The sequence below is a fragment of the Pteronotus mesoamericanus genome, unplaced genomic scaffold, assembly GCF_021234165.1.
Source record: "Pteronotus mesoamericanus isolate MK-2021 breed Mesoamerican mustached bat unplaced genomic scaffold, CSHL_Meso_final contig_58, whole genome shotgun sequence".
NCBI lineage: Eukaryota > Metazoa > Chordata > Mammalia > Chiroptera > Mormoopidae > Pteronotus > Pteronotus mesoamericanus.
The window spans coordinates 9,886,926-9,959,014 of record NW_026555205.1 but is presented as its reverse complement, the minus strand read 5'-3'; the positions used below and the strand labels follow the sequence as shown (position 1 = coordinate 9,959,014).

At 41.3% G+C, this 72,089-nt stretch overlaps 1 pseudogene; it reads left to right on the top strand.

Annotated features, from left to right (window-relative positions):
• The first annotated feature begins 20,986 nt into the window (after positions 1-20,986).
• Positions 20,987-60,509, top strand: LOC129076224 (protein SET-like; annotated as a pseudogene).
• The last annotated feature ends 11,580 nt before the right edge of the window (positions 60,510-72,089 follow it).

Sequence of the window (72,089 nt, the reverse complement as noted above, 5' to 3'; positions counted from 1 at the left end):
CTCTTATCAAATGTATTGGTGAATATGTTCTCCCATTCTGTCAGTTGTCTTTTTATTTTGTTAATGATTTCCTTTACTGTGCAAAAGTTTTTTAGTTCAAGGTAGTCTCATTTGTTTATTTTTGTTGTTGTTGTTGTTTCCCTTGCCTGGGGAACATGTCAGATTAAAAAAAGTCTAAGGACAATGTCCTAGATTTTGGTGCCTATGTTTTCTTCTAGAATTTTTATGGTCTCGGGTCTAACATTTAAGTCTTTGACCCATTTTGAATTGATTCTTGTGTGTGGTGTAAGAGGGTGCTCTAGTTTCATTTTTCTGTATTTTTCTGTCCTGTTTTCCCAACACCATTTATTGAATAAACTATCTTTAGTTCATTGTATGTGCTTGTTTCCTCTGTCGAATATTAATTGACTATAAAGGTGTGGGTTTATTTCTGAGCTCTTTATTCTGTTCCATTGATCTGTGTATCTGTTTTTGTGCCACTACTATGTTGTTTTGATTGCTATAGCATTATCATATATTTTGATATTAGGTAGCATGATTCTTCCAACTTTGTTCTTCCTTCTCAGGATTGTTGCTGCTATGTGCAGCCTTTTGTAATTCTATATAAAGTTTTGAAATATTTGTTCTAGTTCTGTGAAGCACTTCATTGGAATCTTGATAGGAATTGCACTGAATATATAGATTGCTTTGGGTTGTATGAACATTTTAATCATGCTAATTATTCGCATCTATGAACACAGTATTTGCTTCCACTTGTTTGTATCTTCTTCAGTTTCTTCCTTCAGTGTCTTATAATTTTCTGAGTACAGGTCTTTTACATCCTTGGTTAGGTTTGTTCATAGGAATTTTATTCTTTTTGAAGCAATTGTGAATGGGATTATTTTCTAAATTTCCCTTTCTGTTGTAGTTCTTTATTGGCATATAAAAATTCAACTGATTTGTGGATATTAACTCTGTATCCTGCTACTCTGCTGATTTCATTGATCTGTTCTAGTAGCTTCTTGGTGGAATCTTTGGGGTTCTCTATGTACAGTATCATGTCATCTGCAAGTAAAGACAATTTTATTTCTTCTTTTTCAATTTGTATGCTTTTTATTTCTTTTTCTTGTCTGATTGCTGTGGATAGGACTTCCAGTACTATGGTGAATAAGAGAGGTGAAAGCAGACACTCCTGTCTTGTTCCCTATCTTAAGGGCAATGCTTATAGTTTTTGCCTATTGAGTATGATGCTGGCAGTGAGTTTGTCATATATGGCTTTTATTATGTTTACGTGTGTTCCTTCTATTCCCACTTTGCTGATTATTTTGATCATAAATGGGTGCTTGTTTTTATTAATAGATTTCTCTGGATCTATTGATATAATCATGTCACTTTTATCCTTCATTTTGTTTATGTGGTGAATCACATAATATTATACAAACCTTGCATTCCCAGAATAAACATCACTTGATTATGATATATGATCTTTTTCATGCATTGCTGTATTCAGTTTGCTAATATTTTGTTGAGGATTTTAGCATCTTTGTTCAAGTATATTGTCCTATAATTTTCTTTCTCTGTAGCATCTTTATCTGGTTTTGGAATTAGGATGATGTTGTCCTCATAAAAAGAAGTTCTCTCCCCAGAGCCACGAACACCAGACCTTCCTCAAGCATCTCTAGTCCATCTTCGCTCCCTCTGCTGGAACTCAGGGTAAGTGGCTGCAAATTAAATTTTGTGTGTTGGCCCTTTAAGAGTCTCTCTGCATCTCCAACCATTGCTTTCTGGAAGACAGAAAGCCTACTGCTTTTCACAGTTGGGTGTTATCTGGGTTCCTTTCTGGCTCTGGTGCTATAGTCTGGGTAGACCAGGTTGAGGTTTAGGCCCCACATTTCTCAAGGGGAATCCCCAGGCCATTGTAGTATTCCTCCAGCACTTCAGCTCCCACCCATGGGAGCCTAACCAGTCCTCTTGCATCTCCTTCACACTCCCTACCAGTCATGTTGTAGGGAAGTGGTTTCTTCTGTCTGTCTGTGGTTATAAGGCTTCTGTCCAGTTAATGTTCGTTTGTGTTTATTCTGGATGATTTCTCTACATTTCAGCTGTAATTCAAGATTGGTCCTGGGAGGCGATTAGTGTAGCTTCCACTTCCTCCTCCACCATCTTGGATCTTCCAGAAGGCTACTAAATCACTAACAGGAAGAGAATATGTACAGCTAGCAGACACTGAACAAAGAAATTATTCAAGTCTCGGGTGGGACAGAGTGGAGAGCACAAGATTTCATCCTGCTACTCAGAATAGCCAAAATTCAAAAGTCATGAATTGTTTATTTATGGATTTTTTCATTTAATATTTTCAGAATGCAGTCAACTATGAGTAACTGAAACCACAGAAATTAAAGCCACCTATGAGAGAGTACTACTGTCTACATCTTGCTGCTAACATGTTCAGAGCTAAGTGGCATAAGAGGTAGGAAGGGTCTCACCATTTAATATGTAGACTTTGCTTAATCTCACTGTTTTCAAATAGTATCCACTCTGTGCCTGATATCTCCAAAAGCAAAGTGTCTCTGGTTCAGTTTCTTCATAGTAGTAGACAAGAATAAAATTCCTGTCTACTATCAGGATGGGGAAAGAGATTCATCGGTTTTTTTTTTAATAGGTTTTCAGACAAACTTCTTCACAACTCTTAGCATTTACTACCACAACTTTAATCAGTAATAGCACCTCCAATTCCTAAGCCTTCTGGGATTCTGTAGGTGATTTAACTAGCTTCTCATTAGCATTATCATTTACATGGGATTGGTATTTAGCCTTTCGGCTCTGCTAACTCCTCCACATGTTTTTCATATTCCAAAAATATGTTCACATCTTATTCTCTGGTCTTTTTTTCTGCTTTTAGGTATCATGATTTTATATTTTAAAAAATTTACTTCCATTTTGGTGGGTTTTAATGAGGGAATAAGTATACAATATGTTATGTTTAACTGGAATAATCTATTATTATAAATTTATAGTGATGCCAGGTTGCCTTATTCTATAACTTCTTAGGCAGGCTTGGGGGCTTTGGCTAAAGAACTAAGAAAGTAGATAGTAAGATTCATCCAGAATTAGGGCTTTACCAGGCAGGTATAGCAAAAAGTCAGAAGGATGAGAAGGTTTGAGCCAGTCAAAAAGAGTGAAACTATGACTTACATGACATAAGCTGAATACAAATTAAAAAAAGAGCAAACTCTCACTTACCTTCACCTTTGGTTTATCAGGACATCGCTCTAACCAACTGAACTACCCGGGAAGAGCAAAACCAGTATATTTTAAATGATCAGGAAAAAATTTTTTTTTAAAAAAAGGAGCCATAATAAAATATGATGACACTGTGAAGAACAGGCATGGCAAAAAAAAAAAAAAAAAGAAATGGAAAGTACCTTCATGAAAACTAAATACTGGAGAATCAAGATGGTGGAGAAGTGATGGAAGTCACACTGACCTCCTCCCAGGACCAACCTGGAATTACAACAAAATTGAGGAGAAATCACCTGGAACAACTGAACAATAGCGAGAGAGGAGCCTCGTAGCCTCGGAGACAGAAGAATCGGCTTAAGCACAATCTAACTGGTAAGGAGTGCAGTAGGGACCTGAGAAGGCTAGCAGGGTGCCCACGGAGGGCAGCACCAGAAGGATATTGAAATGATCAATTGGATCCCCTGAGAAGAGCAGGGTCTAAATCAAAAGCAGGGAACTCTAGCCCACAGCACCAGAGCCCAAAAAGTACACAGAAAACAACCATCTGTGAAAAGTGGCAGGGTTGCTCTCTGCCAGAGACAGGCGGCTGGATATGAAAAGAACTGTTTAAAGGGCCAGCGCATAAATTTTTATTTGCAGCCACTTACCTCGTCTCTGGGAAAGGTGGGGGAAGAGTGGGCTAGAGATGCCTGAGGAGACATTGAGGAGGGAGGCTTTGGGGAGAAAACTGAGAGAGTAGCCGGGCGGGACCTCAGTGCTGACTCACCCTCCACGCAGCAGCAGCCATCTTGCTCGAGCAGGGACCACTCCCCCTGAGCAAAACCAGTGTCAAAGGACCCAATAGCCCCACCCCCAGGTGGGATTGCACCTCGCCCTGTGCTGTCTTAGCTGCCTGCGGAGTGCAGAGTGGCAGCCACAGACAGTAGATTCCTGGCTAAAGATGGCGCAGAGATGTCTGACAACACTTGAGGAGACACTGGGGACTGAGGCTTTGGGGAGAGAATGGAGAGAGTAGCCAGCAGGATCCCAGTGCGGACTCCTCTCCCATATGGCAGCAGCAAGAGAGGACCCAATAACCCCACCCCCAGGATGGACTCCATCCTGCCCTGAGCTGTCTAAGGTGCCTGCTTAGTGCAGAGTGACTACATTAACAGCTGAAGGAGAGAGCCACAAAGAGTAGATTACCGGAAGTCTCCAACAGACTGCCGAAGGTCAGACAGGAACGACATCTGACATCATCAGAGGCAGATCCAGAAAGTAAAAACAGCGGTCTCCAACCATAGAAATTCACAGAATAAAGTCAGGAGGTCAAGACAGATCAACTTAAGAATCAGAAGCAAAAGAAAAGAGTCTCACAGATAATGGGAAGGCAGAGAAATACACCCCACTCAGAGGGAAAGGAGCAATCCACAGAAAGAGAAATAAATGAAATAGAGGTAAGTAAACTATCCTATAATGAGTTCCAAACAATGGTCTAAGGGAGCTCAATGAGCTCAGTGAGCTCAGAGAGAATTATAAAAAACTACAGGGAAACTATGAGAAACTTACTGAAAACTATATAAGCATGAAAAAAACATAGAAACTATCAATAAGAGGCAAGAGGAAATGAAGAATACAATTTCTGAATTGAAGAACACAGTAGAAGGAATCCAAAGCAGGCGAGATGAAGCAGAGGAAGGAATCAGCGAGCTGTAGGACAAGGTAGAAAAAAGCTCCCAGAAAGAGCAAGAAAATGAAAAAAGACTCAAAAAGAATGAAGAGGCATTGAGGGAAATGCAGGACAACCTGAAACATAATAATATCCGTATAATAAGGATACCCGAAGGAGAAGAGGATGAGGAAGGGATAGAGAACCTGTTTGAAAAAGTAATGATAGAACACTTTGTTATTTGGAGGAGAGAAAAAGTCCCACAAGTCCAGGAAGCACAGAGGGTCCCATTCAAGAGGAACCCAATGAGGCCCTCTCCAAGGCACATCATCATTAAAATGGCAAATATGAAAGACAAAGAGAGATTCCTAAAGCAAGCAAGGGAGAAACAGGTAGTAACATATACGGGAGCCCCAATATGGCTAGCATCTGATTTCTCAAGAGAAACACTGCAAGCCAGAAGGGAATGGCAAGAAATATACCAGGTCATGAAAAGCAAAGACCTGCAACCAAGACTGCTCTACCCAGCAAGGCTCTCAATTAAAATGGAAGGCGAAAGAAGGAGTTTCCCAGACAAATGAAGGCTAAAAGAATATACCTCCACCAAACCAACACTGCAAAATATGCTAAAGGGACTGCTTTAAGATGAAGAAAAAGTTCCTATGAATACCCAGTTCCTTTCAGAGTTGCCAATACTTGATATTGCCAATATTTTTAATACTCATTAATCTGATTGTAACAATGATGTTATTTTAATTGCTCTTGTACTATTTGTTGAAACTAAACCTGTTTTAGTATATTTCTTGCTTATTTCTATTATTTAAAAAAAAGCTTTAAATGACTTTTTGGTATTCTTTATCCATTTATTGATTAAAGGTTTGTAGAATATTTTTCCCTTAAAAAAACTATTAACCATGTTTTAGATGTGTTGCAAATACTTTTCTGTTCTATTCCTTGTCCTTTATCTTTTTATATGTATATTACTATATAGTTAAATGTTTAATGTTGTCATATGGTCAATATGTACTTCATAACTTCTGGGTTTGAATATTTTACTTCAGGTCATGAAAAATATTGGTTCTATTTTCTTCTAAATCTCCTTAGATTCTACATATTGATTTTTAACTCACCTGAATATTTTTTGTATAATGAGTGAAATAGGGCTCTCTATTTGTTTTTTTCAAGTAGTAGTGGTCCATGTATCTTATTTGTTGAATAGGTCTTATTTTACCCATTAATTTGAAATATCAACTTAATCATATATTATATTGTTAGACATATACATTTGTCTCCAGAATGTTCATTATATTTCATTGATCTACTTCATTATTTCTGTGCTGATGTCATGTTGCTTTAATAGCTGGGACATTATAACGGTTTTAAATTTTTTTAATATTTATAGTTATCTTTGACATCTAAAAAAAAAATAAAATCAATCTGTATTTAAGAAAGAAAGAAAGAAAGAGGCTGAGTGACCGGCGAATGTTGGCGACTGTGTGTGACCCGCGCTGGCTGGCAAACGCTTACACCGGTGGGCAAGGCCTCCCACAGATTGGCACTGATATGGCCTGCGAGGGAGTGCACAGAGCAGCAAGGACAGGCGTAAATTGTCCCACGCGCCCGCGATTGCGGAGCGGCCCACAAAATTAGTAGATCCCCAGGCGAAGGGGTCACAGAGCTGCCCAAAGTCCCTAGAGGAGAGACCAGAGACAGGATTAACCGGAGAGTCCTGGAGCTGACTTCCTCTCATTTCCGTAGTCCCCATTGGGCAAGGGCAAGCAACACACCCAAAGAGCCAAAAGTGGGGAAAACACACAAAAGAAGACCCTAAACTGACCAGTGCTGGGTAGCTCACTTGCCAGGGGGGCCAGATGAGTATGCAAGGTCGCAAATAAGCTCCCTGGTCTGTGGCGAGCACATGCGAACCCAGGCAGGCGAGGGATCCTGCCGCACATGGAGCACGCTCAAGAAGCCACCGTCACAGTGCAGAGCGATCCCAAAAAATAGTCCATCCCTGACTGAAGGGGTCACAGAGCTGCTCCAAGCAGGAGTAAGAAACAGACAGTAGACTCCTGGAAAGCTCAAACAAACAACCAAAGGTGATATAGGGTCAACAACTGACATCATCAGAGGCAGGCCCAGAAAGAAAAGTAAAGACCAAAAATACTTAACACACTCTCACAAAAATGGGAAGAAAAAGAAGTTCCCCCCAAATGAGTGGAAACGGAGACTCCCCACAGAGACAGCTAAAAAAAATATAAGCAAGGGAACTATCAGATATCAAATTCAAAACAATGGTTCTAAGGAAGCTCAATGAGCTCAGCCAGCTCAAAGAGAAACTATGAGAAACTGCAGAGAAACTATCAGGATCTTACAGCAAACTATATTAGCCTGGAAAAGGACATAGAAACTATCAAGAAGACACAGGAGGATATGAAGAATACCATTTCTGAATTGAAGAACACAGTAGAAGGAATCCAAAGCAGGCTGGATGAAGCTGAGGATCGAATCAGTGAGATGGAGGACGAGATAGAAAGAAGCTCCCAGAAAGAACAAGAAATGGAAAAACGACTCAAAAAGAATGAAGAGGCATTTAGGAAAATGCAGGACAACCTGAAACGTAATAAAATCCATATAATAGGGAAACGAGAAGGAGAAGAGGAGCAAGGGATAGAGAACTCCTTCAAAAAAGTAATGATGGAAAATTTTCCTAATTTGAGGGGAGAAAGGCTCCCATGGATTCAGGAGGCACAGAGGACCCCACTCAAGAGGGACTCAAGGAGGTCCACTCCAAGACACATCATCATTAAAATGGCAAATGTCAAAGACAAAGAGAGAATCCTCAAGGCAACAAGGGAGAAGGAGAAAGTAACATACAAGGGGGCCCCGATATGCCTAGGAGCTGACTTCTCAACAGAAACACTACAAGCCAGAAGGGAATGGCAACAACTATTCCAAGCCATGAAAAGCAAGGGCCTACAGCCAAGGCTGCTCTACCCAGCTAGGCTCTCCATTAAAATAGAAGGAGAAATACGGAGTTTCCCAGACAAGAGAAGGCTAAAAGAATACATCTCTACCAAACCAGCACTCCGAGATATGCTAAGGGGACTGGCTTAAGCAGATGAAGGAAAAAATGAGAGAGAGAGGAACACAGGTACAAAGAGCAAAGATGAGTAAGTTTCTATCAGTAATATCTCTCAATGTGAATGGACTAAAAGCCTCAATCAAAAGACACAGGGTAGCTGAAAGGATAAGAAAACATGACCCACACATATGCTACCTACAAGAGACCCACCTCAGAGCAAGAGACCTACACAGATTGAAAGTAAAGGAATGGAAAAAAAATATTCCAAGCAAATGGGCAAGAGAAAAAGGCCGGGGTTACCATACTTGTATCAGACAAAGTAGATTTCAAAACAAAGGCCATAAAAAGAGAGCCAGAGGGGCACTTTCTGATACTTAAAGGAAGAATCTATCAAGAAGACATCAACATTGTAAACCTATAGCTCCCAATATAGGAGCCCCGAGTTTATAAGGAAATGGTTGGATGACTTCAAAAAAGATATAGACAGTAACACACTGATAGTAGGGGATTTCAACACCCCACTGTCAAAAATGGACAGATCTTCCAAACAAAACATTAATAAACATATAGTGGCGCTGAATGACACACTGAATCAAAGAGACTTCACTGACGTATATAGAACCTTACATCCCAAAGAAGAAAAATACACATTCTCCTCAAATGCGCATGGAAGATTTTCAAAGATAGACCACGTGATAGGACACAAAGCAAACCTCAGCAAATTCAGGAAAATTGAAATAATACCAAGCTTTTTCTCGAACCACAAGGGATTAAAATTAGAAATCAACCTCAAAGAGAAACTTCAAAAACTTGCAAACTCATGGAGACTGAACAGTAGACTATTAAACAATGAATGGGTCAATAATGAGATAAGAGAAGAAATCAAAAAATTTCTGGAAACAAATGAAAAAGAACAGACAACAGTCCAAAACCTATGGGACGCGGAAAAGGTGGTCCTGAGAGGGAAGTTCATAGCAATACAGGCTTGCATAAAAAAGACAGAAACACTTCAAATAAAAGACCTAACACTACAACTTCACGAACTGGAGAGACAACAACCAATAAATCCCAGAGCAAGGAGAAGGAAGGAAATAGTCAAGATTAGAGCAGAACTGAATGACATAGAGACAAGTAGAACAATTCGGAGGATCAACCAATCCAGAAGCTGGTGCTTTGAAAAGATAAATAAAATTGACAAGCCTTTAAGCAGACTCATCAAGAAAAAAACGGAGAGGACCCAAATTAATAATATCAGAAATGAAAGAGAAATAACAACTGATACCACAGAAATACAAATGATCATCAGAAACTACTATGAACAATTATATGCCAAGAAATTTGAAAATCTTGATGAAATGGACAAATTTTTAGAAAAGTATAATCTTCCAACACTGAAGGAGGAAGAAACAGAAAGCTTGAACAGACTGATAACAGCAGGGGAAATTGAAACAGTAATCAAGAAACTCCTGGCACACAAAGCCCAGGGCTGGACGGTTTCACAGGAGAATTTTACAAAACATTTAAGGAAGAGCTAACCCATGTCCTTCTCACAATATTCCAAAAAATCCAAGAGAAGGGAACACTCCCAGACTCTTTATATGAGGCCAGCATCACCCTGATCCCAAAACCAGATAAAGACCCTACAAAGAAAGAAAACTACATGCCAATTTCACTGATGAACATAGATGATAAAGTCCTCAACAAAATATTGGCAAATCTCATCCAGCAATACATTAAAAAGATTATCCACTACGATCAAGTGGGATTCATCCCTGGCATGCAGGGATGGTTCAATATATGCAAATCAGTAAACGTGATACATCACGTAAATAAAAGTCAAGACAAAAACCACATGTTCATCTCGATAGATGCAGAAAAAGCATTTGATAAGGTACAGCACCCATTTATGATCAAAACACTCAGCAAAATGGGAATAAATGGGGCATTCCTCAACGTAATAAGGGCCATAGATGAAATACCTACAGCCAATATCATACTCAATGCGCAAAAATGGAAAGCTTTCCCACTAAGATCGGGAACACGACAAGGATGTCCGCTCTCACCGCTTCTTTTCAACATCGTATGGGAAGTCCTAGCCACAGCGGTCAGACAAAAGAAAGAGATAAAAGGCATCCAAACAGCAAAGGAGGAATTAAAGCTATCATTGTTTGTAGATGACATGAGAGTGTTCATAGAGAACCCTGTAGACTCTACCAAAAACTCCTCAACCCAATAAGTGAATCTGGCAAAACAGCAGGATACAAAGTGAACATTCAGAAATCAAAGGCATTTTTGTACACCAGCAATGCAATAGAAGAAGGAGAAATCAGAAATAATATACCATTCGATATAGCACAAGAAAAATAAGGTACCTAGGCATAAGTTTAAGCAAAGATGTAAAAGACCTGAACGCAGAAAACTATAGAACATTGAAAAAAGAAATTAAGGAAGACACAAATAAATGGAAGCATATCCCATGCTCATGGATTGGAAGAATTAATATCATCAAAATGTCCATACTACCCAAAGCAATTTATAGATTCAATGCAATCCCTATTAAGATACCCAATGACATATTTCACAGAAATAGAACAGACATTTCAAAAATTTATATGGAACCATAAACGACCCCGAATAGCCGTAGCAATTTTGAGAAAGAAACACAAAGTAGGAGGGATCATAATACTGGACATCAAACTCTACTACAAATCCACCATACTCAAAACAATCTGGTAATGGCAAAAGAACAGACCCATAGACCAGTGGAACAGAATAGGAAGCCCAGAAATAAGCCCAGGTCTCTATGAGCATCTAATATTTGACAAAGGGGGCAGAAGCATAAAATGGAGCCATAATAGCCTCTTCAACAAATGGTGTTGGGAGAGCTGGACGGCTACATGCAAAAAATTGAAATTGGATCATCAGCTGACACCATACACAAAAATAAACTCAAGATGGATAAAAGACTTAAATAGAAGTCGCAACACTATCAAAGTCCTAGAGGAGAACATTGGCAAGAATCTCTCAGATATCCCACGCAGCAATATTTTCACTGATATGCCTTCTAAAGCAAGGGACATAAAGGAAAGAATAAACAAGTGGGACCTCATCAAAATAAGAAGCTACTGCACAGCAAAATAAAACATCAGCAAAATGAAAAGGAAGCCAACCATATGGGAAAATATATTCGCTAATGACACATCAGATAGAGGTTTGATCTCCAAGATATATAAAGAACTCACTTGACTCCACTCCAAGAAGACAAACGATCCAATCAAAAAATGCACAAAGGACTTGGACAGACGCTTTTCCAAGGAGGAGATACAGAGGGCCCAGAGGCATTTGAAAGGATGCTCAGCATCACTAGCCATCAGAGAAATGCAGATCAAAACCACCATGAGGTACCACCTCACACCGGTCAGAATGGCCATCAGAAACAGATCAACCAACAACAGGTGCTGGCCTTGCTGTGGAGAAAAGGGAACCCTAGTCCACTGTTGGTGGGAATGCAGACTGGTGCAGCCACTGTGGAAAGCAGTGTGGAATTTCCTCAAAAAGCTGAAAATGGAACTGCCTTTTGATCCAGTGATTCCCCTGCCTGGACTATACCCTACGAATCCCAAAACACCAATACAAAAGAACCTATGCACTGCAATGTTCATAGCAGTCCAACTGATAATAGCCAAGTGTTGAAAGCAACCTAAATGCCCATCAGTAGATGATTGGATCAAAAATCTAGGTAGATTTACACAATGGAATACTACGCAGCAGAAAGAAAAAAAGAACTACTAAACTTCGCGACAGCATGGATGGAACTGGAGAGCATTATGCTAAGCGAAATAAGCCAGGAGGCAAAAGACAAATACCATATGATCTCACCTATAAGCGGAACCTAACCAACAATACAAAGATGCAAGTAAAATAAGATCAGCAACACTGAAAGGAAAAGAAATCAACAGAGACAAGAGGGAAGGAGGGGGGGCGGGGAAAAGGAAGGGAAGGGGGAAGTCAAGGAACATATAGCAAGGACTCATGGAGAAGACCAAAGAGGAAGACCTGAGGGAGGGAAGAAGGGTTGGGGCAACGGAAAGTGGTGGGGGGTAGGCAGAGACAAATATATTTGAAAAAATAAATTAAAATAAAATTTTAGAAAAAGAGTAGGTACAAAATAGACAGAAGGAGATTAAGGATAGTATAGGAAATGGAGAAGCCAAAGAACTTATATGTATGACCAATGGACATGAACTAAGGGTGGAGAGAAGGGAAGGCTGTAGGGAGGGGTGGTATGGAATTGAAGGGAATAAAGAGGATAAGAAAATGGGACAAGTGTAATAGCATAATCAATAAAATATATATTTAAAAAAACACAGGAAGAAAAAGTATAAATGACCCATGGACAATAGGGTGGAGATTGACTGTGGGAGTGGGAGGTAGGGGCAGATGACACTAATGGAGGAAAATTCAGACAATTGTAATGGAAGGAAAAAGTAAAATAAAAAGAGAAATGAGAGTTTGCTCTTCCCTCTGTTCTCCACCATGTGAGGGCACAACAACAAGAAAAAGAAAGAAAGAAAGAAAGAGAGAGAGAGAGAGAGATGGAAATCCTACCTTTTGTGACAACATGGAGGGAAGTGGAGAATATTAAGCTAAGTGAAGTAAGCCAGTTGATGAAAGACAAATACCATATGATCTCACCTATAGGTGGACTCTATTCAACAAAATAAACTAATGAAGAAAATAAACCACAGGCATGGAAACATGGAGAAGACTGAAAGTGACCATAGGGGATGGGGAAAGAGGACAATATTGGAAAGAAGGAGAAGGGACTAGACAAAGAACACGTATGAATGACCCACGGACATGGACAACAAAGTGAGAATTGACTGTGGGAGCAGGGGATGGGGGTGGGATGGGTGGAGAGGGGTAAAGGGGTAAAAATTGAGACAACTATAGTAGAATGAACAGGATTTATAAATTTAAAAAAATAAATAAGAGAGTGTTGATTGGCTCAGAGAAAATTTAGGGATCAATATAGCAAAGGTGCTGATTTAGTAAAAGAAAATGGTCATAGTGAGAATAGTTAAATAAGTAATCAAGAAGAGGGGGAAGCTATGGTTATACAATTAGATGTTTGAGTTACTTATTTCGGAGATTTAAGAGTCATGAGTGGCTGAAGTGGCATGGAGAACATAGTTATTGGCATGAAGTACCAAAGAACTAAGAAGCTGGTTGAATAAGTTGTCTACATGGATGTTCAAGTCATACCGGATAATGAGCAGAGGTCAAAGTACTTGAATTCTCTTAACAAGTGAGCCTTTTGGTGAACAACAGTAAAAACCAAAAAGAAGTAGGAGGAGGAAGAGGAAGAGAAAGAGAAGGATGAAAAAATCTGCATCAGTTCAGATTCAGCTCAACTTCTACTGGCAGAAAACAATAGCCATGATGTTATTCATCATTACAATAGAGATTATTCCTCTAATGTATCAGGTTCAGGGATCAAGGCTACTTCCAACTCAATATTCTGCCATTCCTACAGTATTGCCCTTGTCCTCTTAGTCCAAGGTGGTGATCTGTAACTCCAACCATCACAAATGCATTCTAGATAGTAGAATGATGAAGATCCAAAGGAGAGGCAAAACACATGGACAGCTTTCTTAAAGAAGGTTCCTAGAAACTGACACATATCACTTAAGATTATATCCCACTGGCCTGAATATTAAGTACTACTGGTTCACACCCCATGGTGACTTGTAGCTGGAAGGAGAGCTAAAAATAAGACTATTTTTGCTGGGAAACCATATACCCAGCTAAAAATGTTATTACTATTGAAGAAAAGGAGAATGGCTATGAAGGTACAACCAGCAGGCTCTGCCACAGTCCTGAAAATCAGGTATGAGGAGAGAACTGGAATAAAGATTTGTTAATTAGAAAAGAATATTGCTACCATTAAGTGTTTTTAAAAAATAATCTTAAATTCTTTATGTTTTGCTTTCCTTAAATTTTTTTGTTAATTCCTTTGTATTCCTTAACAGAAAAGTCAGCAGGAACTCAGATATATGCTGAATTAAATAATTAGCCCTTTACAGTTAGTGTGTGAACTTGTACTCTCTTTAGTAATAATAAAGTCTACTGTGGTATGCTAAAAATTCCCCCCCAAAATATAGCTACCTCCTAATCCCTGAAACCTGTGAATGCTACCTTATATGGCGAAAAGTATGAGGGGAGGTGTGGGGGGTCTCTGCAGATGTGATTAAATTAAGTATCTTGAGACAGGGAGATATTTTTCCCTCCTCTTGACCCCACTGGTGTGGGAGTAGGTACCAATCTAGTTTTATGAGGATGGCCAACATTTTATTAGTCACATATAGTTACAGCTCATGGGAGGAGGACACCATATGACCACACAAGGATTACACTTGGGAACAGAGTAAACCAGAAGGGATTGTTGGAGGCAGACTTTATAGTAATAGAAGGGTGGAATTCCCCTAGGTTCCCAAGGATGGATGTAATTGGCTTGTTTGAATAATTTCACAGGCTGTCATGGAGGTAAAACCTCTTAAGTTGAGGACTGGGCCAGGTGGTGTACAGTTGATCTGGTTCATAGGGTAACTACTGGGGTGCAGAACCTTTCCCACTGGCAAGAGCACAGGAAAGCACAGTTACAACTTTGAGGTCCTATGAGACTCAAAGATGTAAAGGCATTACATGAAATTTGAGGCCTTATACTACATGAGATTATTCTGGATTATCCACATAAATTCTATATACAATACTGTGTATTCTTATAAGAGAAATACAGAGGAAGATTAAACACACACAGGAGAAGGCAATGTGACCACACAGACATAGAGTGGAGTAATGCAGCCACAAACTACAAAATGCTGGCCACCACTAGAAGCTGGGAGAGGCAAGGAATAAAATTTCCTTTAGAGCTCCAGAGGGAGTGAGGCCCTGCTACCACCTCGATTTTAGCCCAATGTAACTGGTTTTAAACTTCCAGCCTCCAGAACTGTGTTGTTTTGAGCGGCCAAATTTGTGGTAAATTCTTACAACAGTATTGTGATCTGAATGTTTGTGTCCCCTCAAAGTTTTTATATTGAAATTCTAATGCCATTGTGATAGTATTAGGAGGTGGGGTCTATGGGAAGTGCTTAGATCATGAGAGTGGAGCCCTTGTGAGTGAAATTTGTGATCTTAAATTAAAACCATAATGAGATATCATCTTTCACCTGTCAGAATGGCTATCATCTATAAATCAACAAACAACAAGTGCTGGCAAGGATGTAGAGAAATGGGAACACTTTTGCACTGTTTCTGGGAATGCAGACTGGTGCAGCCACTGTGGAAAGGAGTATGGAGATACCTCAAGACATTAAAAATGGATGTGCCTTTTGACCCAGCTATTCCACTTCAGGGAATATATCCAAAGCAACCCAAAACACTAATTCAAAAGAACATAAGCACTCCTATGTTCATTGCAGCATCATTTACAATCGCCAAGATATGGAAGTAGCCTAAGTACCCATCAATAGATGAGTCGATAAAGCAACTATGGGACATTTATGCAATCAAGTACTACTTGGCCATAAAAAAGAAGAAAATTTCACCCTTTTGCAACAGCATGCATAGACTTGGAGAACGTTATACTAAGTGAAATAAGCTAGACAGAGAAAGATAAATGCCATATGATGTCACTCACATGTGGAATTTTATGAGCAAACTGAACTAACAAGGAAAATGGAGAGAGATTCATAGATGGAGAGCAGGATGACAGCTGGGGTCAGGGAGGTTAGAGGGTGGAGGAGTTGAGCAAAAAGTAAAAAGGACTCATGGATATGAATGACAGTGTGGCAACTGCTGGTGGGAGGAGGTTTGAAGTGGACTAAATGGTAATGGAAAAAATACAATAAAAGAAATATGTGATCTTTCTTAAAAAATTTTATTTGTCTTTAGTGAGGGGGAGAGGGAGGGAGAAAGACAGGGTAACATTGATGTGTGAGAAAAACATCAATTGGTTGCCTCTTACATACCCCCAACCAAGGACCTGATCCACAACCAGACATGTGCCCCAACCAGGAATTGAACCAGTGACCTTCCAGTTTGAGGGATGATACCCAACCCACTTAGCCACACTAACCAGGGAAGAAATTTGTGATTTTATAAAAGAAGATCCCACAGAGGTTCCTGACCCATTACACCACGTTAAGACACAACCAGGGAGAGCCATCTATGAACCAGAAAGCAGGCTTTCACCATAATCCAAATATGCTGACACTCTGATCTTGGACTTCTAGTTTCCACAATTATTAAAAATGAATTTTTGTTGTTTATGTGTTACCCAATCTGTGATGTTTTGTTATAGCAACCACAACATACACTATGCACCAGATACTATGTTAAATCCTTTACATGCATTAGCTCATTTAATATCCATAACAGCCCAAAGAGGTAAATACTATTGTTAACCTAATTTTAAAGATAAACCAATGTTTAGAAATAATAACTAAATTACCCAATGTCACACATCATTCAGTGGTAAATTGAGGGTGCTACCTCAACTCTACATGGCCCTAGCAATCATACTCTTAACCACTACCCAATGTTACAAGGTCCAGTTTCAGGACCTTGAAAAAGGCTCGCTGAGAGAATGGGAAACAGGATATGGAAGTTTGGGTGGTAAAGGAGAAAGTCAAGAAATAGAAAGTGCCAGGGAGTAGACAAGAAACTCTCTGGATGCATGTAGACTAAGAAAGCAAATACTGGTTCATTCATTCATTTTTTTCAAATATTTACTAAACATCTATTATATGTTCAGTACTCTGCTAAATGTTGTGGGGATATAGGCGATCAATGACTGAAATCTTTTTGAACCTCTCTTACCTCCTTTGCCCCTAACTGAGTCAGAGGTCAACATTTGCCAGAGACACTATTGCACCTCCCTGCTGAGGACCAGCTTGAGCTTTATACTTTCCAAAATTCACCAGTCAGCCCCAAAATCACTCAATCCTTTCAATTATGAAAGGTCAGAATCGAGAGCAAACTACTTTGAAGTGCTTGTTACTCTCCAGCATCTCCTTAATCTAGAAATAATCCTAGGCTTTCCTTAGGTCTCCCTTCCACCTACTGGTCATATAGGCTCAGAACTACAGAGCTGTTCCACCTGTGGAAAGGGTTTTTCTGAACTGAGTTTTCTTGAAAATTAATATCCAAGAAAGACATAGGTACAATTAACAGGCAATTCTTCCTCTTCACTGCTTGCCCTACAACTATGCTTTTGGAGCATCCATGCTTCACCTTTTGGTGCCTTTACCTATATATTCATTAGTTTCTTCTGATGAAACAAATCAAGTTGGAATGGATGAATACAGCCATATGTATGCATGAGCTTGGTCCATTTCCTAATATGTAGACTGTCTTATGATAAAAACTTCCACAAATACATTTAATTGCAAAAGCAGGAATTGCATAAAAATTGCCCTTTTATCATTTTAAAAGATTTTTCCCTGAAGACTTTCTAAGCCTAAATGCAGTGGAAGAAGTCACAAAGGAAAAATAGAGATAGATGTGACAAAGTCAAAATCAAAAACATGTAAATCAAAGAAACATAATAGCCCTGGCAAGTGTGGCTGAGTAAATTGAGCACCAACCTGCAAACTTAAAGGTCACTGGTTGGGTTCCCAGTCAGAGCACCTGCCTGGGTTGCAGGCCAGGTCCCCAGAAGGGGGTGCTCGAGAGGCAACCACACATTGATGTTTCTCTCCCTCTCTTTTTCCCTTCCTTCCCTTCTCTCTAAAAATAAATAAATAAAAATATTTTAAAAATCCTTAATAGACAGTGCTGGCTGGTAAATCTGTGCAACTTTCATGGAGGGCAGTCTGGTAAATGTATTAAAAGTGTTTAAAATGAGCTTACCATGTCACCCAGGAATCCCACTAACAATTTATCCAAAGGAAATAAACATGTATGGGCAAATAGAGTTTGCTATGAGGATATTTGTCTGTTTTAATTATTATAGTAGAAGGTTGGAAGCAACACAATTATCCAATAATAAAAGATTGATATATTGATATGATGAAATACAATGCAAATATTACAAATTGAGTCCTTAAAGAATATTTAATATCATAGGAAATACTTAGGTTATAATTAAAGAAAAATGGTTATAAAATTGTGCACATAGAATAGTTTTTAATTACAATAAGTAGATGTACTCATTAATTCAACAAATGTTTCTTGAAGATCTAATATGTGCTAAGTACAGCGACAGATTCTAGAAATACAGCAGTGGGCCAAACAGGTACAGTTTTTGCCCTCAAGGAGGAAAAAGACTGAAAGGAAATATTCCAAAATCCAAATCATCAAAGGTACCTATGTCTGGGTAGGATTAAGGGTCATTTTAATTTTTTTATTGATATCTCTATTTTCTGTAATTACATAATACTTCTTAATCCAAAAAGTTATTTTTTTCAAAATCTGCCTTCAGATTGAGGCCAGTTACTATGTGCTTGTGAAGCCTAATACATAAAAACATCTTCAGTTTAAAGAACTCTTTATAATTTGGGTCCCTTCCATGCTGTCACTTCATTTGATCCTCACAACCATCTTATGGAAATGGGTAAGGCAGGAATTACCATGCCCATTGTATAGATAAAAAGACTAAGGCAGAAAAAGCAAGTGATTGCCCTGAAAAGTAGAGTGAATTGGAGCTAGAATCATAGCCCCAAGTTCAGGTTTCAGGGTTAGTTCTACCTGCTTCCCTAAAGATGTTTGAATAAAAAGGGCCTCCCAGGGCTTTGCCCTCAATTCTCTTCCAGACATTTCACCCACTCTGCAGGACCTGTTGTCTTTCCTTCTTTTTTCAAGTACCTGGATACTATGAAATCCTCAAATAAGCAAAAGGAATTGCCAGATCATATCACCCTTTTTGCCTCTCAAAAATGTGAAATAATGGAAGATAAAGGACCTTGGAAAGCATTCCAAAAGGATGCTTTCCAAGTTGAGATTACCTGCAGGGTACATAGCCCTGTTTCTGATCTGCCTTTCCATCTCTCTCTGACAGGTACAGGTATCCCCTCTTCCCCTCCCCTCCCACCTCTTTAATCAAACAGCCTGCTAGGTGTTGTTTGATTAAAGAAAAAAATAAGAACTAATATCTTCAGACTGGTAATAAGCTCATGCCTAGAATAACAAACTTCCCATTATGTTGCATTTTAACTAGGAACTCTAAAGACACCAACCCCAAAGGATCTGTGGGATTTCAAGCAGCACAGCAGATTAGCAAGGGAGCCATCTCTAATCAGAATCATGTTTTGGCAGCTCTACCAAAGATTTTACAAAACCTAGGCAAGCTTCCTTCTCCTACTTCCTGCACATAAGATCAGCCCCATCCTCAGGGAGCTGGCTCTGCTGGAGGGAAGGACTGAAGATCAAGGCCTACAGCTACCTGCTTTTTTGGCCTCTGTCAAAAGTTAATGTGTGCAGCCAGGTGTAGTGCTATCAGTCACTCAGGAGGAAGCAAGGAATCCTGACAAACAGGGAAAGGAATGAGTTGCTAGTGGGAAGATTTCCAGTCCTTCCAAGAAAAAAGCAATTCTAATTCCCATTTTTTTACCTCCCAGTTTCAGCTTCCATCCACTCTGGCTTCCTAGGGTCAATGGCAAATTTGAACCCTTTGTTTTCAGCTTCTTTGCTTTGGTTCTGGTATCTACTTGAGTTTGCTGCTGCTCTTGCAGCTGAGGAACACCCTTCATCAATCAGCACAGCTGTCTCCCAGTTTACTGCAAGGGAAAATTGAGATTTTGTTGCTCTGGTTCTGCTTCGCTGCTTATATTTCAGGGCTTCTCCCTGGGACATGCAGCCCTTCTCTCCACCCATCCTTCTACCCCCATGGCTTCCCTTAAACTTAAAGCTGTGTCCTGAAGCATCATTTTTGGAACCAAAAGCAATGAAACTCGGACTTACGCCAGGCCTGACTCGATGGTGACTGCAGTGGTCACCTGCCTGTTATGGTTTCAAATGGCATTAGGAAAAGGTTCCCTGCCCAGAACTATATTCACAGGTTGCTTATCAAGACAATAATAGTAACAACTAATATTTATAAATAATCAAATGCATGTCAGTCACTGTGCTAAGCAATTTACTTGCATAAATCATTTAATCCTCAAAAAGCCTATGTAATAGTCACTACTATTATCCCCCTTGTAAATTTTTTCAGCTCAAGATGGTAGGCTGAGCACAAACATTTAAGTCATCTTCCTCCAGAGACCTCATTAAAATAATAGTACAGAAATTTTAAAATGCATAAACCCACCATAATAAAAAGAACAGGAGGGGAGCCATCAATGGATGAGAAATTTAAATAAATTTCCAAAGTCAGAAAGCATCTGGAGGAGTGCTAACTGATGAAGCAGAGTGAAGCAAACAATCAGTTTAAACTACGTGTGGAAGTGCTGCAGCTAAAGAGGCAGCCCACCTACCTTGCAAACCTTATCAGGATCTGGCCTCAGAGTACAAATATGACACAGAGTAGGAGTGAGAAGTGAGGCTGAAAACAGGGCCTCAAAAGTGAAGGTCTGCACAAAGAAGAGTGGACCCCCACTCCTACATGGAGACTAACTAGCAGCCAAATATTTACTTGCTGGCCTGAAAACAAAGGGTTTCTTCTGTACAGAAATTGAACAAAGTATCTAGAGAGAATTAGAGCAGCTAGTTGGGTGTTAGTGCCTCAGAATTAAGTCTTCTGCAGTCTGGTATTTGGACCAATATCCTCCAACCCTGTGAATCCACAAAAGATTCATAATCAGCTCCCCTCTCATCATCCTTAAGCAAAATCTGCCCATTGATAAGGTGTGCGCATACACCCAGCTCCCATTCATACTCTCTATTGTCTCATTTTAAAAGATGAACAGGAAACAGAAGATCATTAACCATATGTGGAAATGCTGACACTCTAAATAGAAACTGAGATTTCTCAGGGTTGCTTCCAGCCCCGCCGCTTTTCTGAGGTAAGATTCTCCAGCTCATCTTACAGCATGGCTCCCAAATGCCTGTCTTTGCTCCCATCCCTCACGAAGAAACCGAGACCTCCTTCTGCCCCCAAGCCAGAGAAGAAGCCAACCTCTCAGGACTTGACAAAGGAAGAAAAAGAACAGCAAGAAGTGATTGAACATATTGATGAAGTACAAAATGAAATAGACAGACTTAATGAAAAAGCCAGTGAGGATATTTTGAAAGTAGAACAAAAATATAACAAACTCCATCAACCATTTTTTTCAGAAGAGGTCAGAATTGATCGCCAAAATCCCAAATTTGGGGGTAACAACATTTGTCAACCATCCACAAGTGGCTGCACTGCTTGGGGAAGAGGATGAAGAGGCACTGTATTATTTGACAAGAGTTGAAGTGACAGAATTTGAAGATATTAAATCAGGTTACAGAATAGATTTTTATTTGATGAAAATCCTTACTTCAAAATTAAAGTTCTCTCCAAAGAATTTCATCTGAATGAGAGTGGTGATCCATCATCAAATCCACTGAAATCAAATGGAAATCTGGAAAGGATTTGATGAAACGTTCAAGTCAAATGCAGAATAAAGCCAGCAGGAAAAGGCAGCGTGACGAACCAGAGAGCTTTTTTTACCTGGTTTACTGACCATTCTGATGCAGGTGCAGATGAGTTAGGAGAAGTCATCAAAGATGATATCTGGCCAAATCCATTACAGTACAACTTGGTCCCTGATATGGATGACAAAGAAAGGGAAGGAGAAGGAGAAGGAGGAGGAGGAGGAGGAGGAGGAGGAGGAGGAGGAGGAGAAGAAGAAGAAGAAGAAGAAGAAGAAGAAGAAGAAGAAGAAGAAGAAGAAGAAGAAGAAGAAGAAGAAGAAGAAGAAGAAGAAGAAGAAGAAGAAGAAGAAGAAGAAGAAGAAGAAGAAGAAGAAGAAGAAGAAGAAGAAGAAGAAGAAGAAGAAGAAGAAGAAGAAGAAGAAGAAGAAGAAGAGAAGGAGAAGAAGAAGAAGAAGAAGGAGAAGATGATGATGAAGGGTTAGAAGATATTGAAGAAGGGGATGAAGATAAATGTGAAGAAGATGAAGATGATGATGAGGGGGAGGAAGATGAAGGAGAAGATGACGAATGGAACACTGATGGATTCCAATCTTCTTTTTTAATTTTCTCCAGTCCCTGGGAGCAAGTTGCAGCCTTTTCTTTTTTCCTCTTGTGCTCAGTCTCCCTGTTTTTGAGGTCTCTTTTCTCTCCTTTACACTATAGTTCTCACCTTATTTGGGGGGAATGTACCTTGAGCAGAATACAGTGGGAAAAGAATCTCTGCCCCTTTCTGTTCCAAATTCATTTTTAGCCCTTCCTATCTTGACAAAAACTTTATGGAATCACCACCACCATGCTTTGTGGGAAAAAAGAAAAACCTTCCACTTCCTTAGTTCTGCTGGAAGCTGGAGAGTGCTAGGCCCCTGTGTAGTAGTTTGTAGAATTCTAGATTTTTTTCCCTCCTTTCTCTGTGTATTGGCCTCAGAGATTACACTGTGTCTATGTGAATATGGACAGTTAGCATTTACCAACACGTATCTGTCTACTTTCTCTTGTTTAAAAAAAAACACTAAAAAAAGGGAGTTATAGAAGGTCAGCAAAGGATGGGTTTGAGATGTTGGGTGGGTTAAGTGGGAATTTTGACAACATGGCTTCTCCTTTGGCATGTTTAATTGCGATGTTTAACGGACATCCTTGAAATTTATAATGACACTTTTAAAATAAAATTATCTCCTGATGATGACTTGAGCCCTGCCACTCAGTGGGAGAATGAGCAAAACCTGTAGGATCTTATTCGGAATTGACATCTCTCTATTGTAATTTTGTTCTGTTTATTTTTAAATTTTCTTTTGTTTCATGGGAAAGGAAAGATGATGCTCAGTTTTAAACGTTAAAAGTGTATAAGTTGCTTTGTTAAAATAAAACTAAATGTGTACACAAAGAAAAAAAGAAATCAAAAGATAAATGGAACAAGCAGAGTTAATTTAGGGAACTAAAGGTACTCTTCTTTTTTATTTTTTTAAAAATATATTTCCTTATAGACAGAGGGGAAGTGAGACAGAGAAAGAGGGAGAGAAACAGCAATTTGTGGTAGCCTCTCGTACACCCCTACTGGGGACCTGGCCCACAAACCAGGCACATGCCCTGACTGGGAATCGAACTGGCGACCCTTTAACTCGCAGGCTGGCACTCAATCCACTGAGCCACACCAGCCAGGACTATATTTTTTTCTTGTTTTTAAATTTATTCTTGTTTGGTTACAGTTGTCCTGCTTTTTTCCCCATTGCTTACCCCTACCCCATCCTCCACTCCATTCCCAAAGTCAAACCCACATGTTGTCTGTGCCCATAAGTCCTCTCTTTGTTTTCCTTTGCTTGCCCCTTCCCTTTCTTTCCCCTGTTATCCTCCTCCCCCTCCCCTCTGGTCACTGTCAGTTTGTGCTTTATTTCCAAGTCTCTTGTTTTATTTTGCTTGTTTGTTTTGTTGATTAGGTTCCACTTATAGGTGAAATCATATGTATTTGTCTTTCACCCCCTGGCTAATTTCACTTAGCATAATGCTCTCCAGTTCCATCCATGCTGTTGTGAAGGGAGCTCCTTCCTTCTTTCTTTCTGCTGCATAGTATACCACTATGTAAATGTACCATAGTTTTTTGATCCACTCATTTACTGATGGGCACTTAGGCTGTTTCCAGCACTTGACTATTGTAAATAATGCTGCTATGAACTTTGGGGTACACAGGTTCTTTTGAATTGGTGTTTCAGGATTCTTAAAGTATAATCCCAGCAGTGGGATTGCTGGATCAAAAGGCAGTTTCATCTAGGGAACTAAATGTAACTTTAAATAAAACTCCAAATAGTATCTACAGAGAACTTTGAGAATGTATTTACATTCTGTAAAACAATATAAAGGTGTTAAACATAAGAAGAATACAATTGAGTTTTTTGCAAAATTTCTCAATAAAATTTTGTATATTGCTTTGATTTTTTAACCACATGGAAGATATTGCTTATTTGAAATATATACATGAATTTAATATTTTAAATGATGAGCTTTTAGAAATAAAAATATGTAATTGGCAAAGTAAAAAGTCATAGTGTTACAGATGGAGATAGGATCCAGGCTCTTGGTGGTCATGAACAAAGAACTGAACAGACTACACAAACAGAGCCAAATGAAATAATAAGTGAAGCAAGTGATATTTATTAAGAAAAGTACACTTCCCAAGATAGGTGTGTGGGCCACCTCTGACCAGAGAATGTCCCCCTTCCACCAAAAGTTTGCAGGCTTTATTGGGTCCCATAATTCTCCTTGATTTCCCACATGGGAGAGGAAACCACAATGTTGATTTATTATAATGAGGAAAAGGTGAAACAGAGGTCACCTGAAGCTCGGATGTGCAAGAGTGGCTCCTTGCCAGGTGTCACAATGCAATTTTCGGAAATCAGGATGTTGACTGACGAAAGCTGAAGTGTCTCAGGACGTCCTCTTCTTATTCTACTTCCTGCCTCAACTTCCCCCTGAGAGACATGGTTCTCAAATATTTCTTTTTTGGCTTGCCATGGGAGGATGCCCATTCTTCTATAGTTACTTCCTGCTGGAAAGGAACAGTAGACCCTGGCTGTTGAAAACCATGAAATGCTCACCTTATTTTGTCTAGAGGTTTAAGAGAAATCCCTGAGACAGGCATGGACATTGTGTGTTAGAAAGTATTAGCATCATATTCCTTATGGATTGATTGAAAACCCTGGAGCATCATCATCTAGATGTTGAACTGTTCAAGTCTAGAAAGTAGCTAACAGTTTAAAGATGTACATGCTAAAGATTAGAATTAAGATGATGATTATAATAGGTCCTAACAGAGGTAGAAACTAAATTACTGAGGGAATGTATCCCTTAATGGTATCACAGATAGTTTCAGTGTTCCCAGGACATAATCCTTTTAGCCATGTTGCTGGCTGTAATATTTTGTTCTATTTACAGCACAAACCCCACCCTCCTAGGTTAATAAGTAATCTAGAGCAAGTTTATTATTTATTACCATGTGTTCTAGTGAATCAAGAAACTTCTGGAGCAATTTGCCTGCTTCCTCATCAACAGTGGAAATAGTTGTTGTTATATTCTTCCTATGTATTTCCACACTCAGAGGAAGAAATTGGAAAGCAAGTACAGTTTTTGGTGTTATTTGGGATAGTGGTAATGTTCCCTGAAACTATAGCTAGGTTCCAGCAGGAATTTGTATACTACAAAAGGTTACTGAGGTAGAATTACACCAAAAACCTAGGTGTGCATTGTTAAATGCCCAAACTTGGGTGTACAACTTGTGTTACAGTACTCAGAAAAATTCCGTGTAATGTTGATATAGGTTGTTTGGCCCAAAGTATTCCTCGCCCACTGTATTATGGTTGGTGATAGCAAACCCAGCAATTTTTAAAAGTATTGCCCCAGAGAAAATCCTGGGAAACTTGTAAAAGACAGTATTGACCCACAGAGTAGCAAAAGTGCAGATTGTTAACAATATAAATGAGTAAAGAGGTTTCATATTACTTACTTTTAAGGTTTCTTCTTCTTGAACAAAAGTTTGAGTTATTCTAAGGGTTCACAGGCATAAGTGGAGTCCAGATTCTTCTGCTGGTCTGGGGGAGGATCTGAGATAGCAGGGGCTGGTTTATTCTAGAAATATGGACCCAACTATTTACCCCTAGCAACTTCACAGCCATGAAGGTACTAAAGACAATCTGGTAGGGTCCCTTCCATTTAGAGCTCAGTTGATTTGTAGGAGATCTCTCTTTCTAAGTTTTGAGAATTACCCAATCCCTGGGAGATACAGTGGCCTGAAATTATCCTTTGGAAGAGGGTAAGACTTTATTTCCTCCTATACTGCTTTTTGTACCTGTCCTAAGTTTATTATATACTTAAGTGCTTGGTGGGTCTCTGTATCAAATATCAGACATAGAGTTAAGAAAGGCCTACCATATATATAGCGCCATTTTAAATGGACTGAGTCTAGTATTGGCCTTAGGGTATCCCTTGATTCTCATGAGTGCTATAGGTAGTAATTTAACCCATCTTCAGAAGTTTCCTGACAGAGTTTTACCAATACTTTTTTCAAGGTTTGATTTGCCTACTCTACCTTCCCAAAGGACTGAGACCTCCAAACAGGGTGAAAGTGATATTTTATGCCTAGAGCCTCAGAGATTGATTGAGTGATCTTAGATGTAAAAGATGGTTCATTACCACTTTGTAAGACGCATGGGAGACCATATCAGGGTGCTATTTCCTTAAGGAGAGCTTTTGCTACTTCTGTGGCCTTCTCCATCTTTGTTGGTAAAACCTCAATCCATCCAGTAAAAGCATCTACCAGGATAATAAGTATTTATATCCTCTACAGAGAGGCATTTCTTCTCCTGGATAGGTCCCTCTTCACTGAATAGGTTCTAAAAGTGGGGAAATAGATGGCCTTCGGCCTGGGTTGTTGTAGGCACTAAAGGTACAAGCCTAGCAGATATCCCTTATGGTAGTTGCTATTCCTTTGCCTATGAATAATTTATTAACATTGTTGCAACATTCTTTCCTATGTGGAAGGAGTCATGAAAAGCCTTTAAGAATTTCCATTGGGAGGTCTAGGAAAAGAATAGTATTTGGCCAATGTATATCCAAGATCCTTCATGGACGACCCCTTGCTCTGAAACCCAAGATGCTGCCCTGGATGTACAGTTGGGCTTGATATCTGAGCCATCCACAGAGGAGAATAAGGCCAGTTTTTTGGCCGTCCCTAGTGCTGCTTTTGCCTCTTGATCTGCCTTTCTATTTCCCTGGGAGATAGGAAACATACCCTTCTAGTAACCTTTGCAATGCAGGGCTGCCACTTGCTCAGGGAGCTTAAGTGCTTCTGATAGATTTAGGATTTCTGGTCCATGTTTAATGGAGAAATTCCTAGCAGTAAAGATTCCCCTTTCTCTCTGTATGGCAGCATGAGCATGCAGAACAAGGAAGGCATATTTGGAATCTGTATAGATAATCCTTTTTCCTTGTCCTAGAATAAGAGCTTGAGTAAGGCCATAATTTCAGCCTTTAAGGCTGACGTCGATGTTGGAAAGGGTCATGCCTCAATGGTGTTATATAAACTAACTACTACATATCCTGCCTTTTGCTACCCATTCTGTACAAGGCTCTTTCCATCAGAGAACCACTCTTCATCAGGCTTTTCTAAGGGTTGGTCTATAAAGTCAGTTCTACCAGAATAGGTAATATTTTAACCGGGCACAGCCAGGGCCCCCCACCAAAGATCATTTTGTAACAGGGTCCAGAGATTGGGGTGTCCAAGAAAAATATATTCTCCCCACCCCAGGGCGGGCCGCCAGGGGGGATGGAAGCCTTGAGCAAGACCATTGAGAAGTCAGTTTGCATGTCAATAACAGGATAGCTTCCTTCCTTATTTGCAAAGAGGGTTATTTTGCATATCACCAAAGCTAATCAGAAAGGTTTCAAAGACTTTATACAGAATGTAACTGGGGGACGTAGAGAGAGACAGGGGCCTGCAGGAGAGACAAAGGGACAAAGACTCTGGGGAACAGTGTGAAGACCACGCGGGAAGAAAGAGGGAAGAAAGGACTCTTGCTAGTGGGCCAGGAGAAGGTGCCACATGGTTATGGATTAAGAGCTGGAGATCGCGGCGATGCAGTGGATGGTGCTGAGACCCGCAAGAGGCCTGCCTAGCCGAGCCCCAGACTTCTGTTCTTTTTTTCTTCTGAAGGACGGTACCCTGACTGGCCTGACTGGCCTAACTGGGCAAAGAGGGGAAGGCAGGACGGTGTGTGTGCTGGTGGTTGTTTCGAATGGATTTTGAGGTTTAAGGGTGACATTTAGCCATTAATCAAACCTGTATAACTTTTGAATAAATAGTTCCTTTCCTTTTCACCAAACTGCCATTCAGAGCCATAATTCCAAGGGCGGCGGGCAAAGGACCCACAACCAAGGGGTCCCGGGGAAGGAGAGTGTCATTGTTTCGGTAATAGTTATCTGGGCACCCGACCCCGCCACGGGTCCTTTTGTTCGGTAACAAGATTAATAATCTCTGAGTAGGAATGAGTCAAATCTGGAGATGATTCTGTAGGCATTAAGGAGGCTGGGTTTAAGGTATTACAGATTTTTACAATTACTTCAGGATTGTCCAAGAGAAGGGTCTGATATCTGGTCATTCTATTTCCTGTTTACCAGAGATGCCCTTTTGTTTATAATACTCCTTGCACCTGATGTGGAGTTAAAACCTCTAACTTCTGCCTATGAGTTAATTTAGCAGCTTCCTCAGTTAACATGGCTGTGGCTGCAACTGCTCTTGACAGAGAGGCCACCCATTTGCTACATTGTCTAGCTTTTTAGAGAAATAAGCAACCAGTCAAGGTTCATTTCCTAAGTGTTGGACTAAGACCCCTAAGGCTATTCCTTGCTTCTTTGCTCTGTTTAAAGAGAAAAGCTTGTTTAAGTCAGGGATGCCTAGGACCAGGGGCTCAACTAGTGCTGCTTGATTTTATTAAAAACCTGATCATGTTCCTTCCCCCACATAATGGGTTTTATGTCTGGTCCCTTAGTAGCTTCATATAAAGGTTTTGCAATTAGTCCAAATCTTGGGACCAAATTCTACAATATCCAGCCATTCCTAAGGAAGAGAATTGTTTTGGTAGTGGGTGGTGTTAGCTCAGTGATTGTTTTTATTTTTTCTTGTGACAGTGATCCTGGGGTTAGGATATATCTTAAAGAGTTTACTATCTGTCTTGTAATCTGGGCCTTTTTCTTAGAGACTGGATATCCCCAGTCACCAAGGAGGTTCAGAGTTTGGATAGTGTTGCGATTTGAGGCTTCCTTCAAGGGGCTGCAGACTAGAATATCATCTATATAATGTAAAATGACTCTCTCTTGTAATTCCTTTTAGATCTTTTTCTAATGCTTGTGCAAACAAACAAGAGCTATCTCTAAACACTTGTGGTAGTACCGTACAGATATATTCCTGATGGGTCATTGTTTTGGGGTCTGTCCACTCAAAAGAGGTATTGGGAATTAGGTAGACAGAGGTGCAAAGAAGGCATATTTTAAGTCTAAAACTGTATACCACTGAGTATAGCCTGGTACTTGGGTAAGTATGGTATGAGGGTTGGCTACAAAAAGATATAGGGGGACTATAGCCTTGTTAGCTAGTCTTAAGTCCTAGACTAATGTGTACTCTACTGTTGGTTTAAGAATGAGGATGATTCGAGTATTGCAGGGGGATTAATAGGGTACTAGCAGCCTGTGTTTTACAAATATCTCTATTATGGGCTTCAGACTCTTTAGGGCCTCCCATTTGATAGAATGCTGTTTTTTATGGGGATAGGGCATCCCAGGCTTTAAGCAAATTTGAACCGGTTGGGCAGTGTTGGCTTTCCCAGGAACTCCCAAGTCCCAAACTAGAGGACCTACTTTCTGTAAAATTTGTTTTGGGATGTCATTTTTTAATTTTCTTTTATTGGTTACCATAATTTTAAATATCTTAACTGGGATTTACTGAAATTTCAAAATAGCCTGTAATCTGGCCAAGAGGTCTCATCCTAGCAACAGGATAGGACATTGTGGAATAATTAGGAAAGAATGTTTAAAAATTGGACTTTCAAACTGACAGGTGACAGGGGTCTATAGAAACAAGTTCGAGATTTTCCTTCAAACCCCATAATATTAATTGAACTAGAGGAGAGAGGTCCTGTGTAAGAATTGAAGACAGAGTAAGTAGCTCCAGTATCAACAAGAAAATTAATTTTCTTTTCTGCCACATCAAGGGTTACTTGGGGTTCCTCGGTAGAGATAGAGATGCTGGTGTAAGTAGGCTGTGGCCAATCTGTTCCCCAGGCACCCTCAGTTCTCAAGCACTGCCATGGCCTTAGGTGATGACCCCTTTCCACTCCAGGAATGGGGACAGTCTGCCATTCAGTGTCAGGAATCAGGGTTTGTTCCTCTGCACTTGAAACATGGCCCTGGGCGTGGCCTAGTGGAATCCCTTGCCCAGTGTCCAGGGTATTTGCACTTAAAGCATGTTAGATCTTTTTGCCCTTGGCATTTCTGTGGCTTTCCCAGTTTGCCCTGAGGCACTTGAACATTCCTAATGGCACTGCTAACAGCTAGTGCTATTAGTTTGGGCTGCTTTTCCTCCCTCTTTTTCTAATGTTAGCTCTGCCTTTTTGTTTTCCTCAAAATCACAATTGTTGAGGACTAAAAAGGAAGTACCTATCAGCTGGGCCATAAGAGTTTGTGGGTCCATTTGTAATTTCTGAAGATTTCTACAAATATCAGGGGCTGACTGGCTGATAAAGTATGGTCCTATTAATCCTTGGCCCTCTGGAGAGGATTAGCCTAGATTAATTTATTTCTAGAATACCTTCACCAGTCAGTTGCAAAAGAGAGCAGGGTTCTCCTCCTTTCCCTGTGTTACTTCTCTGATTTTACCATAATTTGCTGGCTTTTTAATACAATTTCTCATTCCAGCCAATATACACTGTATCATGCTGTTTTTATTTATGTTTCTTCCCACTGTATTATAGTCCCATTCAGGGCTCTGAGTTGGGGCTGCCTGAGCTACAGGTTTTACAACATTGAGGTTTTGAGCATGTAATTGGTCTGCACGTTTGTGAGCCTCTTACCAAACTCATTGCTTTTCTTCTGGAGAGCAACTGGTGGTTAGAATTATATAATGGTCTCCCCAGGACATATCAAAGGCAAGGATTAAGGTTTGGAAGTTACTACTGAAGTGTGAGGGATTCTTGGAGAAGTTTCATAGTCTATCTCTGCATTGCTGCAGGTCAGTTACTGAAAAGGATACATGTACCTGAAAAAGGCCTTCTGTACCTGCTACTTTCCTCAGGGCAGGAGGGAAGGACCAGTGGGGAGATATGATGCTGCACTCTGAGTATGTCCTGCTATACTAGGTTTCCTTTCAGCTGGTAATGTTGGATATATTGGAAAGTAAGGTGGGAAAGAGGTTGATTCCTCTAAGGTGGGAGCAGAAGCCTCAGGACTTAGGGGCCTACTTTGTTCCCCCTGAGAGGCAGGTGGGGAACTTAGAAGAGGATCATTTAGGATGTTATTGTTGACCCTTAGAGGGACTGCCTTCCTTGGCCCAGAACAAAGGGCTGGACTGCAATACAGTGACATGAAGGCTTGAACTTAGGGAACCTCTGACCATTTGCCTATCCTGCAAAACTGGTCTAACTGGAGTATGGTGTTGCAATTTTTGCTCCCATTTTCAGGCCAAACTTCCCCATCTCCTAGTTTATCCTGAGGCCAAGCCATTTTGCAAAAGAAAATTAGCCTCTTTTTTCTTGAGATTTTCAGAGTCAGATTTATCCTATTTTCAAAGAATGCATCACAATGGGGATCCTGAGGGGCTGTGTTACACATTTTGTCTGTGGCACATCTGGGGAAAAGAAAAAGAGAGTGGAACACCCTGGTTTCCTAGAGGTGTCTCCATTTGTTTGCCCAAGGAGTTCTCTAAATGTTTACAAAGCATCCCCTGTTATCCCACTGCTCTAAGCTACCAGATGTCTCTGGTGAAACTAAGAGAGCTTGAGTGTGCTGACCAGGAAAAAAAAAACTGGAGTTGCCCCATGGCAACTAATTGTACCCTCTTTTCTGGTATTTAACTCAGAAGCTTTGGTTAAACTGGACATGGCCTGCCTCATGAAGAGTCTGGGTAATTTGGACTCCGGCAAAGAGTTGTAGAGAGGGGACTGGACTAGTCATTTTAAACATTTCCCAAAAAGACTAGAGACCAAAGAAGAACTGCTTAATCCATATAGACTGCTCCTGAGTATGAGAAAAAAAAATTCTCCAATTATGTGGGCCAGGGTCTTTCCTGTCCTAAAGATCTGCAGGACTAAAATATAAGAGATGTTTAAAGAGGACAGGTATGCCCTTCTCTGTAAAGTACCACACAGAAAATTGTTTAACTTGAACTAGTTTCCTCTGCTCTTTGTGAGCACAGAGGGAGCAAGAGCGTTCTAGTTTTTTACAAACCTTAACCAGATTGGGACGGCCCCCAAAAGGATCTTAAAGTGCCCACCAACCTTGACCTATGTTCAGCACTACAACAAATGCAGCAAACGTTTTGGTTGCAAAAGAGACAGCCAGAGAAGTGCAAACACAGAGGCTGAAATTCACTGGGTGAGGCAAGTTTTAGGAGGAACATGGTTGTTTTGAGAATGAGGCTAATAGTACAAGAGGACATAGTGAAAAAGGGAGGGGCACCCAGTAACCCTTTCCTACAGTTTCCTACAGTAACACCAAAGGGAGAGCCGCAGGAAAGGGCGATGTTATGTTTTACAGTGTGCTTCATTGAGTGGATATTGTCTTGTGCCAGGCAAGGGACCTGGTTTCTCTTCCCCAACCCACAACCAGGTAACCCTCACACAGGAGTCTTTGAAGTGGCAGGTGCCCTATTTGCTCTTAACTTCCCGAGTCACATCTGCACAAAAGCAGCAAACTCTATTCAAGGAGCTGGGAAGTCCCAAGGCATCATAAAATGAAACAGAACGGAGACAGAGAGAACAAAAGTCTCCTCCAACCACCAAAGTGGCAAGGAATTGTCTTACCACTCAGGCGCTTCCACTGAAAAGCCTCCTGGGTGGCTCACCAAATTGTTGAAGATGGAGACAGGGTTCAGTCTCTTAGTGGTCAGGGAACAAAGAATTGAACAGATTGCACAAACAGAGTTAAGTGAAATAAGAAGCAAAGCCAAGTGAGATTTATTAAGAAAAGTACACATCCCAAGATAGATGTGCAGACCACATCTGAGCAGAGCATGGCCCCATTCTGCCAAAAGGGTGCAGGCTTTATTGGGTCCCATAATTCTCCTTGATTGCCCACATGGAGGAGGAAACCACAATGTTAATTTATGATAATGAGGCAAAGGTGAAACAGTGGTCAACTGAAACTCTGGTGCACAAGCATGGCTCCTTGCCAAGTGTCATAAAGTGATTCTCAGAAATCAGGATGCTGACTGATGGGAGCTGCTGTGTCTCAGGACTTCTTCATTCCTATTTTATCTCCTGCCTCAATAGAAGGTGCATTCATTTTCTATTGTGGCGTAACAAATTACCACAAGCTTAGTGGCTGAAAACAACACATTCATTATTACAGTTTCTATAGGGCATAAGTTTAAACACAGCATAGCAGAGTTCCCTGCTTAGAGTCTCACCGGAATGCAATCAAGGTGTCCCCAAGATACGTTCTCATCTAGATCTCAGAGTTCTTTTCCAAGATCACTCAGAAAACTGAATTCTTCCCATAACCTGAGCTCCTAGAAACCACTATTCTCCTTAGACAGTTCACAATACGGTTGTTTTCTTCTTCAAAGATGGCAGGAGAATGTCTCTGACTTCTTCTGTATTTGACTCCTAGATCTCTTTAAAGAGCTCATCTGACTAAGTCAGGCCTACCCAAGATAATTTCCCATCTGATTTACTAAAAAGAGATTGATTTGGGACCTGAATTACATATACAAAATCCCTTCATCTTTGCTATATAACCTAACTATTTGAGTAGCATCCCATCATATTCACATGTCTCATCCACACTCAAGAGGAGGGGATTATACAGGGTGTGTATGCCAGGGACATAAATCTTAGGGGCCATCTTAGAATTATGCCTACTATAGTGAATTGGAAGATAAATATAAGGAAATCTTCCACAACAAATAAGAAAAGAGAAATAAAGGATAAAATAAAAACCGTAATGAAAAATTTCAAGAGGTTCAGTGTCTAAAATCCAACTATTAGTAAGTCCAAAAAGAAGGAAGAGAGAAAATTTTCAAAGGAGTACCAAGGCCAACTTTCCCAAAGGTGATGGAAGACATGAGTTTTTCTAACAGAAAAAAAGCAACTGAATGTCATGCAGATTTAAGTTTTTCAAAGGCACATTTCTAGTAGTGTGCAGGGTTTATTTGCCAAATATTATAAAACACTGATGAGCCCTGGATTATGTGGCTCAACAGATTGAGTGCTGGCCTGCAAAACAAAAGGCTGCTGGTTCTATTTCCGGACATGGTACCTGCCTGAATTGTGAGCCAGTTCCCCAGTTGGGGGCATGTAAAAGACAACCGATCGATGTTTCTCCACACACTGATGTTTTTCTCCCTCTCTTTCTACCTCCCTTCCCCTCTCTCTAAAAATAAATAAAATGTTCTTTTTTAAAAAAAATTTTACTTATTTTTAGAGAGAGGGGAAGGGAGGGAGAGAAACATCAATGTGTGGTATCAAAAGGATAAGGAAATAGAAAAGCCAAAACAATATATGAAAAAAAATGAAGAGGAATCACCCTGAATAATTTTAAGATTTGTATAAATATAAGTATTCAAGCCAGTGTGGTGTTGGTGAAGAGATAGGCATATAGATCAATGGAATAGAAGAGAGTCCAGACAGAGACCTATAAAAAGAGATAAGGTGCAAAAGCAATTCAATGGAGAAAACATAGTCTTTTCAACAAATAATGCTGAAAGAATAGGATAGCTGTGTGTTAAAAAAAACAAAGCCTTGGGGGAGGGGGAGGAGGTAACGGGGAAAAGAAGGGGAAGGGTAATCAAGGAACACGTATAAAGGACCCATGGACAAAACCAAAGGAGGGAAAGTTTGAGGGTGCGAGGTGGGAGTGTGTGGAGCAGGCGAAAGTGGTAGCGGGAAAATGGAGACAACTGTACTTGAACAACAATAAAAAAATGAAAAAAATCTTGATCTGAATCTCATACTTTATATAAAAATTAAGTAAAAATGAATATTAGGTCTAAATATGATACCTAAAACTATAAACTTTCAGAAGGCATAGGAGAAAATCTTCATGAGCAAGGGTTAGGAAAAGAGTTTTTAGACATGGCTTCAAAAGATCAATCCATAAAAGAAGATATTGATAAAGTGGACTTCATGAAAATGTAAAGCAAAATCTAAAACTCTGTGAAAACCAATGTGAACAGAATAAAAAGACAACTTGCAAACTGGGAGAAAAACATTTGCAAATTACATATCTAACAAAGGACTTGTGTCCAGAATATACGAGTATAAAGGACTGTTACAACTCAATAATAAGACTTACAGAAACAAACTAATTTTTTTAATAAGCAAAAAATTTGAAGTGTTCCTTCACAAAATAAGATATAAAATGGCTTATAAATACATTAAAATGGTCATTCAGGAAATGTGAATTAAAACTGCAAGCAATAATGTACCTCTACTCTGCCACTTGAAATTAAAATTATAAAACATCAATACCACCCTGACTGTGTGGCTCAGTGGGCTTGGCTATCCTCTCATGGACTGAAAGGTCAGTGGTTTAATGCCAGGTCAAGGCACATGCCTGAGTTGTGGACCAGGTCCCTGGCTGGGGGCATGTGAGAGGTGATTGATCAATGTTGCTCTAATACATTATGTTTCTTTCCTTCTCTCTCTCCCTCTTCCCCCTCTCTAAAAATAAATAAATAAATAAATCTTAAAAATAAAAAATATCAATACCAAGTTTTGGCAAGGATGATGAGCAACTGGATTCATTGCTTGTTGGTGGGATTTTAAAATGGCACAACCACTTTGGAAAGCTCTTTAATAAAGTTAAACATAAACCTACCATATAATCTAGCCATTTCACTCCTAGAGAGAAGGGAAAAACATATGTCCACACAAAAATTTGTACACTAATATTCTTAGAAGCTTTAATTACAATTGTCAAAAATTAGAAATAACTCAAATGCCCAGTAAAAGCAAATAGATAAATAAATTGTGGTATAGGCATACTATTGACTGCTACTCAGCAATAAAAGAAATTGACTGCTGATTCATGCAACAATGTGGATGAATTTCACAAATATGATGTGTGAAAGAAGTCAGACACAAACTATACAAATTGTATTATTCCAGTTATACGAAATTAATCAATAGTGACAGAAAGCAGGTTAGTGGTTGCCCAGGGATGGGGAAAATAAGTTACAAAGGTCTTAAGGAAACTTTTAGGGGTGTTGGATGTGTACAATATCTTGGTTATGGTGGTAGTCTCACAGAAATAAATATATATGTCATAATTTAATAAATTGTGTACTTTGCACATGTGCAATTTATTGTTCACTTATTGCTCAATAAAGCTGTTTTAAAAGATTATAAAATTATACTAACTTAATTTAAAAAGTCATACATGAAAGGATACATTCATATGATTCCATTATATGAAGTATGAGTCCATAAAAAAGTTTATTTTAAAATCAGAAGGAAAAAATGAAGTTTTAGATCAAAGAACACACTTTAATATATGATATTAATGTATTTGTCTTTATACTAATATAGTCATAAAATATCACTTTATTCTTTTTTTTATGAAGGAAGAGCCCACCAAAACAAAAGTGCCCAGGACCCATGAAATTATAATACATCCCTGTCTGCAGTGAATTTACAAATTTACAATAATATAAACATTGTGCATTTGTTGTCTACTCTTAGAATCAATCTACAAAGCATGAGAGATATAATCATAGTTATAGAAGAGAATGTAAATGTTATCAGCCTTGGCAATGTAAAAAGTAATTACATATTTGACAGAAATTATAGGTAGAAGGGAAAAGAAGTGGGGTGTAGGGTACAATTTTAAAAAGTTCCAGCTGATAAAAGTGGAGAGTCAACAGATACTGTCTATAGTTGGTGGAACAATATATAAGGGTTTATGTACATTATTTAATGGTACAAAACTATTTAGTAATAGAACTACAATATTACATACCTATTTTGGGAAGCATGGGAGAAATGGAAGTGGGTGTGTTTTTGACCACTGCAGTGCCATCTATCTTAGTAGAAATCCAATAGATAAATATCTCAAATTGATAAATCAAGAAGAGAACAAAGCATATTATTTACAGAAATAGAGGTCAGTCAGCAGAATGAATAAAATAGAAAGATTAAAAGTAGCAGCTTTGCGCCCAGGTGGGCTGGATATCCTGTCTGGCTGGGGACCCTGTCTGGCTAGGGAGCATGCTCAAAGAGCCAGCGGGAGAGTACAAAACGATCCACAGATAGTGGATCCCTGGCTGAAGGGGTCAGAGAGCTGCCAAAAGCAGGAGTCAGACAAAGACAGTAGACTCCTGGAAGGCTCAAACAAACGACCAAAGGTCATATAGGGTCAAACTGACATCATCAGAGGCAGGCCCAGAAAGAAAACTAAAGAAAAAACAAACAAACAAACAAACAAATAAATAAAAAAGACCTGCCTACTACCATAGAAGATTAATTCACAAAGTTAGGAGATCTAGACGGCCAAATTGAAGCAGAAGCAAAAAATCAATCAATCAATCAATAAGTAAATTACTTAACAAGACTCTCACAAAAAGGGGAAGAAAAAGAAGTTCCCCCCAAATGAGTGGAAATGGGGACTCCCCACAGAGAGAGCTAAATGAAATAGAGTCAAGGGAGCTATCAGATATTTAATAAAAAAACAGTGGTTCTAAGGAAGCTCAACGAGCTCAGTCAGCTCAAAGAGAACTATGAGAAACTGCAGAGAAACTATCAGGATCTTACAGAAAACTATATCAGCCTGGAAAAGGACATAAAAACTATCAAGAAGACACAAGAGGATATGAAGAATACCATTTCTGAATTGAAGAACACAGTAGAAGGAATCCAAACCAGGCTGGATGAAGCCGAGGATCGAATCAGTGGCATGGAGGATAAGGTAGAAAAAAACTCCCAGAAAGAACAAAAAATGGAAAAAAGACTCAAAAAGAATGAAGAGGCATTTAGGGAAATGTAGGAAAACCTGAACCGAAATAAAATCCGCATAATAGCGATACTAAAAGGAGAAGAAGAGGAGCAAGAGATAGGGAACCTCCTCAAAAAAGTAATGATGGAAAATTTCTCTAATTTGAGGAGAGAAAGGCTCTCATGGATCCAGGAGGCACAGAGGACCCCACTCAAGACGGACTCAAGGAGGTCGACTCCAAGACACATCATCATTAAAATGGCAAATGTCAAAGACAAAGAGAGAATCCTCAAGGCAGCAAGGGAGAAGGAGAAAGTAACATACAAGGGGACCCCGAGGAGCTGACTTCTCAACAAAAACACTACAAGCCAGAATGAATGGCAACAAATATTCCAAGTCATGAAAAGCAAGGGACTACAGCCAAGGCTGCTCTACCCAGCTAGGCTATCAATTAAAATAGAAGGGGAAATACAGAGTTTCCCAGACAAGAGAAGGCTAAAAGAATACTTCTCTGCCAAACCAGCACTCCAAGATATGCTAAGGAGACTGGTTTAAGAAGATGAAGGAAAAGGGTGAGAAAGAGAAAAACACAGGTACAAAGAGAAAAAATGAATAAGTTTCTAATGGTAATAACTCTCAATGAAAATGGACTAAATGCCCCAATCGAAAGACACAGGGTAGCTGAAAGGATAAGAAAACATGACCCACACATATGCTGCCTACAAGAGAATCACCGCAGAGCCAAAGACCTACACAGATTGAAAGTAAAAGGATGGAAAAAATATTCCAACCAAATGGGCAAGAGAAAAAAGGAGGGGTTGCCATACTTGTATCAGCCAAAGTAGATTTCAAAACAAAGGCCATAAAGAGAGACCCAGAGGGGCACTTTATCATACTTAAAGGAAGAATCTATCAAGAAGACATCAACATTGTAAACTTATATGGGCCCAATATAGGAGGCCCCAAGTATATAAGGAAATTGTTGGACGACGTCACAAAGGATATAGACAGCAACACACTGATAGTAGGGGATTTCAACACCCCACTGTCAAAAATGGACAGATCTTCCAAACAAAACATTAATAAACATATAGTGGCGCTGAATGACACACTGAATCAAAGAGACTTCACTGACATACATAGAACCTTACATCCCAAAGAAGAAAAATACACATTCTCCTCAAATGCGCATGGAAGATTTTCAAAGATAGACCACGTGATAGGACACAAAACAAACCTCAGCAAATTCAGGAAAATTGAAATAATACCAAGCTTTTTCTCGAACCACAAGAGATTAAAATTGGAAATCAACCTCAAAGAGAAACTTCAAAAACTTGCAAACTCATGGAGACTGAACAGTAGACTATTAAACAATGAATGGGTCAATAATGAGATAAGAGAAGAAATCAAAAAATTTCTGGAAACAAATGAAAAAGAACAGACAACAGTCCAAAACCTATGGAACGCAGAAAAGGTGGTCCTGAGAGGGAAGTTCATAGCAATACAGGCTTGCATAAAAAAGACAGAAACACTTCAAATAAAAGACCTAACACTACAACTTCACGAACTGGAGAAACAACAACCAATAAATCCCAGAGCAAGGAAAAGGAAGGAAATAGTCAAGATTAGAGCAGAACTGAATGACATAGAGACAAATAGAACAATTCGGAGGATCAACCAATCCAGAAGCTGGTGCTTTGAAAAGATAAATAAAATTGACAAGCCTTTAAGCAGACTCATCAAGAATAAAAGGGAGAGGACCCAAATTAATAAAATCAGAAATGGAAGAGAAATAACAACTGATACCACAGAAATACAAAGGATTGTCAGAAACTACTATGAACAATTATATGCCAAGAAATTTGAAAATCTTGATGAAATGGACAAATTTTTAGAAAAGTATAATCTTCCAACACTGAAGGAGGAAGAAACAGAAAGCTTGAACAGACCGATAACAGCTGGGGAAATAGAAGCAGTAATCAAGAAACTCCTGGCACACAAAAGCCCAGGGCTGGACCGTTTCACAGGAGAATTTTACAAAACATTTAAGGAAGAGCTATCCCCTTTCCTTCTGAGACTATTCCAAAAAATCCAAGAGGAGGGAAGACTCCCAGACTCCTTCTATGAGGCCAGCATCACCCTGATCCCAAAACCAGATAAAGACCCTACAAAGAAAGAAAACTACAGGCCAATTTTGCTGATGAACATAGATACTAAAATCCTCAACAAAATATTGGCAAACCGCATCCAGCAATACATGAAAAAGATTATCCACCACGATCAAGTGGGATTCATCCCAGGCATGCAGGGATGGTTCAATATACACAAGTCAATAAACATAATACATCACACAAATAAAAGTCAAGACAAAAACCACATGATCACCTCGATAGATGCAGAAAAAGCATTCGATAAGGTACAGCACCCATTTATGATCAAAACACTCAGCAAAATGGGAATAAATGGGGCATTCCTCAACGTAATAAAGGCTATATATGAAAAACCTACAGCCAATGTCATACTCAATGCGCAAAAACTGAAAGCTTTCCCACTAAGACCGGGAACATTACAAGGATGTCCGTTTTCACTACTTCTTTTCAACATCGTATTGGAAGTCCTAGCCACAGCAGTCAGACAAGAGAAAGAAATAAAAGGCATCCAAATAGGAAAGGAGGGAGTAAAACTCTCATTGCAGATGACATGATAGTGTACATAGAGAACCCTGTAGACTCTATCAAAAAACTCTTCAACCTAATAAGTGAATTTGGCAAAACAGCAGGATACAAAGTCAACATTCAAAAATCAAAGGCATTTATGTACACCAGCAATGAAATAGAAGAAGAAATCAGAAAAAAAAATACCATTCGATATAGCAAGAAGAAAAATAAAGTACTTAGGCATAAATTTAACCAAAGAGGTAAAAGACCTGTACGCAGAAAACTATACAACATTGAAGAAAGAAATGAAGGAAGACACAAATAAATGGAAGCATATACCGTGCTCATGGATTGGAAGAAGTAATATCATCAAAATGTCCATACTACCCAAAGCAATTTATAGATTCAATGCAATCCCTATTAAGATACCAATGACATATTTCACAGAAATAGAACAGACATTTCAAAAACTTATATGGAACCATAAATGACCCCGAATAGTCTCAGCAATTTTGAGAAAGAAAAATAAAGTAGGATGGATCACAATACCGGATATCAAACTCTACTACAAAGCCACTATACTCAAAAAAATCTGGTACTGGCACAAGAACAGATCCATAGACCCATGGAACAGAATAGAAAACCCAGAAATAAGCCCAGGTCTCTATGTGCAACTAATATTTGACAGAGGGGGCAGAAGCATAAAATGGAGCAATAATAGCCTCTTCAACAAATGGTTTTGGGAGAGCTGGACGGCTACATGCAAGAAGTTGAAATTGGTTCATCAGCTGACACCATACACAAAAATAAACTCAAGATGGATAAAAGACTTAAATATAAGTCCCAACACCAGAAACGTCCGAGAGGAGAATATTGGCAGGAAACTCTCAGATATCCCACGCAGCAATTTTTTCACTGATGTCTCCTAAAGCAAGGGACATAAAGGAATGAATAAACAAGTGGGACCTCATCAAAATAAGAAGCTTCTGCATGGCTTAAGAAAATATCAGCAAAATGAAAGGGGAGCCAACTCTATGGGAAAATATATTTGCTAATGATACATCAGAAAGAGGTCTGATTTCCAAGATATATAAAGAACTCACTCTACTCCAAGAAGACAAAAGATCCAATCAAATAATGGGCAAAGGACTTGGGCAGATGCTTTTCCAAGGAGGAGACACAGAGGGCCCAGAGACATTTGAAAGGATGCTCGCCATCACTAGCCATCAGAATAATGTAGATCAAAACCACAATGAGGTACCACCTCACACCAGTGGTACCTCACACCAGAATGGCCATCAGAAACAGATCAACAAACAACAGGTGCTGGCAAGGCCGTGGAGAAAAGGGAACCCTAGTACACTGTTGGTGGGAATGCAGACTGGTGCAGCCACTGTGGAAAGCAGTGTGGAATTTCCTCAAAAAGCTGAAAATGGAACTGCCTTTTGATCCAGTGATTCCCCTGCTGGGACTGTACCCTAAGAATACCAAAATGCCAATTCCAAAGAACCTATGCACCCCAATGTTCATAGCAGCACAATTCACAATAGCCAAGTGTTGTAAGCAACCTCAATGCCCATCAGTAGATATTCGGATAAAAAAAAATATGGTACATTTACAGAATGGAATGCTACGCAGCAGAAAGAAAAAACAAGTACTAAACTTTGAGACAGCATGGATGGAACTGGAGAGCATTATGCTAAGCGAAATAAGCCAGGGGGCGAAACACAAATACCATATGATCTCACCTATAAATGGAACCTAACCAACAATACAAAGATGCAAGGAAAATAAGACCAGCAACACTGAAAGTAAAAGAAACCAACAGAGACAAGAGGGAAGTAGGGAGGGGGGATGGGGGAAAAGGAAGGGAAGGGGGAAACTCAAGGAACATATAGCAAGGACTCATGGACAAAACCAAAGGGGTAGAGTTGAGGGAGGGCCAAGGGAAAGTGGTGGGGTGAAGGCAGAGACAAATGTATTTGAAAACATAAATAAATTAATAAAAACAATTTAAAAATACAAGAAAAAAGTAGCAGCTTTGCGGAACTGAAGGTTGAGGGGACTGGAGCAAAAGAGATTCTGCTTCTTATTGTAAGTTTCATTACACTGTTGATTTTTTAAACCAGGTACATGTGTGATTTTTATTAAAATTGTGTCAACTTTTCTCACTCTTGTTACTCTGTGCTTTAACACTATTAGTACCCTTCACTGCTCTTATCCCAACTTGTAAGTACATCAGTTATGTGTGTCATTTGGTTAACGTTATTTTTTTTTCCTGTTAGAATGTAAGCTCCATGAGGATAAGAAAAGTCTGTCTTTTTCACCATTCTATGTCCAGTCCCTCGCACTGAAGGTGGCCCAGCAATCAGGATCCCACCATACATCACCTTTAGAACACCACATTCAAAGACCTCTCCAAATTTCCTCTCTAGGATCAACTGGCAGTTAAGGTGGAAAATGTCCTGTTATAGAAAGTCAGTGCCTTCCCAAAGGGGAAGAGTAGGGATGGGTTTTAGAGGGAAGGGCCTACAGCCAAATAGTACCAAAGACAGGGCTCTAAATCTTTCTTGTGGGGATGTAAGCTGGGGCAATTCAGTTGTGTCCTTATCCCCCCAGCACTGAAATCCTCTTAAAAAGAACATCAACGAGTGCCCTGAGGAGGAAAATAAATTCTAAATGGGCCTCCTGCAGGGATTATAAGAAAGGGAGAATAGAAGCATCTCTTAGCCTAGCCAATTTGAGCCTCCAACATTTTGACACCAACGGGGGAATGAGTTGTCCTTCTCTCAGTAGGCCTGGATTTGTGTCTGCCAGCAAGCAGAATTGGATCTAGTAAGTGCAGTTGTTTTAGTTGACAAATCTAAAGGAGAGTCTGGAAACTTCTTGTTGGATAGCTGTAGATTATCTTGGCATCAGAACAAGAGAGCCAGGGACTAGGAACAGGGGAAGCAGGTGAAGCAGGCTGTCATAATCTTATAGAGCCACTTCCCTAAGAGCCTGGGTGATGCTCAGGGCAATGGTTTGGGAAGACTTGTTTACTTGACCTGTGAGGTGTCTCCCTCCTGACCTCAGATCCATATCTGGCCACTAGAAAATCATAAGTAGGAAGATTTTGAGGTTCAGACAACCCCATGATCCCCTTCGGCTGGGTGGGCTTTCCTGGAGAAGACATTCTTCTAATGAGGGGAAACCGAAAGAGTGGAGCATGGAAAAGAATCAATGAAGAATTATGGGTGGTGCTGCTGGAGAAGCTGGGAGGGAGCAAGATGGGTCACAGAGAGAAGGTCCAAGCTTAGCAGACTTGTAATCCCAGCTCCTGCTAATTGATCCTTCCCTTTTCCAGGAAGGCCACTTCAGCTTTGTCTACCCACTGCCTGGAACCCACCTCTGGCCAGATTCCTGGGGCTGTGTGAGTTCTAAACAGGCAGTGAAGTCACTTAGAATCTTTCTGAAGTAAGTCAAAATCAGTTTATTTGATCCATTTTGAACTAGTGCTGCATGTAGCAGTCTTCAGCTCCTCTTCAGAAGACAACTGACAGATTAATTCAGGTGAGGGAAGGATTGGGAGCTGTAAGTAGACATATGAACACTGAAGCCATTTTTCATAACTGGGGAGGGCTTGAAGTAGAAAGCATGAAAAATGCCCCTCCAGTGCTAGGCATATTTCTCAGGGACTAGGGCAAAGGCAGGATACAACGTTCCTGCTCTCACAGTAATTGAAAAAGCTGGTGGCAGCACACAGCTTATTGCTGGGTTGGCAAGTCACACTGCCCTCACTACCACCCTCCAACAGCTTTGGGACAACAGGGAGTGTCAGTTCTTAGAACACAGCTTCCTTGGATTCTTCAGCTCCCACACACTGGAGAGTAGGAATGCCCCTCCAGTCTGGGCAGCGATGAGCCTCTAAGACAACAGTCTTACTATATGCAAGTATTTCAGAGCCTAATGTTGGTTTCTTTCCAACGTCTAACTGGTTTCTTCCCAGCTCCTGCACTTGGCCTGGCTTCCTTTTTTTTGTTTTCTAAGTTGGTCATCAAATATTCAAATGGAACCCTATGTTTGCAATAATCTCCCTCTCTTATCTCTGGAGAAAGTGGAATAGTTAAGTCAGACTGCCCAAGTTTGCCCCCCCACCAACTCTGCCATTTGCCAGCTTTGCAGCCTTCCACAATTTACTTATCTTTTATGTGCCAGTTTTTCATCTCTAAAATGATAATGACAACAGTACTTAATTCATAGAGTTGTGAAGATTAAATGAGACAGGTAATGGTCTGGCCCTTAGTTAGGGTTCACTAATGTTAGCTATTATCCTTTGGAATAAAAGCTCCTTTTTTTTTTTCCTGCTTGCACTCTCCTGTTCCTCTAGTTTTGAATACCTGCTCCTCCTTTCCAGAATTAATTTCTTTATTCTTCTACAGACATTGTGAGCCTTTCAGTGCTATATTTTCTTAAAGGAGGGATTTACTTTGATCCTTTCCATCTCCTATAGACCCCAACCCTTGGTAATCATTGGCTGCCAGAGTTGGAAGGGCCTTTTATAAATCATGTGGTTTAATTTGTTATTTTTGCAGATGTCAAAAGTCTGAGCCAGAAAGATAAAGTGATTTAATAAAGATCATGCTGAACTAGAACCTCAGTCTAGCCTTATCCTTATTAGTGACATCAGATACCAAGACCTAACACATTTAATTCTCGTAAATTCAACATGTGCCTGACGAGGATCTACCATGTATGTGTGTGTTTGTGTGTGCATGTGTAATACTAGACTGGATTCTAAGAGGGTTACAAATATGGTTTCAAGTCACTTATCCTGCTAGAAACATTGAATGTCATGGGGTTATGAGGTAGTATATGTCTCGGGAAGGGGAAAGCTCTCCATTCCTTTGTTTTATATATAGATTAAATCTATAAATGTCAGTATAGTTTTATGTACATATTATTTTATATATAGTTTTTCATATGTATTGTTATATGGATATGAATATTCATATATACATATATGTATATATAAGCAAAATTAGTTTCACTTAAAGAGTTAAGAGAACTCTCCACTTTTTCAAATAGCATCCTTCTACCCTAATACAGTGGGCATATCTAAAATGATAAGGCTTTTATATACTCATAAATGGAGTTACAATCTAATTTGTTTAGGGGACAGGGCCCTCTGGCCCTAATGTAGCCAGCTGGCCCCACCCTAAAGGAAGATGAAAGATAGGTCCCACTATTCTTGGTGGGAGCTAAGTAAAACACAATTTAAAGACAAAAACAAAGCAATATACATCTCTGTGAGATCTGGAAGGTAGAGCAGACCTTCTGATTACTCACAGGACGCTCAGCCTGGACCAAAAGTAGAACGTGCTCCTAGAAAAATAACAGGCTTTTCTGAGAGTTGGAGAGTAACCAGGAGTAGATTGGCATGACCTAATAGTCCTGAATCAGGGAATTCCTGAGAAACACAAAACTGAACCCTGGATCTGTCTGTAAAAATGGTGGAGAGAATGTATTTGTTCCCCAGAAAATCTTTATGTGTTGAGAAAGGCGTGGTGGTAGCTATTTATGGCTTACTCTAAAAACGTGTCCAGCCAATTAGAAAGTGCCAGTGCTCCTGAGGCTGTGTTCCTAGGAAGTCGGGAAGAAGGCTCAAGCTGCTGCATTTGGTGTCAATTTCCTTACCTTCAGTAAGTTAGCAACACCCTTAATCTGTCTTGTCTTACTGGAAACCTTCTTCAGGCCAGGAATGACTAAATTCTCTTGCAAACTGAGGCTAAATAGGATACAGTGAGATTCTAGGTCTGAACCCTTTGATCACCTTTCATAGATTCTAGAACTGAAGTGGGCCTCAGTGTATTTGACTGGAAGAAAGGAGGAAGGGAGGAAAGAAGGGAAAGGAAGGGAAGGGGCAATGTGTTACACAAGTTTTAGCATGCAAACAGTTGGCCTCACATACTCTCCTTTCTAGGTTCTCATACCACACCTTCTTGGCTTGCCCCCACCTTTTATTTTCTCAGTCTGCTTTGCTGCTGCTTTTCCTCTCCTCTACCGCTAAGTGTTTGACACGCTCGAAGGCTCAACCCTAGACTTTCTTCTTCTGAAGATAATCTCATCCAGTCCTTTAGCTCTAAATACAGGGGGGTACAAGAAAACAGAATTTATTTATAAATATTGTGTATTATTCTTACATGTTTAAACTTCAATCACCTTCAAAGTACTCTCCATTTGATGCAATACACCTGTGGAGACATTTTTTCCACTGCTCAAAGCAGTTTTTGAACTTGTCAATTTTAATGCCTTTAGTGCTTCTGTCATTTTTTGTTTCACTTCTCCCACATCAGCAAAATGTTTCCCTTTGAGGAATTTTTTCATCCATGAAAACAAGAAAAAGTCATTTGAGAACAGATCAGGTAAATAGGGAGTGTGGCGCAGGGGAGACATGCTGTTTTTGGTCAAAAACTACTGAACACTCAGCATGATGTGGGCAGGTGCATTGAAAGAGTCTTCAAAAAAATTCACTGAACCTGAATGCAGCCTCTCACAACAATGCCAGCTGATATATTGATACAGATAGGTTGCTAGAACATTCACCTAGCAGGGGAAACATGTACTACAAGGGACCCACTCCCCAAAAGATAATTCTGTTTTGGGGTCCCCCCTCATAGTCACTAAGATGAGAACCCCCAAATTTCTATGTCTAACACTCACCTCCTCTTTGAGCTTCCATCTTATGGCATATAGCACAGACTCTGGAGCTAGACAGACTGAGCTTGAATCCTAGCTATACTTCTTACAATGGGACCATGAGCAAGTTGTTTACCCTTTTTTACCTTCATTTCTCCTCTAAAGTGGGAACATTAACACCTGATCTCACAGAGTTAATGTAAGAATTAAATAGTATAATATGTGTAAAGCATCTGGAAAAATATTTGGCACAAAGTAAGCACCAATAAATGTTAGTTGTTATGGTTATTATTATTATGATTTCTGACTGTCTACTTGGCGTCTCCTCTTGGGTGTCTCATAGGCATCTCAGACTTAACATAGCTAAAACAAAGCTCTTAATTTCTACCCCCTAAATCATTCCTTCCCAATTTTCCTCATCTTTAAGTACATGGCACTACCAATTACTCAGTTTCTCAGAAAAAATCCAAATGTCATCCTTTTTGTCATTCTTTTACCTCATCTCTTCCCTCCAGTCCTTCATTAGGGCTTATCAAGTTCCCAAGTATATCCAGCATCTGTCCACTTCTATCACCATTGTTGCCATCATAGCCCTAGCCAGACACATGTCTCACCTGGATCCTTCCTCTGCACAAATGCCAATGATATAATTAAGATGGTTATTAAGATCATGTCACTCACCTGCTTAAAACTGTTTAATGGCTTTCTATTGGATTTAGACTAGAATCCAAACCTTCACCATAGCCTGTAAGGTCAGTGTTCCATGGTTCTGGTTTCTTCCTATCTCTCCAAATTCACCTCCACATTCTCCGGTCTTTAGGTTCTTAGTTCACACTAAACTAGTTCAAGCCTCAGGACCTTTGTACTAACTGTGCCTTCTACCTAGAATGTCCTTCTTCCAAATCCTAAGATGACTGGCTCCTTTTATCATTCAGGATTCATATTGAATGTCACAATGTCACTTCCTCAGAAAAAAACATTTCTGGACTACTTAATCTAAAGTAGCTTCCTCTGCCCTGACTGGTATGGGTCAGTTAGTTGGGCATCTTCCCACAAAGCAAAAGGTCGCCTGTTGATTTCCGGCCAGGGCACATGCCTGGGTTTTGTTTTTAGTCCCTGTTCTGCTGTGGCCTGTGAGAGAGGCAATCAACAGATATTTCTCTCTCACATTGATGTTTCTCTCCCTTCCTTTCTCCCTCCCTTCCTCTCTCTAAAAATAAATAAATAAAATATTTTTAAAAATAAAGTAACTTCCTCTGCCACTGTCTATTTTCTTCATAGCACTTACTGATATCTAAAAATATCTTATTTGTTCACTTGTTGATGAGATTTTGTTTCCCCTCTTCTCTGGAGTGTATGCTCCACAAAAGTAAAAACCTTGTCTGTCCTTTTCACCAGTGTATCCTCAGTGCCTAAAAGCATGATAGAGTTAAGGAATTTATTTTTAAATTGTGCTAAAATATACATAATGTAAAATTTACTATTTTCATAATTTTTAGGTTTATAGTTCAATGACATTAAGGAAACTCATATTATTCAGTAACCATCACCATCATCCATCTCCAGAACTCCTTTTATTTCTTAAAACTGAAACTTTGTACTCAAAGAACAATAACTCCCTGTTTTCTTCCCCCCTCCCCAGTACCTGGCAACCACCATTCTACTTTGTCTCTATAAATTTGACTATTCTATATACCTCCCATAAGTGGACTCATACAACATTTGTCCTTCTATGTCTGACTTACTTCAGTTAGCATAATGTTTTCAAGTTTCATCAATGTTGTAGAATGTTTCAGAATTTCTTTACTTTTTCAAGCTGAATAACAGTCATCACATGTATATATCACATTTTGCTTATCCATTCATCTATCGATGGACATTTGGGTTGTTTCCACCTTTTGGCTACTGTGAAAAATCATCCTATAAACATGGGTATATAAATATCTATTTGAGTTCATGCTTATAATTCTTTTGGGTATATACCCAGAAAAGAAATTGTTGTATGATATGGCAATTGTATGGGTTAATTTTTTTAAGGAACCATTTTCCACAGCAGTTGCATTGCACCATTTTACCTTTCCAGCAGCAGTATATATGAGGGTTCTAATTTCTCCACACGCAAGGCAACAGTTTATATTTTCTGTTGCTACTGTTGTTGTTATCTATAATAGCCATCATAATGCATGTGAAGTGCTATTTCATTGTATTTTTGATTTGTGCTTCCTTAATGACTAGTGATCTTGAGCATTTTTTCACCTGCTCATTGGCCATTTGTGTATCTTTTCTGGAGAAATGTCTCTTCAACTTCTTTGCATGTTTAACTGGATTATTTACTTTTTTGTTGTTACAGGAGTTCTCTATATATTCTGGATATTAATCTCTTAAGTGATTTACAAACATTTCCCCCCATTACATGTGTTGCTTTTTTATTATGTTGATAGTGTCCTTTGATGCACAAAATTTTTTTAATTTTGATGAAAATAAGATTTCTTTTTAAGGGCTAACAATCAGGGGATGGACTAAGACTTAGCATGCGGTTTGAGGTGGGAAGACTTGTGTTCAGAAGAGCACACCAGCAGGTACACTAGCAGGTTTGAAAAGGTGTCATGGAAGGAGGTTCTTAGTAATCCAAGGACAGCGTGAAGTTTCTGGAAGCACTGGGTAGGAAGGGAAAAAGGGGAGAATAATAATAGATAGGACTTTCTGAGATCATATTATATACCATTGTGCTATGCACCATATGTCCATTACCTCATTTAATTCTCCTAACAAGTCAGTGAAGTAAGCATTTTTATTAGCCCTAATTTGTAGATGAGGAAATGAAAGCATAGAGAAATTAAGCAATTTACCCAAAGTCACACAGATAGAAAGTGATGAGGCTAGGATTTGAACCCAGTCAGTCTGGTTCCAGAGCCTGTGCTCTCATCGACTGACCTTGCACTAGACAGGTAAAGGAGATATGGGGCAGGGCACGGGGGACAGAGCGGTTGTTAAAACTGTGATAGGCAGTTAGACAGACATGAGCAGAGCAAGGACAATAGGCCAAGCCAAGAAGGTCACAAAGGCAAAAAGCCCTGGCTGCCTAGCAACAGGCAAAACTGGGAAAAGAAAGACCTTACCCCCAGGGTGATCTTTCCTCCCCTAGCATTTCACTGGTTATGCCATTTGGAGCCCTTGACCTTTCATATTTCTGGTCATGTGGTTTAGACCCCCTGACCTTTACTGCCTAGAGATAATCTAGGCCTCAGTTGAGTTCCAGCTCCAGGCCCAGAACAGCAGCAAAACCGTACAAACGATAGCACAGGCGACTGCAGGACCAGCTACGTTGACTAATGACCCCTTGCCCTGGTGCTCATCAATCAATGGAGACCATGACCCTGAAAGGACACCCCTGGAAGGCTGATGAATAGTCTCTCAAGAGCCTCCCATGGGGCCTCAGCTAAAATCCCCATCCTTAAAAGCCCTTAGGACAGAGGACCCAGTGTGCTCAGCTCTCTTTCCCAGGAGCATCCCAGAGCCTTTACCCTCCACCTTCCCCTGCTCTTCACCTCAGCCACGTTACCATTACCTTCCTCTCTCCTAAGCTCCAAAGGCCCTTGTTTTGCATCAGTAACTTGTTTCCTAAAGCTTACTTCTACCTCTGTGAATTTCTTTTTAATTTTTTTTTTAATTTATGGATTTGAGAGAGAGAGAAACATTAACTTGTTGCTCCACTCATCCATGTACCCATTGGTTGACTCTAATATGTGCACTGACTGGGACAAAACCCACAACCTTGGTGCATCAGGACAACACTGTAACCAGTTGAGCCACCTTGTCAGGTCTTCTGTGACTTTCTACATAAATTTTCTCCTAGAGTTTGAATCTTGGCTCTGAATTCTTTCCTACCCAGAACTCAAGTACTGAGGTTGCTGAACTAAGGTTCAGTCTGACCCCACTGGTCTAACACCTGGTGCCATTCTCACTACTGCCAACAAAACTATGATGAAAAAACAAGTCACAGGTTAGCATGAAAGCATGCTTTGAAGAATATAGAGAACATAGTCAATGGTGGCCCTTTTTTATATGCTAGCTCCACAAAGGCAGCTTTATTTGTCAGAGCAGAATAGAGTAGTGGTGATGTTCATGGGCTTTGGCATCAGACAGACCTTGGCTTGAATCCCAACACTGTTACCTACTAGCTAGTGACCTTAGGAAAATTATCTCACTTCTCTGTGCCTCAGTTTCCTCACCTACAATCAAAGATAAAAACACTTACCTTGCAAAGTTGTTATGATGATTTAATGAGCTTGTTGATGAAACCTGCATTGCACCATGCCTTTTACCTGAAATACACTCAGTAAATATAGGTTCTTTCTTCCCAACCAACCAATGGTGTGGCCCTTCCCCCAGCTAATCCACTTGCATCTTCTGTTTAAAGAGAAGATATCTCAGGCTAGGCTGAAATAGTTGTACTTGAATAACTTAATGGCCATCAAGGTCTATGAGTGGATAGGTGACTAAAAGTGATCCCTCCCAGAACAGAGAAATGTTCTTCCTTTCCTAATGACACATTCCCACTGTCCTCCCTCCCTTGAGCCTCAGGAAATGCATTTATGACTATCTTAGAAAAACCACTTTGTCCCAGTTTCCAGTTACCTACGGTTTGGAAACTCAGAGCATCTTGCTAGGCAACCAAGATTTTTTTAAAGAACATTTACATGCCTTTTTTTGGTAAACTTTAATCTCAGAACAGGAAGTGAAAAAGATGGCTGTCTGGCTTAACAGCAGACACTGAGTAACCAGAGGAGTGAGGGTCGTAAGAAAGAGAAACTTCTCTGACTTCCCAGTTTTTTCTTGGCTGCCTCTATATTGACTAATTTTAGAGAAACTGAAGAGGGTCCAAGGAAGAACCATCAGAATGATTAATAAAAGGAAAAAGCTACTGAATGGTGCTAAGAGCTCTCAGTGAAGGACTGTGGAGGGTGATGGGGAGGGGATAGCTCTGGAGGCTGAAAACAAAGCAGTCACCAGAGACGGCAGAGCTGCAGTGAGCTGTGGAAACAAGAGGCAGGCAGCCTGGGCCCAGCTACCTCCATGGCCCAGCATCAGCCAGGCATTCTGGGAGACCAAAAGGAGCATAAGGCTTGGTTTATGCCCACAAAGGTAGGGAGATCAGACTATGCCCACAAAAGGACAAATTATAGTTCAAGCCAAGAATACAAGTGCTGAAACAAGTACTCACTCTCTAATATGTGCCAAATGACTGGTGCAGTGAGGAGTGCTCAGCATTTTTAGGAGGATGGGGCCTTGGCAGGTGATGGGGCTGGGGCCTAGTGTGAGGGACACAATGTGGCATAGAGAAAGGCAAGCAACATAGGCCAAGGGGAACTGCAAGACCAAAATGCATCAGACAAGATAGGGACAAGGAAGAGTGATGTGCCATACCTGGTGGAGTGAGAGGTTCTTAGAACAGACTAGTGTGAGATGGACATTAGCAGAGGAATTTAGATTTTATCCTACAGTTAGAAGGCCACCACTGAAGGTGTTTGAGCAACAGAGTGTCATGGTGCCAGCTATGCTTTGGCAAGGCAGATCTGTCTAAGTGCCATGGATCAGAGGTGGAAATAGGAAGACCAACCCTAAGTCTATAGCCCTTAAGAAACTACCTACAGCTGCAGCTACTGAAATTGTGCTCAAACACTGACAAAGCCAGCTGGAGCCCAAGCATCTTTCTAAAAGAAGTGGTCTGTGATCCACACCCTGATACCACAGTCTCAGTTCCCTCAGGCCCACCAAGCCCATGGAGCCAGTCATTATTTAAAGCACATCTCAGCAAGCTTAGGCTTGTACCAAATACAGGATTCTGGGCAGATGATATCTTTGTTATAAACAGAGAATTTGACTTCAGGTGGGAAATTCAATTTGTGGGAACAGATGAACTCTCCTGAAACCAAGATCTGATTTCCTGAGCAAATGTCCTTTGGTCTTAATGAACAAGAAAAGGAGATAACAAAAAGAAGCTATAATTAGGCTTTTCTGCTAAATAGGTAGCTTCTTAGATTACCAGGGAACTGCCCGCAGTACCTTAACAAATATCTCGCATTTCTGAGCCATGGTTTTTGAGGCCAAAAAAAAAAAAAAAAAAAAAAAGCCATTATAGCGATGCATCACTTAGGAATGGTTGCAAAGTACTTTTCAGCTCTTGTTATTCATTAACCATCCCCATCTCCCACCAGCTCTTCTCTACCTCTCCTTCCCTCAGGCCCATACCACCATGAGCCTGTCAAGGCTTATGCAGGTCGAAAACATGAGAGTGGCAGAAAGAAAGGTTAATCAATTGATTCCAGGTCAAACATAGCAAGTTACTGATAGTCCAGCAGTGAGACTATTCTAGCTAGGCCTTTCTGGGAAGTATTGCTTTAGTCCACTGTGACATAAAAACCAACACGCACTTTTTGTCGCAAAGCTAATTTTTTTTTCTTCCCTATCTGGTGAATGGCATCCAGAAGAACAGAAAATTGGATCCATAAGAAAAGAGTGAAGAGGAGAGAAATTAGTGACAGACAGAAAAAGTAAATGGCAGAAGCTTCCTGATAGCTCCAGGCTTGGTATTCCTGAGTCCTGTGCTCTGCTCTAGGGGGAGTAAACATGGGAAAGAGCAAGGAATACTCTATCCAGGAATACATTGCTTCTTACCCATGTGGCCCTGTACAGTCATTTAACCAATCTGAGCTTTAATTTATTCATCTGTAAAATGAGGGTTAGAGCAGTCCTACATACCTTACAATGTGATTGTGAAGATCAAATAAAAGTAAACTGTAAAACCCTGTGCGTATATACCTAAGAAATTTTCTGACAGTGAGTCCGGAAAGGCCCTTAACCCTCAAACTCTTCAGCCACCTGCTTCCATCTCAAACATGCTCACTATTAATCACTCCTTTGGAGAAAGACACTGGAAATTTAGCTCTGGAAAAAATGTAAAATGTTTAGAGGGGAACTTACCAGTGAATTAGCATTCACTGGAACATTAGCAAGAATTTATTAATCAGAGTAGCAGGGACCCCCAGGGCTTGGGGAAGGTGGGTTTAAACACACTTTGTTCCCTCGAGTCTTTCAAGGGATATTTTTCTCTGAGCAGCGTTTTCCTTTCCAAAAGCTCCAGGTGCATCCTTCTGTAAGTCTGCACCCCTGTGGAAAGCACTAGACAGACATTAGATTCTCCTTCAGGTTTTTTTTTTCCCAGGGGGACCTCAGCCACAGAGAGGATAAGTAAAGTGTCCATGACCACACAGTGACCTAACCAGAATGCTCACTAACCTAGGTACATTTCCTATTGTCCATCTAGTTTCTCCTCTCCAAATTTTACCCCACTCCTATCCCCAACTAGGCAGATGTGAGTAAGGGTGAGGAGGCCAGCTCCTGGCAGCAGTGTCTGTCTCAAGCATACACCTAGATTCTGTCATAGGAAATGGCTGTACTGGTGGCAGCAGCAGCAGCAGCAGCAGCAAGCACTTGGCATCTGACAGGCTCTGTCAGCATCAATTTAAACTGGTGTTTTGCTTCCTAACTCCAGGAGGGCAAATATGACTAAGATGCCAGCAGTGGGGAGAAAAGGAAGGTATACAAGGAAGTGGTGAGCCAATCTCCAGAGTCTGTCAATTCAGCTCCCACTCCAAGATCTTCCTGAGCCATTGGCCCTCTCTCCACAGGGTTCTCTCTGCCTGAGGAAGGTGGGTGAGGAAGGAGACAGTCTCTCTCTCTCTCTCTCTCTCTCTCTCTCTCTCTCTCTCTCTCCAGAGGATGAGAAAAAAGGAAGGGAAAAAAGGAAGCACCAGAGTAGGGCCTGGGTGATGCAAAGCTGGTGGGGAAGTCCTCTTATTCCCTACCCTCCATGGTCCGTCATTAGACCCTGGTCCCCAAGCCCTCCACAGCAGCACTCCTCTCCTTAGGCCTGCTTTGGCTATGTTTTGATGCAGGCTTGACTTAGAGGGCTTGTTAAATTTAATCCTGAGGTCTGGGGTGAGGCCCAAAAATCAACCTTTTCACAGATGATTCTGATGCAGTGGGCTCAAGGCCCACAGTTGAGGAAACACAGCACTTAGAGTTCCTCTACCCCACCCCACCGTACTCAAGAAAAAGTCCCTGGTTACTGTCTCATCCCCTCGCAGTTCTGCCCTATGAGAGGTGACAGGCAATCTGATAGATTAATTCTGGCGAGTGCATTAATGGGCACTAATGACTTAATGTGCTGTCCATTCCAGATAACATGTGCAATTTACCAGGACCTTCTGGAAACTGGGCCTTAACCCAAAGAAGAATTTCTGGCACACGCAGCTGGGGGTGGATGAATTTGAGTAAGAGGAAGGCCTGCATCACACCAAGCAGGCTGCCAGTGCCCTCTGGAATCTAGGGGTGCAGCTGGTTCTGCTGCCAGCTGTGAGGGGGAAATCTAGCCTAACAAAACAGACACGCCACCTACACCGTGGCAACTCAGAACTCAAAATTATTCTAGTTATTCTTTCTGCTCACCACTGTCTTCAATACAGATAGTGGGTCAAAAGGTTCTGGGATAATGAATTCATTCATGCCTCTCAAATGGGAGCATGGTCATCCTATAAGGTACACAGAGTCAAGGGTAGTTCTCCAGCAAGTTGTGTGTGGGAGGTGGGGGCCCAAACACAGACAGAGAAACGAGCTGGGACCCATGACACTAGCCAGCAGTGTTGCCTGCTTATCAGCTAGCTGCATTTCAGGGGATAGGGCACCAGTCAGCTGAGGCTTAGGAAAGGGGTGCCTGGCATTTTACTCTAGGGGAGCCCAGAACTGCTCCCTACAGTGTCTCCTAGCCCAAGGTTCAGCTAGCACACAAAGGGCTACTAAAAAGCCCTCTTAGCATAATTGCCCAGACTTTTGTCCTCATTCCTCTTAGTGACAAATCATTTGAAATTGCCTTTTCCTTCATTTTTCTCTGGTGTTCTCTCTGCCATCCAACTTTCCTGCTGGCTCCCAATTTCCCCAGTAGATCTGGAGTGTCCCTCTCCCTTTTTCTCCACCCACTCTGTCTCAAACACCAGGGCCCTGTTTGGCTCCAGATGTTTTAGGATGGGCAGTTGCCTTACAGGAAAGGCAAAATAGAGAATAAAGGGCTGGGGCTGAAAAATTATAGAGTGGCTTTCCTTCTTAATCTTTCTGATTATGCCACCTCTCCTTCTACCATCCCAGGGAGTCCCCTTGCTGACTTAGGCAGATGCACTTCATACAAATGCCATAGATGACACACTGCTCTTCACTTATTCACCTTTTTCTGGGTGCTAATGGGTAGCTGGGTTGCCACAGCAGAGGCAGGCAGCTTAGTTTGTCTGTGGAAGTAGCTAGCAGCCTCTCTCCACTGTGTAATCCCAGTTAAAGGCTTGGAGTTACAGCCTTTTCAGAGACACTATAACTGTTGTACTCAAATTGGCATGGGTTCAAATCCTGGATTAGACCCTACTAGCTGTGTCACTTTGTAGAGATGACTTAAGCCTTCGTTTTCCTCTGAGCCTTTATTTTCTTTTAAAACAATCATAATCACCGTACCTACCCTGTCAGATTTATTGTGAAGATTAAATGTGATAATGCATGCAAAGTGCTAGCACAGTGCCTGGGATGTAGCAAGTGCTCAATAAAAGTTAGCAATCATAGTTATTATTACTATTAATTGTCATTACATAGAATGCAGCTTCCACTACCTACTGTAATGTGAGTCTTGGCTTTCCCCTCTGTGAAATAAAGATGATGGTGTTCCCAATCTAAGAGGGTTGTGACGAACATGAGATGAGTTAATGTATGTAAAGTCCTCAGAGCTGGTTGGAGGTCCTACCATGGTAGTGAAACTAATTGTATCTCCTTTTCCTAGGAGTCTTCATAGAGCACCTAGCTATCAATGAGTGATGGGGTCAATTAATGGTAGTCAGTATTACTATTATTACTAGAAGCCAAGTTACTCTGTCCATTTATCCCTGGATTCTAAGTTAGTGGTAAGTAGTTGAGTGGTGATTACAGTCCAGGGTGCCATGAGGCTGGGCTGCTTCTCTCCACTCTCAGTATCAGGGAAGAAAAATAGTGCCACTTATTAGCTTTGTCTCAATGTATTGATTTCAATAGGAAATAGACTTCGGGCTGGAAGATCTTCATTTGTCATCCAATTGTCATGCGATTTGAAGAGACTGAACTCTTACCAGGAGGGGATCTTCCTCACTAAATTTCAGTGTAGCAGGATCATGGTCCCAGTTTTACACACAACTGTTAACTTTGCTGCATTTTGGCACAGGGTTAAGAATGTTGAAGAACCTTCTCTGTACCCTGCCTCCTGCTCTCCCTCCTCCCTCAGGTCTGTTGAGACAGGTAGTGTGCAGCTTGTTAAACAAAAAACAAAAACAAAGTATAGTACTCATGTGATTCTCTAACAATGGGGTGAGTTTTCCCTTTGTAAATGAAATCAGCATGTGCGTGCAAGCTTGAAAACTCACTTTGACCAAGAGGATGAAACAATGCAAACCCTCGCACTTCAGATTCAAATTGAGCAGAATAAGAACAAAACCAGAAGCATTTAACAGACAGCTAGAAGGCAGATTTATCTTGAGAAAGAATGACAGGTATGACAGCATTCTACCTTTTATTTACTGGGACCTTTTACATCTATTATCTCATTTAATGCTTCCAATAACTCTAGGAGATAGATTATGCCATCATCTTCATCCCACAATTAAGGCTCAGAGAGGTTAAGTGATCTTCCTTAGGCTACATCTCTAATAAGAAGCAGATTCCAAAAACTATGCACTGAATCACTATCCTAAACTAAACAGTACCTCATCAGTTACCCAGGAGCCCTCACACATGCATTTGTCCAGTGACATAGTCCTTCCTAATGCTCTCCCCCCTTCACTACCCCTTCTTTGTTTTTGTTTACCTAAGCACAGCAGATTGACTGGAATCTGAGCATATACTTCCAGTGAGCCAAGCAAGCAGTGGAAGACTCCTAATCAGAATCATAAAATATATTTGTTTTAGTTATTAACGTGTTGAGTTTTATTGTAAGAACTTATACAAACTAACTTGTTGGTATCTGCTATTAATATTAATAAGGAACAAAATGGGTAAGGATCAAGCAACTCTGGAGGGTCTCTCCCCACCAGAGACACCACCTCCAGCAAAACTGGCCAGGGGCTTGTCTGGCTGCAAATAGCATTATTCACACTGGACAGCTGGTTCCTGACTCCCTCTCCAATCCCTGGAGACAAGAGTCTGACTCTTCTCTGCTTCTCTTCACTGCTTTCTTTTGGAAGGTTTAGAAATTAAATCTGAGTCACTTCTCTGGCTAGACTTTTCTTCCTCTTCTCCTTCTCCTTATTTCTCCTCCTTTTCCTTTTCCTTCTCCTCCTTCTTGTACTCCTTCTCTTCCTCCTTCTTCTTTGTACTAGCTCAGGGTGTCTGTGGCCCCATGTGTGGCTCCATGTATGTCCCTGTGTGTGTGTTTTGCTCCTCAGAGCATCTTTTTATGTTCGGGTCTGCTTGGGCATTTGCTAGAAATGCTGTGTTTCTCATCCTGCATGCCTTTACTTTCATTCACCGTTCACTTTACATAATTCCATCGGCTTGTTTTCCCACCGAGGCTACACCCATGCAGATGAAGGGAATTTTCATCCTTTTCTTCACAGTAGGTAGTGCCAGGAAAGAAGCAAAAAGTGTCATCAATGCACAGAAGGCCAAATCTGCTAGTCAGCTACTCTAGTGCTGATCCCAGCTGTGGGGAGCCAAAGAACCCTGCACGCAGAGCTCTGTATCCTGGAAATTTCACGCAGCTTACAAGACCATCCTCTTGCCTGCAATTGCTCTTCAGTAGCCCTCTGGCCTCCTTTACCCAAATGCTGTAGAACTGGAGGTTAGGAAAAGATTCCAACTAGGCCTCTTTTTCCCAACAGACTTCCAGAGTCCAGGCACACAGGGAAATTCAGGAGGGCTCACCTTTTATCTTGGAGCTGTTGAAGCCAAATGTGCCAATGTTAGCTATCTGTCTGAGGTTCCTCTGACACTGGAAAATTCACCATGCATTTGGTGTTACCAGAGGCTCTTCAGTTCCACCCCTTCCTTCTGTTTTTTTCTTCCCTGACCCCAACTTTGCCCTTCCAGAGTCATTGTGCAGCTTCCCAGTTTCTCTGGGTCCCCACTGAGGCTGCCCTTTGGACAGAGAGAGAAAGGCCTTTTTTCTTGATCCTCAAACTCCTCCAAAGGGGTCTGGAGCCAGCTGGGAGACCAGGAGCCTTTCTTGAATCTAGGCTGCCACATGTTTAGTATTCACAGCCTGTCTCTAAAAAAATGCCCTGCGATCATTCATCAGACACTGTGCTGCGTGCTTAGCTACTCTCTTTTGGGGTATGTGTGTGTATGTGCGCGCGCGCGCAGGCGCGCACCCTCTCTCCATCTGCTGGTGAAAACACGCACACACACACACAAACCACACACACAACACACACACACTTTAACCTCCTTCCCTTATCACCAAACCAATCGCTAGATCTAAAAGAACCACCGCCAGCTGGCAGATCACTCCCTTCCTGAGGTTGGCTCCCTCCCTTGCCTGGGCCTGAGCTCAAAACGCTTACACTCCAAGGGCTGGCGAGAAGCGCTGTAAGCAGGAGCCTGAGCCGAAGCCTAAACTCAAGGTGTGTGTGGATGTTGGTGGTGGTGACCAGAAGAGGAGCCGCAAGGAGGGCAACCCCAGCAGAAGGCGAGCCCACGGACCAAGAAGAGCTCAGGGAGGCAAGGTCAGGGACCAGGGACTGGAACCCCTAAGCGAAAGTTGTGGTTGCCACTTCACGGTTCACTGCCCCCGCCCTTCTCTAGTTCACTTTGGAAATTGGATTGCCCTCTTAGCTGCCGACAGGTCCTGGCAAAACCCATCCGGAATGGTCAGGTTCAAGAAATGAGGCAGCGCTGGGCTGGGTGGCTGGGTTGTGTGTTGGGAAATTCTTTCCCCAGTTGTTAATTTTGTGCTTATTTTTAGTTGTGACCCGAGCCGGGAGCTGTGCCTTTAAGTCGCGTTCCTATTCGGGGAAACCGACGCCTGCACTCGAGGGTCGGGAGGCTCCGGAGAGGCCCCTAATTCTGCACTCCTCTGTTTCTCCTCCTCCCTTTCCCCCTCCCTCCGCCCCTTCTCCCTCCCCTCCTCGGCCGTCCGGCAGCCTCTCCGCCTTCCGTCACCTCCCTGCCAGCCGCACTCCTGGAGCTAGAGAGCCACGAGCAAGGCGCGGCGATGGTGCCGCCCGCGGCGCAGCCATGGAGCCCGCCCGAGGAGTCCGCGCGCGCTGCTGCCCGCCTGCCCGCAGCCTGCCGCCTGCGCGCCAGCTCTCCGCATCTCAGGGCGGCTACTGCTGCCCCGCCAACCTCTGCCCACACCACCGCCTGGCGCCACTGAGCCAAACGCCTGTGCGGAGCTCGGGAACACGGGCGCCCTAGTCCCACCGCCGCCCCGCCGCCGAAGAGGAGGAGGAGGAGGAGGAGGAGGAGGAGGAGGAGGAGGAGGAGGAGGAGGAGGAGGAGGAGGAGGAGAAGGAGGAGGAGGAGGAGGAGGAGGAGGAACAGGAGGTGGAGGTGGAAGGTAAGAGGCGCGCTCTCTTCAGGGGGCGCGCCCGCAGTCTCAGCCCTGCCTGGGGTGGGTCTCCGCAGGAGCGTGCCGCCAGGGCCGACTCTGGGGCAACCGGCGCTTGGGCATCCCCGGGAACCGGGACCAAGGCAGGGGGTGCCTAGAGTCGGGCAGCCCGGAGTTTGGGCAGGTGAAAGCAGTGGCCGGTGCTTGCCGGTGGCCCGGTGAGTCTCCGGCTTGGCGGGCTAGCCTTGGCCGCTGGGGTTGCAGAATGAGAAGACGGGTGCAGAGAAGTGCAGCGATTCATTATGGAGCCTTTGTGTGCGCGCTGGGGCTATGAGCACCATTGGGAGAGCTGGCGAGACGCGGGGGCCTGGCTGCTGGGAGGTGGCCACTTAGCCAGGGTGCCTGGAGAAGCTGAGTCCCTGGGCTGCCACAAACAGCTGTCTGAAGCATGGCGTGGTTCCTGGGGCCATGTTCACACACGGACACGAACGCACACACAGGCACACATAGCCGCACCATATACCCGGAGCTGAGCTACACAGTCATCTCCGTCCAAATACGAAACACACACACACAAACACACAGATACACCTGCCCCCTTCCACCAGGATACTAATAAACCAGTCACCCAAACACATACAGCTTCTCTCTCTCTCTCTCTCTCTCTCTCTCTCTCTCTCTCTCTCTCTCTCTCTCTCTCTCCCCCTGCTCCCCAGCCTAGTGCTATGGAGCTTGGAGTGTGTGTATAAGTGCGCGTTTTCTCAGAATGTCCCTAAGAGCTACATGACAACTGCACATTGCTGCAGATCCAGTACTTGCTGCCCCACCATGCAAACACACAAACACACAGCCACAGCCCAAGCTACAGTAGACACCTCCGCCAGGGACCTTAGGAACTCCATTTTGGACACACACACACACACACACACACACACAACAAGCATTCTCAACTCTTGTAGTCGTGCCTCTCCACACCACAGCTTCTGGGTCTCCACCCGTTATCCTCCCCTCCACACACACTGAAACCACAGCAGGGGCAAAAGCTTGACACCTTATTCCAGAAGGAGGTGGAAACCCCACCCTTGCAGCTGCTACTAAAGAGCTCTTGATCACTGTGAACGCTGAATTCTGCCAGACTTTCCCCCTCCTTTTGGCATCTTAGTTCGGCTGCAGAGCCCTAGGGGTGGTCTCAGCATCTTGCAGTTCTTGCGGAGGGCGGGGCAGTCTCAGGACTCCTGTTCATTGGAGAGATTGCTATAAGACCAAGGCCCCCTTGGGGGCGCCCTTCTCCGGTTGGAGAGTGGGGGACACTCCGCAGACTCAGAGAGAAGCTCCGATTGAGTTTTTCCTCGCTGGAAGCTGGGGTAAAAGGCGCGCATTTTGGCCTGGAGAGCACGGGTGGTGTGGCAATTTAGACACCTGAGACTTCACCCCTCCCCTTCTCTGCTTGTCAGACTCACTGCAGGAGTAGCCCCGGGAACCCAGTTACCTGCTCCCAGGAAGCCTTTTGTATTTCCACTGAGCAAAAGGCTCTCAGCTCTCCCCAGGAGACCTCAACAAGACTTGGTTATGCCCTAGTGGACACAATGACTTACACTGATTATTGTGGCTTTAAAAAAAAAATGTGTAGAGAAGCAATTCACCTTCAACTGTTTGGCATGAAGGTACCCCTGAGGTGAAATATACATGATACACAGGTGGAGAGGGAAGTAAGATTTTCAGGGGGGGTCTAGTGGGCTTGACTGGTTTTAAGTAGAGACCCTAAGTCAGATTGTAGCCCTTGGTAGAGTCATGATGGAGATGGCTTCCTTGTCAGAGCCCCTTCCCTGCACCTCTCTGTAGGTTGCTCCTCTGAGTCCCCTCTCCAACCCTCTTAGACCATTTAGGTGGGGCTTCCCTCTCTACTCTGTCACTTCTGATGACAGAATCCCTGCCTGGCCAAAATGTTAATAGCTGACTAATTGTCTACTGCCTTCACCTCTCAGGTAACATTTGCATTTTTTAAAGGAGGCGAAGTTATGGCTCTGTCGATTAGACTTTCCAGCCCCTGTGGCCTGACCCTGGCAGAAACCTTGGTGGCATTGTCTTTGGGCTATGTGTGACCTAAGATAGGCATGATGTGTGTAGGAGTCAGGTAGTGGGAAGGTGGGATGTAATTATGGAGGGATTTGAGGCCCACAGAAGAGGATTTAAATTGAATGAGAGGCAGTTGGGAGTCACTGCAGGATTCTGAGAAGGGAAGGAATATGATCCAAGCAGGAGAGAAACACTTTTGCTGCATGTGGAGCGATCCTTCCCTCTGTCCTGCAGACACGCACCACTATAACTGCCTTGCAAATATGGGCTAATGGCCCCCAGAAATAGAGGGATGGCCAGGATAGTATAGTGTGAGCCTCAGGCTTCTGGCACATCTTCCAGACTCAGATTGGTGGGGCTAGGGCCTGAAGCCAGCAAGTGCCCCCATAAACACAAGCTAGTGATGCTGTTGGTGCTGTGGCTTTGAACCATGGAATGGAGCTTCTTCCTCTGGGTTGGGGGACTAGGGACTCCCAGGAGGCTGCAGACCCCATTTTGAATGAGCTAAGGACCTCTTCCTCTGGTGAATGGTGCAGTCCCAGAGTCTTGGGAAGTGAGCTGTACGGCCTGGTTTGGGGATTTTGCCACCAATCAGGTCCTTTGGGAGCAATAATTGAAAAAGTGCATCAGTAAAGCCCTGGGACTGTTGATAACAACAGCAAGCTGGGCAAGGCAAAGGGGTGGGGTGGGGGTGAGGCAGCTGCAGTCCTGGGGTATGAGGGTAAGTATGGGGGTTTCAGTGTGGTATAGGTAGAAGACAGGCATTGGTCTAGCAGCGCCCCACTTCAATAGTGCACACTTCAGCCCTTGGGGGACACATGGATGGACACAAGACGACAGAAGCACTCTGTGCCCACCCACCCCCATTCTGCACAAATGATTGGACACTATGAGCCAGCACAAGACAAGGCACTCTGAGAGGGCAGCACCAAGGCAATAGAAGAAGGATCCTGTTCTTCTGGAGCCTCTAGGCTAGATGAAGCCATAAAGGGCACACACATACAAATAGCACACATCCACATACAAATTAGACACAGTACCTAAACACACACACACACACACACACACACACAAACGCACACACACACACACACACCCCACCCCCCAGAGCAAATTGTCAGAAGTGAGGCTTATGAAGACAAGCTTGATTTCTGGCCCTACCTTCACAGAGACCCTAGCAAACACTTCTAAGGCTGGGAAAGTCCCCATCTATTCTGCATGAAGACCCTTAGCTGGGACAGTTCCCTGGTGAAAGGCATACTCAGGTTAGCTTCAGCTGTGGGCCAGCCTTAAAGCTATTAGCATTCGCAACAGAAAACTCTGTTCTGGCTCTTCTCTCAAGGACTTCTGTTTTCCTTCTTACCATAAATTCAGAAAGAAAGACATTATTTTGCATTATCAGCAGCCAAAATGAAGGACTCTCAAAATGGGCTGGGCCTTGCAGCTCTGCTGAGAAATCTGAGGGCTAGGGCCAGGAGGAGGGGAGGAAGCAAACAGAGAAGAACATTATCTTCCCTCCTTTCCAGTCCCCATTCAGCTGAGCTGGTAAGGAGAGGGCAGGGATCTTGGGGTTCTATATGATTTCTTACCTGCGACAGGCAATGTCCCCTTTTCTGAGGGCACCATTCTTCAGTGGAATGTGAATAGCCCTGTGGCACACTAGCACCTTCTCCCTTGTGCAATCAGAAAATGAGCTGGGAAATCGGTGACATGTGTGCGTGCGTGCGTGCGTGCGTGCGTGCGTGCGTGTGTGTGTGTGTCTGGGGGCAGGGGGATAGGGGAGAGAGAGAGAAAAGTGGCCTGTTATATCTAAGAGCCAGTGTGCCTGTTTGTGTTGATACACATGAGACGAGCAGGTTTCTCTGTATGCATGCCACAGCTAGTGACCTTTCTAGAGCCTCAACTTCACTTTGGCATTAGCCACGCTGCTAGCCATCCCTAGCTTATCCAAAAACTCTTTGCCTGGTTGTACTACTTGGGTCTCCTTACATCCCAGTGACCTCTTTATTTCCCTCCGTTTTGTTAGTTCTATCTCCTATCCCTCAAATCTGGGTGTTCTAGGGCTCCTCTTACTTTTCACTTCCTATATTGACAAGGACATAAAACCATGTCATGGCTTCCTCCTCGTACTCTTCTACTGGCCATTCCCACTTCGTCAGCCCAAACTTAACTCCACTCCTTTATTTCAGTCCTATATTTCCACCTACTTGCTGAACATTTCCTCTTAGTTTGCCATCATGTTAGACTCCTCATTCACAAATTCATCTCATTATCTCTCAGAGATGGCTTGCTCATCTGCCCTCTCTGTTACACAAGCCTTCTAGTCTCCCAGACTAGTAACCTCAGAACCATCTCATATTCTCTCCTGGCCCACCCTGCCCCCTGCTACCACCTCACGTCTACACTATACTAGTCTCCTTCTTTACAGTCCACAATATACACACATGCCAGATTAATACTCCTAAATATCCTATATTTATGACATTTCTTATTAACATGTTTGAGGGGTGATATCTGATTACCTATGGAATAAATTTTAACCTCCCTAGTGTAAGCATTCAAGGCTCTCCTTGAGTGGGCTTAATACTATGTATTCTTCCAACTTCATTTCCTACTGTTTGTCTGCATCATGGATTCTCAAATTTTAATGTGTCTCAAAATCACTTGGGGAAACTTGCTAAAATGCAGATTCATGGGTTCCACCACCTGAGCTTCTTCTTCAGTAGGTCTAGGGGCTGGAGTCAAGGAACATGCATCTTACAAATTTCCCGAAGTGATGCTGATGCACTTGATATACTTGAAAAACACAGCCCTACATGGACCCTCTATGCCAGCCAAATTTCTTTCCTCTGGGTATCCTAAACATGTCTTTTGTACATTTGTTGCATCTACTCATACCATTCTGCTCACCAGGAATATCCTCTCCTCTCTTTCTAAGCTCCTCTTCCATCTAATAATGCTGTATCTGTTCTTCAGCTCTACATTCAAACTCACCTCCTCTGTTAAGTCTTCTTTGATAATTCTAGACTGAAAATAATCTCTCACCCTCCTCTGAACTCCTCCTGCATTTATTTTCTCCAAAATACATTTGGCAAGTACATTGCTGATTCACTCCATTATTGTTATTTGAATCATTAATTCTTTACATGCAAATACAGCTTCTCTTTTTTCTTTTTTTCCCATTTCCTATACTGTACTTTACATCCACATGGCTATTCTGTAACTATCTATTTGTACTTCTTAGTCAATCCCATCACCTCTTTACCCATTCTCCCACCTCTTCATCAATTCCCCCATACCCCAATCCCATCAGGCAACCATGAAAATGCTCTCTGTATCCATTATTCTGTCTCTGTTCTTCTTGTTTCCTTAGTTTGTTTTTTTAAATTCAATTGTTGATAGATATGTATTTATTGCCATTTTATTGTCCGTAGTTTTGATCTTCTTTTTCTTAAGTTAATCCCTTTAACATTTCATATACTATTTGGTGATGATGGACTCCTTTAATTTTTTCTTGTCTGGGAAGCTCTTTATCTGCCTTTAGATTCTAAATGATAGCTTTGCTGAGTAGAGCAATCTTGGCTGTAGGTCCTTGCTTTTCATGACTTTGAATATTTCTTGCCAGTCCCTTCTAGCCTGCAAAGTTTCTTTTGAGAAAGGAGCTGCCAGTCTTATGGGAATTCCTCTGTAGGTAACTAACTGCTGTTCTTTTGATGCTTTTAAGATTCTCTCTTAATCTTTAACTTTTAGAATTTTAATTATTATTTACCTTGGGGCGGGATCCTTTGTATACACATTCTTTGGGACTCTGTGTTTCCTGGACTTGCATGTCTATTTCCTTCACCAAAATAGGAAAGTTTTCTTTCATCATTTTTTTACAAATAGATTTCCATTTTTTTGCTCTTTCTCTTCTCCTTCTGGCGCCCCTATGATGCAAATGTCGGACTTCTTGAAGTAGTCCTAGAGGCTGCTTATACTATCCTCATGTTTTGGATTCTTGATTCTTCTTCTGTTCTGATGGGTTGTTTTTTGCTTCCATATGTTCCAAATCATTGATATGAGTATCGGCTTCACCCACTCTACTGTTGTTTCCCTGTAAATTGTTCTTTTTTTTTTCTATTAGTGTACTTTCATTTCTAACTAGATCTTTTTTATGCTGTTGAGGTCCTCACTAAGTTCAATGAGTATCCTTATAATCAGTGTTTTGAACTCTACATCTTATTGATTGCTTATTTCTCCCATTTTAATTTTTTGTTTTCTTTTTTATTTTTTAATTTATTTTTTTTATTGTTCAAATACATTTGTCTCCATTTTCCCACCAAGACTTTCCCCTGCCCCACTCACCCCCATCTCCAACCCTCAATCCTTCCCCACTTTGGCTTTGTCCATGGGTCCTTTAAACATGTCACTTGATTTGACCCTTCCCCTTCTTTTCCCCATTACCCCTTCCCTCCTTCCCTCTCCTTACTGTCTGTTTGTTTATTTTTCTTTCAAAGTTGCTGGTCATATTTTCCTTGACTGCTTGCTTTGCTGGTTAGGATCCACTTATAGGTGAGATCATATGGTATTTGTTTTTCACCACCTGGCTTATTTCACTTAGCACAATGCTCTCCAGTTCCATACATGCTGTTGTGAAGGGTAGTAGCTCGCTCTTTCTTTCCTTCCTCCCTCCCTCCCTCCCTCCCTCCCTCCCTCCCTCCTTCTTTCCTTCCATCCTTCCTTCCTTCCTTTCTTTCTTTCTTCTTTCTTTCTTCTGCAAAGTATTCCATTGTGTAAATGTACCATAGTTTTTTGATCCACTCTTTTACTGATGGGCACTTAGGTTGCTTCCAGCACTTGGATATTGTAAATTCTGCTGTAATGAACATTGGGGTGCATGGGTTCTTTTGAATTGCTGTTTTGGGGTTCTTAGGGTATAATCATAGCAGGGGAATTGCTGGGTCAAAAGGCAGTTCCATTTCTAGCTTTTGGAGGAACTTCCAAACTCTTTTCCACAGTGGCTGCACCAGTCTGCATTCCCACCAACAGTGTACTAGGGTTCCGTTTTCTCCACAGCCTCGCCAGCACTTGTTGTTTTTTTATTTATTTATGGTGGCCATTCTAACAGGTGTGAAGTGGTATCTCATTGTGGATTTAATTTGCATCTCTCTGATGGCTAGTGATGTTGAACATACTTCCATATGTCCCTGGGACCTGTGTATGTCCTCCATGGAGAAGTGTCTGTTCCGGTCCTTTGCCCATTTTTTAATTGGATTATTTGTTTTCCTGGAGTAGAGTTGTGTGGGTTTTTTTTATATATTTTGGAGATCAAACCCTTGCCCAAGGTTTAATTGGCAAATAGATTTTCCCAAAGGGTTGGTTCCCTTTTCATTTTGCTGATATTTTCTTTAGCCATGGAGAAGCATCTTATTTTGATGAACATGACCCCAGCACAGAAATAATCAAGTAGATCAGTGAAATAAAATGAGCATTCTAGAAGCAAGTGTATATATATAACAATGTAATATATGATTAAATTGATATTTCAAATAAATGGGGAAAATAAAGCTTATTCAACAAATAAGGTGCATGAACCACTATTAGTTGAAATAAAACAAATATAGAGCCCTATTTCATACATTATACAAACAATATTCAGGTGAGTTAAAAATCAGTATATAGAATCTAAGGAGTTTTCAGAGAAACTACAAACATATTTTTCTAACCTTGAAGTAAAATAGTCAAATCAAGAAGCTATAAAGTAAAATATTGACAATATGACTATATTAAACATTTAAGACTATATGGTAATATACATATAAAAAATGTTAAACAAGTAATAGAATAAGAAAGTATTTTCCACACATCTAAAAAAGGGTTAATAGGTTTGTGTGTGTGTGTGTGTGCGCGTGTGTGTGTGTGTGTGTGTGTGTGTGTTTAGGGAAAGAATTCTACAAATATTTAATCAAAAAATGTATAAAGAATACCAAAAAGTCATTTAAAGCTTTTTAAAAAATAATAGAAATAGGCAAGAAATATACAAAAACAGGTTTAGTTTCAACAAATAATAAAGGAACAATTAAAATAACACATCATTGTCACAATTAGATTAATGAGTATTTAAAATATTCGTTATATCAAGTATTGGTGACTGTGGAAAGAATTAGTTATTCACAGGTTCTTTTTCTTCATCTTCTTAAAGCAGCCAATTTAGCATATCTTTCAATGCTCATTTGGTGGAGGTTTATTCTTTTAGCCTTATTTTTTCTGGGAAACTCCTTATTTTGCCTCTCATTTGAATTGAGAGCCTTGCTGGATGGAGCAGTCTTGGTTGCAGGCCTTTGCTTTTCATGGCTTGGAATATTTCTTGCCATTCCCTCTGGCTTGTAGTGTTTCTGTTGAGAAGTCAGCTGCTAGCTGTATTGGGACTTCCTTATATGTTACTATCTCTTTCTCCCTTGCTGCCTCCAGGGTTCTCTGTCTTTGATATTTGCCATTTGAATTATGATGTGTCTTGGAGTGGGCCTCATTGGGTTCCTCTTGAATGGGACCCTCTGTGCTTCCTGGACTTGCGTGGCTTTTTCTGTCCTGCACTTTGAGAAGTTTTCCATCATTACTTTTTCAGACAGGTTCTCTATCCCTTCCTCCTCGTCTTCTCCTTCTGGTATCCCTATTATATGGATATTATTATATTCCATGTTGCCCTGCATTTCCCTAAATGCCTTTTCATTCTTTTTGAGTCTTTTCATTTTCTTGCTCTTTCTGGGAGCTTTTTTCTACCTTGTCCTCCAGCGCACTGATTCGATCCTGTGCTTCTTCAAAAGCGATCCTCTGCTTTTGATTCCTTCTACTGTGTTCTTCAATGCAGAAATTGTATTCTTCATTTCCTCTTGTCTCTTATTGATAGTTTCTATATCCTTTTTCATGCTGATATAGTTTGCAGTAAGTTCCTCATAGTTTGTAGGTTTTTGTAATTCTCTCTGAGCTCACTGTGCTCATTGAGCTTCCTTAGAACCATTGTCTTGAACTCAATCTCTGATATTTTACTTGGCCCTATTTTGTTTAGTTCTCTTTCTGGGGAAGCCTCCTTTCTCTTCGATTGAGGCGTGTTTCTTTGTCTTCCCATTATTTGTGAAAGTCTTCTTTTTTGCTTCTTCTTCTTCTTCTTCCATTGATCTGTCTTGACTTCCTGACTTTGTGGTGTTAACGTCTATGGTAGGAGACCGCTGTTTTTTCTTTCTGGATCTGCCTCTGATGATGTCAGATGTTGACCCTGTCTGACCTTAGGCAGTCTGTTCGAAACTTCCAAGAATATACTGTTTCCAAATACAGCTTCTCATATGTGTATGCCTTATCTACATAAGTTCAATGAAGGAAAGAGCCTGGTGTTTTTCATCTCATTTTTCTTCCCATAGCACATAATGCCTTAGACATAGTAGGTGTTCAGTAAGCATTTCTTGGCTTGGTTTGAATACTTGTTGGTTCACGTTAGAGAGGGATTCCATCACACCTCTCCCTGCATAGCAGTTCAATAATCATTTATTGAGCACCTATTATGTGCAAAGTGCTGTGCTAGTTTCTGGGGAGGACATAAACATGAAGGAGACCCCTTGTTTCACCTCAGCCATCTTTGCATTTACAGTGCCTAATGTATATTAGAGATCATCAATAGATAGTTGTTGAGTAAACAAGTGAATTAATGAGTAAATGAAGGGATGAAGTTAAGACAGGAATCTCTTGAGCAAGGATGTAGGACAGCTGTATCATAGAGAAATGAGATAGGAGTGCAAGATAAAGCAGGAAGGTAGACTGGGGTATAGTAGATGACTTTTGTTTCTGTTCTTAATTATGAACATCTCTCCAAAAAATCAGAGAAAATAATATAGTAATGCTATATAGTAACCCATTATTCACATTAAGTAATTGTAAGGACTTTGCCATATGTGCTTTGTTTATTCTTTTTTTCTTTGCTGAAATATTCTTAAATAAATTTTAAACATCAATCATGTCATTTCGCCCCTGATACTTTTCTACGCATCTTTTTAAAAGTGGACATTTTCTCATATAATGACAGTACCATGAACACATCTTACAAAAGTAACAATAATGCTTTTGTATTATCCATTAGCTAGCTCATAATCAAGTTATCTCCAATTGTCTTAAAACATGTTGTACAGTGGGGGCAGGAGACCACATTCAGTAAGCATGTATACTGTGTGCTCATTGCATTCAAAATGACTGAGCAAGTAGAGCAACGAATCTGCATCAAATTTTGCATTAAGCTTGAACATTCCTCCGCAGAAACTATTTGGATGATTCAGAAGGCTTTCAGGGACAATGCAATGAGTGCAACACAAATAAAAGTGTCACACAAATGCTTCAAAGATGGTCAAGAATCAGTTGAAAGTGATCCATGTTCTGGAAGGCATACAACAAGCAAAATACCTGAGGATACTGAACGTGTATAGGCTGCAGTAAACAAAGATCAGCCACTGACAGTGCAAGAACTAGAAGCTGAGCTGGGGATTCCGAAGTCTACTGTGCTCAAGATTTTGATGTACAATCTTGGCATGAAATGTGTTGTGGCAAAATTCCTTATGTGGCTTCTGCAACCAGAGCAGAAGGAACATCGTGCTGCAGTTGCTAATACCTTCATTCAAACCACTACCAATGAACAAGATTTCCTCAAGAATGTCATAACCAGAGATGAATCATGGTTCTACAGCTATGATCCAGAAACAAAGGCCCAGTTGGCCCAATGGAAGTTGACTGGTTCTCCATGCCTGAAGAAGGTGGCAAAATCACAGCAAGATGAAAACCATGTTAACTGTGTTTTTTTGATTGAGAAGGTGTTGTCCATCTTGAGTACATCCCTCTAGACCAAACAATTAATGAGGAGTACCACCTCAATGTTCTTTATTGATTGAGAGGTACAATATGACAAAAACAGCCGCAGCTATGGGCAACTGGTGATTGGCAGCTTCATCACAACAATGCACCCACTCATGCATCACGTCTTATGCAGTTTTTTTGATAAAACTTTAAATCACCAAGGTGACTCAACCCCCTGGCCCTCAAAGCCCCGATTTAGCACCCTGTGACTTCTGGCTCTTCCAAAACTAAAATCACCTTTGAAAGTGAAGACATTTCAGATTGTTGATAAGATTCAGGAAAATACAATGAGGCACCTAATGGTGATTCCAACAAAGGATTTTGCAGAGTGTTTTGAACAGTGGAAGAGACACTGGGAGAACTGTGTAAGGTTGCCTCGAAATGCTTACTTTGAAGGGAACTCAGGTGTTATTGTCGTATGTACAATGTTTCTTGTATTTTCCTCAATAAATGTCTCTT